The sequence below is a fragment of the Aegilops tauschii genome, chromosome 1 (genome assembly GCF_002575655.3).
Source record: "Aegilops tauschii subsp. strangulata cultivar AL8/78 chromosome 1, Aet v6.0, whole genome shotgun sequence".
Classification (NCBI taxonomy): domain Eukaryota; kingdom Viridiplantae; phylum Streptophyta; class Magnoliopsida; order Poales; family Poaceae; genus Aegilops; species Aegilops tauschii.
Window position 1 is genome coordinate 398986388 of NC_053035.3, and position 71511 is coordinate 399057898.

The 71511-nt window shown below is 47.0% G+C and overlaps 4 protein-coding genes and 1 pseudogene across 4 annotated transcripts; 2 read left to right on the top strand and 3 right to left on the bottom strand.

Moving 5' to 3' along the window:
- Positions 1–9868: 9868 nt before the first annotated feature.
- On the bottom strand, positions 9869–14441 carry LOC109759750 (uncharacterized). Its single transcript, XM_020318589.3, has 8 exons — positions 14263–14441; positions 13977–14163; positions 11840–11972; positions 11580–11705; positions 11413–11477; positions 10881–10968; positions 10713–10811; positions 9869–10190 (listed from the first exon to the last, which is right to left on the bottom strand). Exons 2-7 carry the CDS (start codon positions 14151–14153, stop codon positions 10732–10734), a joined length of 669 nt encoding a protein of 222 aa, XP_020174178.1. The 5' UTR covers positions 14154–14163; positions 14263–14441; the 3' UTR covers positions 9869–10190; positions 10713–10731.
- Positions 14442–23768: 9327 nt separating this feature from the next.
- On the top strand, positions 23769–27289 carry LOC109759748 (uncharacterized; annotated as a pseudogene).
- Positions 27290–28306: 1017 nt separating this feature from the next.
- LOC141034361 (protein FAR1-RELATED SEQUENCE 5-like) lies at positions 28307–30617 on the bottom strand. The gene is made up of 4 exons (XM_073506311.1): positions 29706–30617; positions 29181–29435; positions 28389–28409; positions 28307–28315 (listed from the first exon to the last, which is right to left on the bottom strand). Exons 1-4 carry the CDS (start codon positions 30615–30617, stop codon positions 28307–28309), a joined length of 1197 nt encoding a protein of 398 aa, XP_073362412.1.
- A 2131-nt stretch (positions 30618–32748) lies between these two features.
- On the top strand, positions 32749–33512 carry LOC109759747 (mavicyanin-like). The gene has a single exon (XM_020318587.4). The coding sequence runs from the start codon at positions 32821–32823 to the stop codon at positions 33325–33327; it is 507 nt and encodes a 168-aa protein (XP_020174176.1). The 5' UTR covers positions 32749–32820; the 3' UTR covers positions 33328–33512.
- A 190-nt stretch (positions 33513–33702) lies between these two features.
- Positions 33703–41568, bottom strand: LOC109759746 (uncharacterized). The gene is made up of 18 exons (XM_020318586.4): positions 41053–41568; positions 40270–40339; positions 39701–40201; positions 39425–39613; positions 39215–39328; positions 38875–38933; positions 38695–38761; positions 38535–38586; positions 38334–38426; positions 37756–37839; positions 37221–37636; positions 37008–37069; positions 36615–36684; positions 36199–36279; positions 36014–36115; positions 35139–35272; positions 34616–34709; positions 33703–34278 (listed from the first exon to the last, which is right to left on the bottom strand). Exons 1-18 carry the CDS (start codon positions 41094–41096, stop codon positions 34033–34035), a joined length of 2478 nt encoding a protein of 825 aa, XP_020174175.1. The 5' UTR covers positions 41097–41568; the 3' UTR covers positions 33703–34032.
- Positions 41569–71511: the final 29943 nt, after the last annotated feature.

Consider the following 71511-nt stretch of genomic DNA (forward strand, 5'->3'; position numbering starts at 1 on the left):
CCTGTTACCCATCGATTCATGACACACAGCTTGGGACCCCCTACCCGAGATCTGTCGGTTTTGACACCGACAAGCACCGCTTCAGCAGTTTGTGCAGCCAACTTTGGTCCACACATCCGAGCAGCCAAGCAGTAAAATACTAAATCTTTATGGCACGAAGGAACTGGGCATCGGAGCAACTACGTGCTCCGGAGTCCGGGTCCCTGATTTTTTTCGCTGTGTCGGCTCGCCAGTTCATGGCACCGGTGCGAGATGTAGCAATAGTTGTCTTTACACCAGCTTTGGCATACATAGTGGACGGCCTTAGTGCTATTAGTTCTATGTTACTAAATTTGTGCATGTACACACCTGTTAGTATCAATTTGCTGTCATCCAAACACTGTCGCTATGTTGTTGCAGTTATATTTACCTTCCTCATAAAATGTTCAATTTGTTATTTATTGTACATGAGTAAGAACTTGTAGCGTCGTTGTAGTTAATTACAGCTTCTGATGTTCCAGAATTTGGTTGTTGTCTCAGTACCAATTATTTCATTTGCACATTGATTTTTTTGAGAAGATATGTCATAATTAACATGCTTCTTCAATTTTTCAAAATAAGCATTGGTGATTTTCTATGTTGCTATAAACCCATTTCCCCTACAATTGTTACTGATCTAGTTTTAAATATTATAGGATGAACGGAAGTGTTCTTACTTGGAGTGGGTTGATCAAGAGTGGCCAGAGTCTTTGAAGATGTGCCTAACGAAGCTCTGGAGCATGTATGAGGAAGTGAACACGCGTAGGCTTACAGAAAGTCTTGTCAACACTGAAGCATATTTCAAGATGCGGGATACAAAGTTGAAGGTGGAGAATGAGCTCAGATTTTTAAATCAGACTTTGCTAAGATGGTGTTGGCGAAGGAGGAGACACTTTCCCAGTTGGCCTGTGCAAAACGGGTTCTTACTGAACTGAAAGCATAGGTGGATAAGACGAGCCTGGATGATCTCGATTAGGAAAATGAATATATCGTTCTTATGAAGTTGAACTAGCTATATGTTGTACTGTGCTGTTTTCATGTAGCTACCGTACTGTGATGTTATAATATATTTATGTGCCTGATATAAAATTGGCAAACAGTTGTTCGATATGAAATGTGAATTTGCATAATACTGGAATTACTAATTGTAAACTAATAAACCTGCTAAATGTGTCATGGACCTTTGCAAACGGTTCTAGCAGTAAAAGCGCTTGCGATGGATAGCCCAATGCCACACAGTTTTATCCATCAAATCGTGTGTGATATAGTTGATAAAAGCAAACAGTTAAGCAAGGAAGACCGTGTGTGGTAGTTACACCTTTCACACACGAGCCTACACATAAAACTGTGTGGGATGTACGTCCGAACGAAAATGTTTTTCCTGGATTGACTGTGTGGGATGTACATAAGAACGGAAACGTATTCCTTGGATTGACTGTGTGTAATATACATACGAACGGAAATATTTTTCTGGGATTCACCATGTGGGATGTACATACCTACGGAAATGATTTTTCGGATTACCGTGTGGGATGTACATACCTACGGAAATTATTTTCTCAGATTACCGTGTGGGATGTGCATACCTACGGAAATGATTGGGTTTCGATGCCTCGCTTGATCGTACACGGCCCCAGCCTGGGTCCCAGGAGGGCCTATCCCGACGATTTTCTGAGTTGTGTGGGAAGGACACTCTATCGCACACACTCACTTGGCGACGATTCCAAATGCCGCCACGGAAAGGGGTTAAAAACCGTTTGTTTAGGACCGACGCGCACCAGTGCATACTGACCGCAACAAGCTTCTTGCTCAAACGGATTCAAACGGCTTAACATGACCTCAAAACATAATGTTCTTAATCCTACTCTACAACAAATTTCTCGTCCAAACCCTGGAGATGAAAAAAACCCAAGTTAAGCGAGCTACACATGCCCCTAAAAGTGGGGAATCGAAACCAATGTTCCCATAATGGAGATAATGATTCATTTATTTATATTTTACATGCAAAACGACACTATAATTAGATGGTAGCTAAACTAACCTAGTTAAATAACACGAGATGGATTGTAATGATAATTTTATCTTAGGATTCAAATCTTTTGGGCACTCCATGAGCATAGTAGGTGTGGCTCTAGATAAGTACCTGATTTCTTTTTTACTAGTAATGTTGCAAAATATATTCCACATTTACAGCGACTCAAATCAACCGCTCATCCAAGTGGAGAACATCTGCACGTGGAATATTTGCGTCGTTATGATATCTGAATGGATATGGATGCCACCGTGCCAAAGTGAAAAGAAAAGAAAAGAAAAACTCTGCACCTTCACCTTCTCCCTATCTGAAAGATACACGCATACTTGCTATATATTCTCTCATAAAAGAGAGTGACAAATTTCCATCGACCAGAGTATAATTGGCTGTAGGTGAAAAACATACTTGCAAATGACAGCTTTCAGCTTAAAGAACATTTTTCTGTGAACAAATTATTCGAAGATATTTCCATGCAAGTAGAGCTCGCGGCTCATCCATGCGTTTATCTATCTTGTATGCATTTTTTTGCAAGAATGAACTGACTACTTTCTGGGAATGACTGGCTCTTATATGAGGTGTCAGGTGGGGTGTGGATATGATCAAGGCACTAAGCAGGGAATTTATGCTAGCTGTAAATAATAAAAAAGAAACAAATGTAGGCCCTGAAAATTCGCTGAATTTGTTTACTACCACTACTACTAGAGGTGTATAAACTGGAAGACGTGTGGATCAGGCAAGAGTTTGAGTATCTCTGAAGCCTCCATGGGATGGACCGGCCAATGACCGCCGGTAACATCGGCACCAGCTTTCACCTACGGCAGTTAGGAAATCAAATCAACGCACCCTGATGCTCCGGTGTCTTCTCTTTCCAGAGAGTGCCACTACCAGCAGTCAGTTGGCTCTTTTGTGCTAGGTACTGACAAGATAATGCAACTGATGAAGAAAGAAAAGCGCCATGCATCGTGTCGTACGTGCGCAATCAAACTAATGAACGTGGTAATCGGTGGCATACCACGTGACTGAATACATTGTCAGAATTAAGAAGAGGCACGTCGTGGTCAGGTCAGGATAAGGTCAGGTCCGGCGGCTGGTCATGCCCGGCCGATCGGTCGAGGCACGGTGTGGTGTCCGTCTGTGAGCCGCCGGAGGCAGCCACGCTGACACCTCAAGCTAGCATGCCGCCACCGGCAGCAGGGCAAGTGGCTAGAGATGCACCGAACCTTGAAGCTAGCTAGCTACAAAGAAACCGGAGTGAGCCGTCACTCACGGTCACGTGCATCTCTCCGGGGACGGAAAGGAGTCAATGTGCAGCACTCCGGCACGTGCTGCTTAAGCTTAATCCACTCTTGGCTGAATAATCTGGCGGTTCGTTCAGTTGAACAAGAGGTAAGGGCATCTCCAAAGTGACCCGTAAATTTCGTTTCGTATTGTCCACGGGTCTGTCCACGGACACGATGTGAGAGGCCGCCATTCAAACGTAGCCACGTATATTTAGTTCAAATCAATCAGACAAAATTCGTTCAAACATGGCCAGGTCTTATATAAACACGATGGATTTTATTACATTTACCTCAGCTAAACGGTGCTAGTCCGGCTCTGGAGATATAATAATACCTAATCTAAATGGTCGCCGGCATCCGTTCCCCGTGTCCGGCCATAAGCCCCGAGAACTGAAGTTTTTCCTTCTCCAGCTCCGCCTCTTTAGCATCCACCTCCGGAGACCCGAGAGTGAAGCTGTCCGCCTCCATGACGCCGCCAAGCGGCTAATCAGCCATCGACGCGGGGGGAGGGGGGTGGGAGCCGAGCGGCGGCGATCTACCGTGCATCACTCTTCCTCGCTACTGGCGGCGCTCGCGGACGTGTTGGCTTCGTGGTCGTGGACTCGGTGATGTCCTCCTCCTCCTCGCGGGTCTCGCCGAATATCACCTCGCCCGCGTTGTCACGCTCCTTGTAGGCGACCGCCACCCGCTGGCGATACCGCCAGCGGGCAAGGCGGATCTCGCGGGCGGAGCAGTAGGATCGAGCAGCGCCTCCTGCTCCGCCAGGTCCGTGTCCGGCGTGACGAGCTGCTCCTCCGCCTGTAGGTGTTCCTGGAGGAGGTGGTTGTTGTAGGCGCGTCGGCTTGCGCCTCCCGGAAGTGCTCCTCCCGCACCATGCCCATGTAATGGGCACGGGCCTCGCCGATGGTCATGGTGCAATGCATCCGCGAGGGTGGCGCGGAGGAGTAGGGTCGCGCCGGCTCGTTGTCGGCAGCATCCTCCATTGGGACACCGTCCTCCTTCGACTGCCTACCGGCCAGCCAGCCGGCAGCAATGGCGGCAATCTCCTTCTTCCGGTCCGACGTCAGCCCGTCATAGAGAGCTTTGGCGGGGTGGGGGTGGGAGATCCATGGTGAGAGTGGTGCGGAGAGGGATCCGAGGCGGATGACTGCGCTATGGCCGTGGTAGCGGTTTATATAGCAATGGCAGCTGACAGAGGGACGAACGGGCGCTGACCGGAAGCGCGCGGGATGGGGAAGGGGGTTTTGATTATTATTTTTTGAGTCCAAACACACTCTCATTTATTGATCAATATCCAAATACATAGGAATACAAGATAAATCCAGGAGATTAACGAGCCAAAGATGGCACCCCGGAGATTGTCCCAAAGTGTGTTTGGCGAGGCTATGCGCCTCAAAGTTCGTCTCCCGCCCTTTGAAGATGAAGGAGCATACTAAAACCTGCGAGCCTCGGGAGATGATCTCTTTAACAATGCTCACGTAAAGCCCACCCGTGCCTTTGTGTATGTCGGTGACAACCTCCCTGCAATTTGAGGCTACAAACGCATGAGATAGTTTAGGGAGTGAGCTTTTCTGCACGTCAAGGCTTCTAGTGTCGCCGGATTGTTAGAGCAACTCCAACGGGCCGATCCAAACGGACGGTAATTTTGTCCGCTTTTGTCCGTTTGCGTCGACCAGACGGACACCGACGTCCACTTCCACGTTTGGGTCGGCGCGTGCGCCCAACGCTGGCCCGACCCATTTTGACGACGGTAGGAAAAAAACGCATGCATATTTAAAAAAACAACATTAATTAAACATTAAAGCCGGCCACGAAGGCCAGCTAGAGTCCACGCGTCCACATTTGCATTTAAGAAAAATAAAAACAACCTAAACTATGAGGCGGCGCGCTGCCCTTGGTGTCGTCGTCGTCGTCCTCGGGGTCCGTGAGGTCGATGAGCGTCGGCGCCAGACCGGCCCAAGGGAACGCCGTGTTCCAGAACGCGTTCATGTGTCGCCGCCTGGGATGCTGCCGCCTGGCGCGCCTCCTCCTCGGCCTCGCGCTGCTCGTCCTCGGCGTCGCGCTCGAGCATCTCGAGGTACTCGCCGTCGCGGCGCTCCTCGGCCACCCGGATCTGGCGCCATTGCTCGAGGTACGCCGCCTCCTACGCCGGCATCGCCCCCACCCAGACCGGCGGCGCGCGGACCCACTCGCGCACTACTCCCGTCCAGGAGTAGCGCTCGATGGGGGACGGCTCCGGCTCGGGCTTGACGCGACGTCGGGGAGGGGACGGCGGGGCCACCGGCGGCAGCACGCAGTCGCCGGCCGCGGAGAGGGCAATGGCCTGCGCCATTGCCGCCTCGTACCGAGCCTCCTCTTCCTCCACGCCTCCGCCCTGCGCCGCTCGTCCTCCTCGCTCTCACGATAGACGGCCGCAAGGTCCGCCTGGTAGGCATCCTCCGCCGCCTGGTCCTCCTCGCGGACGACGAGCGGCGGCGGCGGCACGCTGCGGTCGACCTCGCGCACGCCCCGTCGCCTCGTCTCCTCGTGCTCGAAGGCGAACCACCTCGCCCAGTTGGGAGAGTCGGCGGCGTAGGCGCCGGAGAAGAGCCCCATCTCGTTGTGGTGGTGGTGGCGGCTAGGGTTTGCCGGCGACAGGGGAGCAGAGCTTGCTAGATGTGGATGGCGAGTTTGGATGAGGATGACCCCATCGCACGGTCGACTTAAAAAAGGACGACCACCATCGCTGACGCGTGGGCCCGTGGTCATAAATTAAGCTGACCGCGTGGGCAACGGGTAGTTGGACGGCCGACAGGTGGGGACGCGGCGGACACCGAGAAGGCGCGCGTGGCGTTCGTTCTGCGTCCGCGCCGACGCATTTGGGGCGCAAATTCGTGGACGCGAAGCGGACGTGATTTGGGTTTGGGTCGGCGCGTTGGGCCGTCATTTTTGTCCGCGCCGACCCAAACGAACGCAGGCGGACGAAATGGCTCGCCCCATTGGAGTTGCTCTTAATACCTGCTGCTGCTGATGCACCAAGATACTTTCCCACGTCATCCCTGCAAACGGCACTTATAGACCCATCATTTGATTTGATGTGCGCGAAGTAGCCCCATCAACATGAATTTTGCAGCAGCCAGCAACCGGCGGGATCCATCTTCGCCTGATATGCGTGCTGGCCGTAGATGAAACGGACGGTTTCTCTTTTAGTCTGGACTCATCAAGCTCACGAATATAAGTGTTGATGAAATGGTTCGTAGCATGTGGGGCAGATCGGCGGCGGGAGATGGAAAGAGACTTTTCTTGAGGAGGAGGAAAGACTACGTCCGTGCACATGCTGTGGCAACTCGGAGGGTGGGGGGTGGAGGGGTGGAATCAAAACCAAAGTTCACACAATGGAGATAATGGTTCATTTATTTATATTTTACATGCAAAATGTTGCTAAAATTAGATGGTAGCTAAACTAAACTGAGACCAAATGTCGTTATACTTTCATTTTAGGATTTTAACCTTTTCGGTACTCCATGAGCATAGTGGGTGTGGTTCTACATAAGCAGCTGGTTTTTCTTTTTTACCTTTTTTTAGTAATGTTGCAAAATATTTTTCACATTCACGTTTACAGCGACTCCAATCAACCACGCATCCAAGTTGAGCACATCTGCACATGGAATATTTGTGCCGTTACGATGTCTGAATGGATATGGATGCCACCGTGCCAAAGTGATAAAAAAAGGTTTCAGACACCTGCGCTTTCACCTTCTACCTATCTCAAAGATACACGCATACTTGATACATATTCTCTCTTGATAATTTTTTTGACAAATCTCCATCGACCAGAGTATAATTGCTAAAGGAGAAAGACATACTCCCTCTGTAAACTAATATAAGAGCGTTCTAAACGCTCTTATATTAGTTCACGGAGGGAGTACTAGGTAAATATTTCAGTAAACAGCTTACAACATATTTTAGTGAACATATACACATTCTTCGAAGATATTTCCATGGAAGTCAAGCTTTCGTCTCGTGACTTTTGGGCCAGGTGAACGAGTGGATCAAGGATATGGTGGGTGAAGAACTGAAGATGGAAGAGCATTGTTGATAGGCGAGCCATATTTTCGGATGTTTCAGTTTTCCCCAGCAATTCATGCATGCGTTTATCTAATTTTTTTGCAAGAATAAACTGACTGCTTTCTGGGTAAGTCTGGCTCTTATGAGGTGTCAGGTGGAGTGTGGATCAGATCAAGGCACTAAGCAGGGAATTTATGCTACCCCATCTGTAAAAAAGTAACAGAGGTAGGCCCTGAATTATCGCTGAATTTATTTGCTATACTACTACCAGAAGTGTATAAACTGCACGTGTTGATCAGGGAAGGGTTTTGAGTACCTCTGAAGCCTCCATGGGATGAACGGACCAATGACCGCCGGTAACATGGGCACCAGCTCGAGCCTACGGCAGGTAGGAAATCAATCAACGCACCAGCATATTTGCATATGCTAAAGCTAGCTCCCCTGATGCTCCGGTGTCTTCTCTTTCCAGATAGTACAAGCAGTCTACGAAATTTCATACCGGAGTAGATTGGGCACCCAAGTTTGAGATCTCAAGATGTCAGATATTTTTAAATTTTTCTAGTATTTTCTGAATTTAATTTTCGTATAGGGTGCTCGTGTGTATTTCCCCAGTCAGTTTCGTCTCTTTTTCGCTATATACCACTGACAAGATAATGCAACTGAAAATTGAAAGCGCCATGCATCGTCTCGTGTAGTAATCGGTGGAGTATCATGATATCACGTGACTGTATGCAGGGACGAATCCAAGGGGGGACGAAGGGGGGCTAGGGAGTGTTTTGACTCGATTTTCCTCAATTCACCCCCCCTGTCCGGCTGTCGCGCATAACCACGTGAAACCCCCAGGGACGGCCTAGCCCATGTACACTACATAGCAGATCAAAACCAAGAAAAAAGAAAAGGCCCACCATCGAAGAGAAAAGGGGCCAGGGTCCATTGGTCGTGGGACTTGCGGCTGCAGCAGCACGTACACAACCGCTTTGATTCTCTGCTGCTGCGATCGTCACGATTTTAGCGCCGCCAATCCTCCTAACTGTCCGCGAAGGAGAGGAGCACGGCAAATGTGCTCCAACCTCCCAGCGAGAGTCACAAAAGAGACTCTTTTTTTTGCGCATAGAGTCACAAAAGAGACTGATCCAAATCCATGATAGCTGGTAGCTGCACCTGCACGGTTAGTCCCTTCTTCATCTCTTGATCTTCAATTTGTTCAAATTTGTGTGGTTGTGCCATACAGAATCTACAAACATCAGACGTATTGGCTGCCCTTATATTTTTATACTCGTGTATAGATAAGACGAGGAAGAGAAACTGAAAAATGTTTGCCAAGAGCATTTGCGTCCAACTGTCCAACCCTACAGACCCCAATCGATCATTCCTCTCGGCCAGTAAGGGGATTATCAAAAGCACCACCACCATGAGCGACCACGGAGACGACGATGCACGCCATTCTCAATAATTAACCTTAGCTTCAAATCTCTGTTTTTTGCTGGTTAATATGAAGATAATTAATTGATTGACATGAAAATCAGAGTTGGTCAATTCAACATAGTACCGTCGGCCAAATTATGTAATATAACTATTTTAGATACTCTTTTGTCAAAGATGAATACTTTCATAATAATTTTGTAGTCTTTAGCTGTTTACACTAACGAAAATACGAGTCCGGGCTTATGTTTCTTTGCACACTTTAAACTTATGAGTGATCATCCGATGCCCATCAGTCTATAAGAGCTCTAGTCTGAAACTCGCCCCCCCTATGCCAAATTCCTGGCTCCGTCCCTGACTGTATGTATGTATTATCAGAATTAATTAAGAAGAGACGCGCAGTTGTCGGGTCAGGATAAGGTCACGGCCGGCGGCTGGTCGTGCCCGGCCGATCGGTCGGTGGAGGTCAGGTGTCCATGCGCGAGCCGCCGGTGGCGGCCTGGCTGACACCTCAAGCTCAAGCGAGCATGCGGAATAGAGATGCACTGAACCTTGGAGCTAGCTACAAACAAAGCAGAGTTAGCCGTCGCGGTCACGTGCATGCATCTCTCCTAGGACGGAAACAGTCAATGGGCAGCACTCCGGCACGTGCTGCTTAATCTTAATCCACGCTCGGCTCTGCTCTTCCCTGAATTATCTTGTGGTTCGTTCAGTTCAGTTCAACGAGAGGTAAGGTAACGGAGCAAACGTGAGGGTAAATTGATCAAATCTTCTTATTTTTTTTAACTCGAAAGACGCTATGGAGACGTCCAGATGACACTCTAAATATCTACTTTTCATTAGCTCTGGATTGACTGGTCAGAAGTCTCTGGATGCTTCAAAGATGCACCCTGCCATCTCCCTTAATATTCAATCATTCCAGCCGTTTTTGGGAGCAAGCACAGTGGCACTCTTGTGGTTAAGGGCATAAGTTCCCCTGTTAGTGCCTTCACTGTACAAACAAGATGGCCCGGAAGAGGTCAAAATATTCCGCCAAAGAAATTAACATGCGTGGCGAGGCACCAAAATCGACAGAGCACAGGGTTTAGTTCGCCTATAAATACTTTTCACCGTCTCATGTCCTCTTCACATTAAGCAAGGAAGCAAGCACAACACACACACACTCAGAAGAAGAAGAAGAAGAAGAAGGACAACACAGGTGGTGGAGCCATGGAGCACTCCTACAGCAGCATCAGCAACTACGGCAGCGCGAAGGAGAAGAGGCCCCCGCTGAAGAGGGGGCAGCTGAAGCGGCAGATCGTCAGGACCATCAGCAACCTCGTGCTGCCAAGGAGCGACGGCATGGCCGCGGAGAAGCGAGCATCGGGTCGCACCAGCTTCGGCGCCTACAACTGAACCTCTCCCAAGTCCAAACCACATCGATCGTCAGTCAAGGCTCTAGAGCGGTACAAGAAGAAATGCTTCTACCTACTGTACATGTTTAACTTCCCCCCTTTCCTTCAGACCTTCCTTAGGTTTCCAACTAGCTGAGAGACCACTCACAACTAGGGTTTTTGAGTGTTGTTTTGGGTTGTGTTTGTGTAAGAAGGAATAGAGAGGTTATGTAAATTTTCGTATGTGATGTGTATTACTTGGTTATTACAAAGTAGAGATGCAACGCTGATCGTTCTTGCTCAGGGTCTGATTTTATTCAGAAGAACAAGTTTCCCCGTTGATTTCCCCAAAGGAAACCGTCAATATGCAGACATAGTGCTTGCCTCAACAGCAAGATAATGAAACGCAAAACACGACTCTCATACATCTCCACGTGCATCAACATTTCAAATAGGATTATGATATTTTCTACGAGCGCTGTCGATTGCATATAACTGATACTCCACAAAGAGAATAGATGGTGTGCAAGGGTACAGAACCTCAAATCAGGCAATCGATTCATGATCTGCGCTTTATCTGTGAGAAGCTAGAGAGCATGGTTGATCTTGAATTCGCTAGCTCCACAATTTGTTCAAGTGCTACATGAAACATAAATATAAGTTAGATCAATAGGACTAAACCTCTACTGTTCTTGTTAGAAATATAACCTGATTCAAAGGAAACTTGGGTTGTTCGTAGTTTTGGAGACACCAATGCGCCGAACATTGATAATGCTTTTGATCTTGCAGTTTGAACCTAAAGTGCAGAGGAAAGGAACAATAAATAGAATTTGGGTGTCTTGGAGTCACACATCTTTCTTTGTCACGACACAAATGTATACGAACGTCATGGCATATCAGTTTCTTGCGCCTGAGTGAACCTGATATTCTTCATCTTTTCAAATGTGAATGTAAAATAGCATTGTTTACTAGCAAGAATGTGTAATTTGGATAGAACTGACACAAGCCAGACTAACTTGAGTAGAGCTACTAACAGGTCTTCCAGCATATCAGGGTGGCTTGGCCAAATTAACCACTGAAGCACTTTAAACTTGGTTTTATTGACTTACTAATTCCTCATAACTAATGCTCTACGTTGTTACTTTCAGGCCATGATTCACCATCAATTGTGCTCAATTTTTAAGTGTTATATATGTTGCTTTTACCTACTGTATTTGCAAAATATAACAGGCTCATTTACCTGGCTGCAAATGTCAACGCCCGTAGAAGATTTTGCAGTAGTTGCATCTGATTCATTGCTACCATCTCCGTAACAAAAGAAGAGGATTTCAAGGTGAGCAAGGAAAACTAGACACATTCAAACACTAAAAAGTAGATATAGTGCTTGTGCATCACTTGTGCAAATACCTGAGGTAGCTTCTGATCCTCGGTACCTTAGTTTTGGTTTAGTACTATCTTGTGCACTGACAACATCACTGGAGTTTGATTCTTCTTGCAAGCACCACTTTGACAGAGCAAAATGAGGCTTTGATTCTGAAACATAATTAAAGAACAACTCATGGCATGCACATGGAACTATCAATCTAAGGATTTCAAAAAAAAACAAGGATGGTTGCCATAGCAGCTCTGCATTGTTAATTAAGATTCTGAACTCAAATAATGGTCACCTGATGGTCGCAAATCTGCAGAATAATCCACTTGCAGCCTAGTGGCTGCAGATTGCTCCTTATGATCGAACAGCACACTCGAAACACGTGATGCGCCCATCGAGTGACGAGCACTTGCCAGATCAAGCCAACCCTAGGAAATAAAGAATATCATTCATATATGGGAACTAATAGTTGCTCAAACCGTCGGAACTAAATGCAACAGCCCGGAGCAAGATAAGTTTCAGGGCACAGCACAATCGTAGGCACATAATAGAAAATAAAATAAAATCAACCCGAGCAAAGAAGCTTCTGCTCGGATACTAATTCTTCTCAGGTACTTAGCTCGACCCTGAAGATAGAAATTACTCCTAGTAGATAACAATTTTTGTTCGGCTGCTTGATACCACACACTAGCACACTATACTTGTGTAACAGTCACTTCAACTGGAGTCAAACTGCTCCACAGAGCAGGGCCGGCCCTGGGGAGGGGCAGGGGGGGCGGCCGCCCCGGGCCCCCAAAATTCAGGGGGCCCCTACGGCCCATACTGCAGACGCGCGCAGGGAGTCAGCAGGCCGATCTATCGATTTGTTTCCTCGAAAAAGCTAGCGGGCGAGGCAGCCAGCGGTTCGTTCACATAAAAAAGGAGAGGGATTGCGTAAAAAAAAAGAAGAAAAAGAGCGATCAGCGATCGATCCGATTCTGACGGTTCCCTTCCTATTCTGTTCCATCACGCAGTCGCAGCCCTAGGCCGCCGACGCTCGATGCCGTACATGTATTCCCGCCTCGCAGTTGTCCCCTGGTAATTTCCTTACTAATCCGGTTATGTACGCTGCCGACGCTCGATGCCGTACATGTATTCCCGCCTCGCAGTTGTCCCCTGGTAATTTCCTTACTAATCCGGTTATGTACGTGGCAGATTTCAATTCTGGGGCCCTATCATCACGCCCCTTTGGCCTCTGCTCAGTTGATCTTCTCTCAATCCTCTGCAGACTCTAAGCGCTACGTTGCTGCCGTGCTTTATAGGCAGACGCACTGAAGTTCGATCGTCAGGATTCAGGAACTGAGGTACTCCTAAATATTCATATAATGTTGATACAATAAATTCCATGGTTGCATAGCCGGCACTGTTCAACGATTGATCATTGATGCAACAAACTGTTTTTGTTTTCAGCATTGTGTGTTTTATCATGTCGTCCAGCAACTGGACAAATTCATCTGGTAGCCATAAAAGAAAAAGGAAGAAGGAAGTGGATAAATTGATACAATCACAGCGCACACATATTCACAATTTTTTCAAGAAGAGTGATACTGGTGCTTCCACTGCTTTAATAAACCCAGATGACTAGTAGGTGATCGTTGCCATAGGGGAAGAGCAACAGACTAATGGGAATTCGGAAGAAGAAAATGTTGACACCAACATCAGCGAGAACAAAGTAAGTGGCTCGGTAATTCATCAGATGCATAGGCACAATTTGTTACAGTTGATGAAATTTTCGGGCATGTCAGAGAAGTAGATTGTTATACCACTATACTGCTTATTGCATCTTATTTACTGTCCCTGTGACGGCCACATCGGTCGAAAGAAGCTTTTCGAAGTTGAAACAATTGAAGAACTATTTGAGATGAACAATAACTCAAGAGAGATTAAATGGTTTGGCTACATTATGCATCGAGAAGAAATTATTGGATGAGATTGACATCGACCCCATCATAAGTGACTTTGCATCGAGGAGCGTTAGAAGAAATTTTTAAGGTAATTTCAGAGTATAAATTACTTGATAATCATACTGATTTTGGATGCATTTAAATGTTAATTTGTAACGCTATATATATGTATAGTCATTGATGTTACTATGATGTGTATATTAAGGGCCCCAAGTTTTAGGTTCGCCCCGGGCCCCCAAAAACTCAGGACCGGCCCTGCCACAGAGCAAGGGAGGACCCCATGGAGGCACCGACCACACAAACCTAGAGCAGAGACCATACGTTATACTCCCTCCGTCCCAAAATTCTTGTCTTAGATTTGTCTAAATACGGATGTATCAAATCACATTTTAGTATTAGGTACATCCGTATCTAGACAAATGTAAGACAAGAATTTTGGGAGGGAGGGAGTAGATTGGTGCACAGAGGGCATCGGCCGGCGTGACCTACCTGGCGAAGAGCGGCGGAAAGCGAATCCATGAGGAGGAGGTAGCCATCCGCCGAGTCCATGAACCGCAGGATCTCCTCGTCGTCTCCCCCAAGTTCTTCCGCCGCCGCCGCATTGGTGGCATCTTCCACTTGTTCCACTCGACGATCGGGTCCCAAGTGCCGCGGCACCGCCGCCATGAGCCCGAACCTGACACGCCCGAATGCCCAGGTGATTGGGAGCAGGAAAACGAAAATTGTGAGGGCGAGCGGGATTTTAACTAATCGACGGGTGAAAACGACCCCATACCTTGAGACCCAGTGGCCGGGATGGGGAGTTGGGGAGAGCAGGTCCCGGCGCCGGCGAGTAGGCAAGCTACCCTGCCTCCGCCTGCTGCCGTCGGCTCTGCTGCGAGAAAGGGATCTGATTAGGCCATCACCGGAGGTGCGGGCATGTGGTGTAGCGGGCGGAGAAAGATCGGTGTAGGCTTTTCCTACGGAGAATTTGATATTTTGATATTTTATATTTTTTAAAGTGTTCAAATTGAATATCCAATATTAGGATTTCCAAAACAGTTTGTCTAACTCACATCTACTCCCTCCGTTCCATAATATAAGAGCATTTTTTACACTACACTAGTGTCAAAAACGCTTTTATATTATGGGACAGAGAGTGTAGATGTTTTTTAAGGATGTCACATCTAAGCCCCCACAAGTATACAATGTAGCAACAAGAAACAAAAAAATTTAGGATAAAAAAATAGACCACAAACAGAATGAACATCAACTTAGATGTGACATAACTATATCATATCTAGATGTGTCCTTGACGGACCCTTTTCAAAATGAATTCAACAAGTACAAGAACGCCTAAATCGAAATTGGTAGGAAGAAATGACGAACAAAACACGAAATTGCATGCGCGTCCGGCTGCTGGTACCATCGCTCGTATCCTGGTTTGTTCCTGCGTGATTTTTGGAGACAAGGGAGGTGTTGGGAGAGAATTTAACTCTTCAACCACGTACCCTTAATTTGATCCCTCAATCGTTCATGGACGTGTCCAGTTAGTGACTGGGCATATCCGTTTTGAGTCCCTATTTGTCCATCCGTGCAGCCATAATTCTCATTTTCTTTCTCATATGTCCGGTCACTTGTACGTGATTGATAGAGATGAAGAGAGAAAAAGAAAAGAATAAATAAAGAAAGAGAAAAGGTAATCCAAGATGGGGCCACGTCCTATGTAACGGATTGATTGGACGCGCCCGGGCGTGTCCGCGAGCCCTCATACCCTCTCCATATTTGAGATGAATATGAGGGTTCACGGACAGCCCCGACATATAGGGAAGATATGAGGGGTCCGATCGGGTCAAATTTTTGCTACTTTTTACTCCTCTCTCCTGTCCAGTCAGTGATCCCCGCGCCCACCCGGTCAATTTGAGGAGTCCGGCTGTAGATGCTCTTAGAGCCCTTGGATGAAAGGGGAGAAGTCATAAATGCATAGAAGACCATGGAGGCCTAGCATATATTCACCTCAAACCTAACTGTCAGCATCAATCTTCAACAACTCCATCACTTGCCGCCACACCTTCATTGTAGTAGAACAGTCGTCTCCACCATGGAGGAAGGATGACAAGGAAGAATGAAGGAGGAAGCTCTGCCAGTGCACAATACCTGCCATCTCCATCGACATCGCCATGCTTCTCTTCTTCCTCAACACCATGTTGGGTTCTAACTTGTCTCTCCCCTCTATGTTCCATCCAAATGTTTGAGTAATTGCATTCATTCTCGGGGAAATGTGGATGAACTCTAATGTCTTATTTTAATCACAACGATATACGATTCTTACAATATGTTTATGTTAATTACCTTCTTGATGTTGGGTGAAGTCGGTCACTCAATATTTGTCTTCATGGATGAAAGGTTATTACTATCATTGTGATGGTGGGTTGAGGAGGTATTGTGATGACGGTGCTTATCTCCCCCTTCCCTGGCCTATTGATAGGGAAATTATCAGAGACACCCATTAAGTTGCGTCCATGGGAGACCCTTAATCACCGTTGCCAAAACCAGAATGCTGGGAGAAATTGTGGTGGTCTATGTGATCTGTGGCTACTGCATGTATGCATGTATGTGTATTTGACTTTGCCCACTTATAAAAATAGATAACATGCATTACGTCTCAGACTAGGTTATCTACTTGTATGACCATGTACCCTAAGTAATAGTAGTGATGAATCTGAAAACCCTGAGAATGCTTTATCACTCAAGCGCTGCTTCATCTATTTTATTCTTCTTTTTACCTTTACGTTCTTAGTTTAGTTAAACCCCTTTTTATTACCATTTCCTTAGCAATAGAATAGGCTATTTCTAGAATATAGTCTGGGTGCGAACATAGTTGTGTCTATGACAACATAGTCATGAGGTTAGTAGTTACATGCGTGTCACTCCATATGGGTTCGACAAACCTTACTTATCACGAATTGCAATAGTCATGTGCACTTCAGGTCATCAACGGCCACAAGCCCCCTTGGGCTGACCCATGAGCTCTCAAGAAGGAAGGATCCGGAAGATTTTCCGATCAAGATGAAGAGACCGGGTCTGAGGAGGACCCTACGCACCGCACAGGTCGGTTAGGACTGTTGTAAACCCTAGACCCCCAACACCCTTTATAAGCCGGGGGAGGGCCAGTCAATAGAAATCCTACAATCTATCCCTCGATTCATCAATGTGCCATGTACACCACATCATTGCAATATAACACGAGCAGAAGTAGTGTTTTACCTTCATTGTGAAGGCATAAACCTAGGTAAACTGATCTCCTATTACCCCTATGTTTGTTTCGGCTAGTCGAAGCACTATCGAGGGGTTTGCCGGAATTTTCACCGACAAGTTATGTAGTTGCATATGTTTAATATCAATGTTTGGACTAGCTCAAAATTATGCTATGTGTGATGCAAATGTAGTATGCATGAACTGTTTAGTTATGTTATATATGGTATTAATATGGAAGTGGCGTCGAACTTTGTAATTAAGTAGTTTAAATTTGTGTTTGAAATGAGTTCATGTAGCAAAATTTGTGTATGAATGTTTTTAGGAGATTATGATTAGGGAATCTCCTAGCTGAAGACAAGTTAATCCCTCCAAAAATCAGCTTCTGTGATAGGGATAAGGTTTGAAGGATTAAGTTTCAGGGATGTGTTAGAGATACTCTTACAAAGTAGATCAAAGATAAAGAAAAGGAATAAAGAAGCAGCCACACCCTGCTAAGAAACACTCGAGACTATTAACTAGAAGAGAAATCAGGCCTCCTCAAGAAATTACCGGACAAGCGAGATTTGGAAGCTATAATTTTTCTTTTCATCAATAGGTTTAGCTTAACTCACCTTCTCCTCCTCACAAAAAAGTTAGGGTTTCTGCCTCCCGCCGTCGCCGTCGCAGGTCCGGCTCCTCTCCGGTGGCCCTAGGGCCATGGGGGCGCGGTGGATCTCGGCAAGGGCCGGCGAGAGGGCTCTGTTTTTAGTCATTTCTTTCAGTTTTGCTAGGGTTTGTGTCCTGCTCAGGAAGACGAGACGGTGGCGGCTCCCTGAAGATGGAATAAAGGTCTCGCCGCCTAGCCCTCGTTCCGGCGGTGCGTCTAGCACCGTTGTGTTGGAAATATGCCCTAGAGGCAATAATAAAATGGTTATTATTGTATTTCCTTGTTCATGATAATTGTCTGTTGTTCATGCTATAATTGTATTAACTGGAAACCGTAATACATGTGTGAATACATAGACCACAACATGTCCCTAGTAAGCCTCTAGTTGACTAGCTCGTTGATCAATAGATGGTTATGGTTTCCTGACCATGGACATTGGATGTCATTGATAACGGGATCACATCATTAGGAGAATGATGTGATGGACAAGACCCAATCCTAAGCACAGCACAAGATCGTGTAGTTCGTTTGCTAGAGCTTTTCTAATGTCAAGTATCATTACCTTAGACCATGAGATTGTGCAACTCCTGGATACCGTAGGAATGCTTTGGGTGTACCAAACGTCACAACGTAACTGGGTGGCTATAAAGGTGCACTACAGGTATCTCCGAAAGTGTCTGTTGGGTTGGCACGAATCGAGACTGGGATTTGTCCCTCCGTATGACGGAGAGGTATCTCTGGGCCCAATCGGTAATGCATCATCATAATGAGCTCAATGTGACCAAGTGTTTGGTCACGGGATCATGCATTACGGTACGAGTAAAGTGACTTGCCGGTAACGAGATTGAACAAGGTATTGGGATACCGACGATCGAATCTCGGGCAAGTAACGTACCGATTGACAAAGGGAATTGTATACGAGATTGATTGAATCCTCGACATCGTGGTTCATCCGATGAGATCATCGTGGAACATGTGGGAGCCAACATGGGTATCCAGATCCCGCTGTTGGTTATTGACCGGAGAGTCGTCTCGGTCATGTCTGCATGTCTCCCGAACCCGTAGGGTCTACACACTTAAGGTTCGGTGACGCTAGGGTTGTAGAGATATTAGTATGCGGAAATCCGAAAGTTGTTCGGAGTCCCAGATGAGATCCCGGACGTCACGAGGAGTTCCGGAATGGTCCGGAGGTAAAGATTTATATATGGGAAGTCCTATTTTGGCCACCGGAAAATGTTCGGGATTTTTCGGTATTGTACCGGGAAGGTTCTAGAAGGTTCCGAAGTGGTGCCCACCTGCATGGGGGGACCCACATGAACGTGGGTAGTGGGGGCAAGGCCCCACACCCCTGGTCAAGGCGCACCAAGATCCCACCTTAGAAGAAATAAGATCATATCCCGAAGGGATAAGATCAAGATCCCTAAAAAAGGGGGATAACAATCGGTGGGGAAGGGAAATGATGAGATTTCTTTCCCCCACCTTTGCCAACGCCCCAATGGACTTGGAGGGCAAGAAACCAGCCCCCTCCACCCCTATATATAGTGGGGAGGCGCATGGGAGCAGCACCCCAAGCCCTGGCGCCTCCCTCCCTCCCGTGACACCTCTTCCTCCCCGCTTGCGCTTGGCGAAGCCCTGCCGGGATCCCGCTACTTCCACCATCACACCGTCGTGCTGCTGGATCTCCATCAACTTCTCCTCCCCCCTTGCTGGATCAAGAAGGAGGAGACGTCCCCGCTTCGTACGTGTGTTGAACGCGGAGGTGCCGTCCGTTCGGCGCTAGGATCATCGGTGATTTGGATCACGACGAGTACGACTCCATCAACCTCGTTCTCTTGAACGCTTCCGCTCGCGATCTACAAGGGTATGTAGATGCACTCCTCCCCTCTTGTTGCTAGCATCTCCTAGATTGATCTTGGTGACACGTAGGAAAATTTTGAATTTCTGCTACGTTCCCCAACACGTTGATGGGCGTGTGGAGGTGTGTCTCCGGCGGATCTATCTTTGGTGGATTTTCTCGGATCTCGCCGTTGTTCGTCTACGTTCGTGTGTATTCGGATTGGATCTTTCAGATCTATGTTATTCTGCGGCGGTTGCTGTTCTGGTGTGCTGGTCCTACGGGGCCTTAGCACGACGACTTCCCGACTGTCTATTACAACAAGTTGTGCCCACTCCGGTGATGGAGGGGCGATGACGGTGGCGCGCCTTCGGCTCGCTTCAGTGTTGGTAGTCGTCGCTAGGTGGTCTACGGATCTGGATATAATTTCAATTATTTCTGGTATTCGTTGTACTGCCATGATTGAAGATGAATAGATCGAAAATTTTCTCGCAAAAAAAACTCACGGGTATCTGAATAACACTTCTTCTTCGGTACAACCCCCCTAAATACAACAACGGCTGAGATCGCTCCATACCCCTTCATTAACAAGGGTATGATCGTCTCATCACAAAAAAGCCGCCGCCCGCGCGACGGGGCTGTACCCGCGTCGTGTCATGTACAGCGAGTGCACGTACACGCGCCCGCCCGTCTACGTGGTGTGTCGGGCCGTCTACGTACGACGACCAGCTGTCGTGGTCAAAGTAAAAAAACACGTCGCTAGGACGGTTGCGTGGCGTCGGTCAAGGGACGGTTCCCGAGGCGGCCGCCACCCCCGATGCGCCATTAAGGCCGGCGTTAAGCCGATGCGTCGGTCACCTACCGCCGCCCCGCCCCGATGTTAAATCGCCCCCACCTTCTCGTCTGCCTCCCCCACCCCCACTCACGTCACCCACCGACGCCATCCACCAGACGCGCCGTCTGCCTCCCCCACGTCCTTCTCGACGGCATCCATGGCGTCCGGCGGCAGCGGTGGCACGGACGGCCGTGGCGGCGCGTGGCCGATGAGCCTGGGCACGCCAGACACGGACGAGCTCATTCGGCTCGGGCTGATGGTGCCACCGGGCTGCCGTCTGCCGCACATCTTCCACATCACCGCCGACGGGTACCCGACGAGGGGGCCCGGCGCGACGCCGGAAGAGCTCCGCCGGCACGAGGGCGGCCGCTGGAATATTGCCGGCCGTACAAGGTTTTGGACGGGCAAGGACTTCTAGAAGGTCGTCGCCCAGGCTCGTCGGGATTCGGAGACAGGTGGCCCGTCGTCTGCCCCGCGCCGGTCCTGCCGTCCCCCTCCGGCGGCCACGCCGTCCCCAAGCTCCTCCCGCCGTCCGGTGCCCACGCTCGCCGGGCCCGCCGCCCCTCCCGCCGTCGAGATCCCGCCGGAGCAGTTCGCGTTGCGCGAGGATGGCGACCCGGACGACTACCCCGGCTACCTCATCGCCCTACGGGTGTCGCGGGCAGAAGCGGCGGTGGTAGAGGCCAGAGAGGCCGCGGAGCTGCAGGCGGCACTGGACGCCGCGGCCGCTATGGCGGCGGCTGCAGAGGCCGCCGAGCTGCAGGCGGCACTGGATGCGGCGGCGGCTACGGGTGTGGTGCAGGCACCGGCGCAGGCGGCTCCGGTGGAGGACGACGCCGTCGACTGGGACGACGCCGGGAAGAGCAGCAACGATGACGACGGTGACGGCGGTGCGGGCGAGATCGTGGACCTCGCCGCGTCCGACGACGACGAGTAGATTAGGTTTAGATTAGGTCCTCTTATGTTTAATTAATTTAGATTAGGTCCTTTTATGTTTAATTAAGTTTCGTTATGTTCGAATGTAAAATGAACCCTTTGTCGTAAGGTTTAATGAACTATCCTTATGTTTGAATGAATTTTAGATGCAAATTACTATGAAATATTCTGAAAATGTTTTTAAATTTTGAATCATTTTGTAAAATAGAAGTTAGCGAAAAGAAATTAAAACATATCCAATTCTCTTGAAGGCTCCTCCTGCCGCCATTAAAATACTACAGCAACACACACCTTTCATATGTGTCGATCGATTCGTCACCATATCGATAGCATGTAGAATCGCCAAAAATACAGCCGCAAACGTGTTTGTTTAGTTTTAGAATATTTTAAAAAGTTGGACATTTATAGAAAAAAAGTTGATCATTTCGAATGAGAGAAAATGGATGTCATCATTTTAAATCAAGATTTATAAAACAATTCATTGATTAAAGAAATAAGCCGTACTATCTTATAGACTCTGACAATTCGAAGTGAATGGAAAAAAATGATAGAAAATAGAAAAATTGAAAGACACGAAAATCGACGTGTGAAAAAAGTTTGCGTCACGTCCGGGGACTATGTTAGGTTTTTTTTGACATACATGCTTGCCATGGTCAATGTAGCCCGTGAAGAAAATGTGAGACCGTTTGGCGGATGCGAAGAGGAGATATGCAAGGGGGATCCGTTCCCCCCTTACGGAAACCACTGCCTTCCACATGCATTTGGCGTGCGTGCTTGCCACGGTCATTGTAGCACATGGAAAAAAAATGAGCCCGTTTGGCGGATGCGAAGGAGAGGCGTACGACCGAGGGCCCCCTCCGCCCATACCGAAACCACCGCCTTCCACACCAAGTACCTGAGCGGTTTCACGGAATGCACCCAACTTTTGCCAGCGCGTGTGGGGCCCCACCCGGGCACCCCACGCCAAAAATGAACGAAATCCGACAACGAACGCACGTTGCGTCACGTCCGGGCAGTATTTTAGGGGTTTTCGGCCCAGAAAATCGTAGAAAATCCATACAGTGTCGAAACTCAAAAAAAATTGGCGTGCGTGCTTGCCACGGTCATTGTAGCACGTGAAAAAAATGAGCCCGTTTGGCGGATGCGAAGGAGAGGCGTACGACCGAGGGCCTCCTCCGCCCATACCGAAACCACCGCCTTCCACACCAAGTACCTGAGCGGTTTCACGGAATGCACCCAACTTTTGCCAGCGCGTGTGGGGCCCCACCCGGCACCCCACGCCAAAAATGAACGAAATCCGACAACGAACGCACGTTGCGTCATGTCTGGGCAGTATTTTAGGGGTTTTCGGCCCAGAAAATCGTAGAAAATCCATACAGTGTCGAAACTCGAAAAAATTTGGCGTGCGTGCTTGCCACGGTCATTGTAGCACGTGAAAAAAATGAGCCCGTTTGGCGGATGCGAAGGAGAGGTGTACGACCGAGGGCCCCCTCCGCCCATACCGAAACCACCGCCTTCCACACCAAGTACCTGAGCGGTTCCACGGAATGCACCCAACTTTTGCCAGCGCGTGTGGGGCCCCACCCGGGCACCCCACGCCAAAAATGAACGAAATCCGACAACGAACGCACGTTGCGTCACGTCCGAGCAGTATTTTAGGGGTTTTCGGCCCAGAAAATCGTAGAAAATCCATACAGTGTCGAAACTCAAAAAAATTGGCGTGCGTGCTTGCCACGGTCATTGTAGCATGTGAAAAAAAATGAGCCCGTTTGGCGGATGCGAAGGAGAGGCGTACGACCGAGGGACCCCTCCGCCCATACCGAAACCACCGCCTTCCACACCAAGTACCTGAGCGGTTTCACGGAATGCACCCAACTTTTGCCAGCGCGTGTGGGGCCCCACCCTGGCACCCCACGCCAAAAATGAATGAAATCCGACAACGAACGCACGTTGCGTCACGTCCGGACAGTATTTTAGGGGTTTTCGGCCCAGAAAATCGTAGAAAATCCATACAGTGTCGAAACTCAAAAAAATTTGGCGTGCGTGCTTGCCACGGTCATTGTAGCACGTGGAAAAAAAATGAGCCCGTTTGGCGGATGCGAAGGAGAGTCGTACGACCGAGGGCCCCCTCCGCCCATACCGAAACCACCGCCTTCCACACCAAGTACCTGAGCGGTTTCACGGAATGCACCCAACTTTTGCCAGCGCGTGTGGGGCCCCACCCGGGCACCCCACGCCAAAAATGAACGAAATCCGACAACGAACGCACGTTGCGTCACGTCCGGGCAGTATTTTAGGGGTTTTCGGCCCAGAAAATCGTAGAAAATCCATACAATGTCGAAACTCAAAAAAATTGGCGTGCGTGCTTGCCACGGTCATTGTAGCATGTGAAAAAAATGCCCGTTCGATTAAGTTAAAAAAAAATTAACCCGTTCAATTAATTTAAAAAATGAGCCTGTTCGATTAAGTTAGAATAATGAGGCCGTCTATCTAAAAAGAAAATAAAAAACGCCGGGCGTCTCGCTAACCGACGCGCATGCGTGCATGGGGCCGTCCCACTAACAACGCCGCCGCAATCAGCGCTCGAGCGACGTCCTTAGCCGACGTGCATGCAAACATACCTTCTATCCCGTCTAAGTTTCCGCCAGCCCGTCTCGCCGCCGCCGCGATCTACACGTACTGCCGACGTACGCCGCCCGTCGCCCCACCGTCCAAACGTCGCCGGTGCGCCCGCGCCGGCCTGCCTGCCCTGACCCGTCGTCGTCGTGTAAGTTTTTTTGTGTCTGTATTTTTTATACGAAGAAGGTCATAGCAGTACCATGGTATGTGACAGAACACTATTTCGTGCAGTATGAATATCGACGGTGTGATTCCATGTTCTATTGAAAAGTGGGTTAGTCTAGTTGACAGACTGCCACGAAGTCAGAAATTCAGGTTTTATGAAACGGATATGCAGGGCATGTTCAGAATACCATCGATAAAGATGCGTGATTTTTTGCTTCATTTTTTACTCCTAGGTTACAATCCAAGTAGCAAAAAATTCATGGTCCAAGAGAGTTCTGGAAGTAGTGCTGGAAGTAAAGGCCTTATTTCACTAAGGCCTGATGATGTGTACTCCATATTTGGTTGGAAAAACAATGGAGTGGATGTTTTTGGTTTTCTTAGTACAGAAGGAGAAAAAGCAACCAAAAAATACCAGTTAGTTTTGTTAACAAAAAAAATGGTAAGATCATGATTGATGATCTGATCGAAAAGATTGTGAGGAATAAGACCACGGACGATGACTTTATTCGGATGACGTTTCTAGTTCTCTTAGGAACTATAATTGCACCAGTGTCTCATGAATACGTTCCGAAGAAGTACTATGCCTTAGTGCAAAATATTAAGTTGATAAGGAAGTTCAACTGGAATGCATTCACTTCGCGATTCTGTTTGTCGGAGATTGGCAAGCTTCTGCAGGACGGCCATGTTAGGCAGTGGCCACAGGGGAACCTGGCCCTTTTGCAAGTACGTTCTTTTTATTAATTTTAACATTTTTCTTATATGATGTTATCGAAGAACATGTTATTTAATTAGTTTATGTGTTTTGCAGTACCTATACTGGGAAAAGGTGCAACCAGTCATCGGTCCAAAATATGATCCGTTGGCATTGTTGAGCCCACTGATGAGGAATTGGACGGAAGATATGGCTGTGAGAAGAGACAAATACGACTATGAATATGGTCGTGGTGTTGGGATGGTAATCCGAGTAATCTTGTTTTGTTTTACATTTATGAAATAAAATTAAGTGTTAATATGATTTGTATGTATAATTCTCTTGTTGCATTTGTAGATCGATGACAACATTACAGAGGAGTACAGGCTGAAAAATTTTGGAGAAGAAGAAGCTGAAAAAACTAAGAAAGCTAGTACCAAAAAATCTAACGTTACTAGAAGGAGGAAAGAGGGCAGTACCTCGAAGGCTTCGAGCCAGAAGCCTACTATGGACCGGATTTTGAGTGAGATTAATGAGCTTTGGAAGGAAATGCTTCGTTTGCCAGAGTTATGTGCACAAATAACACTTGAGCATGTCACTTTAATGTCCATCACTTTATTGAAGAACTAAGATGAAATGTTTTCTTGCAGAGGATGATTGAGAAACTGAACAAAACCGGTGTCTTCTACAAACCCGGTAAGCTCGAAGAAGAAGAAGAGAATCTATACGGAGGCATTAATGAGTCTGGAAATGATGGTGAATTTCCGGAAAGAGTTTGTATATCAAAAAGATGATTCAGACCAGTTCCATACACCTTCCAAAATGAATTTACAAAAGGATGATGACGGCGTTGATGTAACTTCTCGTGGAAACACACCTTTTTACTGCACTCCTGAGTACATGGATAGTTTCAAGGGTAATATGGATGATCCTATCGAAGTACCAGAAGTATCAGATGAAAAAGCGGCCTCATCTTTAGGGACGGACGAGATCGCATCGCATGCATCGCTTGGTTCTCAAGGAGTGGAAGAGGAAGTGGAGGAGGTTACTGGCAGGCGCAAGCGCAAAGGGTCACAACATGTCAAGTCTCCTTATGTGGTCCCTAAACCGAACAAGCGTGCAAAACGTTCTGCGAAAGGAAGTAAGTTTTTTGTGTTTCTAATTGTTCTTGCGTAATAATTATTTATATAATTGCGTTTATAAGTATTTGAGTTGTGTGTTACAGAATTGTTCCAAAATGGTGGTGTTAACAAATCTAGTGATGAGTATGATGTGGTGAAAGCGTCCATCAAGTACGTGCGTGCGCATGAGTATTCACAAAAACATGCCAAAACAGAAATTTTCAATGATGGCACAGAAGATGGTCTCAGTGTGCAGAGAGCTTGTCAAATTATTAACCATGAATGGCTAAGTGGCGACGTAAGTTAATTTCATCTATTGTATTACAATTGATTCCAAAATACCATTGTCAAATCTGACACATTATTTATAGGTAATTAATGCATACTCATCATTTTTGGCCGACAAAGTTAATGACGATCGTTTCATGTTGAAAACTTGGAGGGTACATTGGCTGCTTCACATTAGACCCGGAAAGAAGACCGCCGGTAACGACTATGAAGCAGAGTCGCATAGTAATGGACCCGTGAATAGATGTGAGGACGAGTATTTCAAAAAACCAAAGGTAAGTTTGATTGGTTACACGGTATATACATACTATAGTATGTGCTGATTGTGTTTTATGCTCGTTGTCATGCAGACTTATATTCCTCTAAACAAGGGAAACACTCACTGGGTTACTGTCGTCATGCATACGGGAAGAGAGAGTTTCAGGTTCTTGACTCGTTGATGACTGGAAAACTTGATAGTGTTACTAGACAACTCGTTGAGGACCTGGTAGGTTTTAATTTCAATTGTGTATCTGGTAACATTCGTTTTGTTTACTATATTGAATGACTTTCTTTCCACCATGTTAATTTTATCTTTAGAGAAAACAACTAGGAGAAGATATCCAAGAAGCAAATGCAACCGGAGTTGTGAATTATCCGGATGTGTCCACATGGCCTATTCAAATGTATGACATGCCAAAACAAAATGATGGGTGAGTTCTTACTTTGACATAATGTCGATCCTATATGTTCAATAGATATTTAATCTTCGTAAATTGTATGCACTAGGAATTCATGTGGAATATTTCTCCTTTGATGCTTTCAATATTGGGATGGTGACAAATGGACAGGCTTATTTTCACAGGTACACATGTAATGTTTTTACTACGACGTACAATGTACGCTGTGCTAACACCACTTTTTTTTCTGAGGTCAATTGATGATTCGAGGGAGGTAATGATAGCGCAACTTATCTTTTCGGAAAGAAATAAGCTTGATGAAGTGAAAAACAAAGTTATTCAGATATCAAAGAAGAAGAAATAGATGCGACACGGAGGAGTTAGTTTTGCGTGTGACTGGGTGTTACTGGAGGACTATATTTTCCTTTCCCGATGCACACTTTGTTATAATTTTTATGTAATAGATATATTTATTGATTTGGCCACTATTTTGTTTCGAAAATATTATATACTTAATTGCTTTTTTATGTCCAGATGATATTTTGTTTCAGAAAATTTATATAATCAATCTTTTTTTCTGTACACTAAACTATGTAATCGTGTCGTCGTTTATTTTCTGTACACTAAACTATGGTAGCGCATTATTAAAAAAACGCTGTGATTTTGTTTAGAAAAAGAAAAAGTAATTTAGAGAAACAACAATAATGTTTAGATTTATATATATGTAATCGTGTCGTCGTTTATTTTCTGTACACTATACTATGGCAGCACACTGCGTGTTAGTTTAGAAAAGCAAAAAAAAATAGTTTAAAAAAAAGCCCGCCCGTCCACAGCGTGTCTTAATAAGCCCGTCATTATCAAGCCAACCTGGCGACTACAACAGGCGTTTCAGAACACGCCGTGGAAACCAGGCCCAACAGGGCAGCCTCGACAGACGACAGGGTAGCAATTCAGAGAAGTTCAAAGTGGCGACGGGGCGCTGGGTATATTAGTCGGTCGACGTCTCCTTCGGACGGTGAGGTGGGACTAAACTTGCGTCGGCCGCGGGGCGACGTGGAGACAGCCAGCCGCGACGTGGGCCGGCCCAATAAGGCCATGGACGGCGCAGACTTCTCGACGGCTCGACGCGCAGTGGGCCGGCCCAGCTAACCCCGCCGGGACGACGCGCTAGGGGAACTAAAGCAAATTTAGTCCCACCTCGCCGACCGAAGGAGACGTCGACCGGCTTATATACCCAGCTCCCGTCGCCACATTGAACTTCACTTATCTTCTGCCCCGTCGACTCGGCTGCCCTGTTGTGGCATGTTACCGCGTCGTGATCTGAAACGCATGTCGTAGTCGCCTGGTGGGCTTGATAACGACGTGCTTATTAAGACACGCTTGTGGACGGGCGGGCTATTTTTTTTCTTCTTCTATAACAAAATTGAGTGTTTTTTCAATATATTTGACAGCCGACGGGACTGTAGTAAATACCAATACAGAATTCATAGTATAAACAGTGAATATTGTACATTTATATCAACAATAATGATGTCTCCACATAACAATTGTCACCATAGTAATTTTATTATAGTCGACAAAAAATATCAAGTCTCATATAACAACGTTCTGTAGCCAATAATCTTGATTTCACACATATAAAATACTCAACACAAACATAAATTTAACAAATGTCTTTTATATAAATGGAAGAGGTAAAACACTTGCATCGTCTTCACTTGAGTCTTCAAGCCCAGTTGCTGCATAGAATAAATTAAAAATTGTGAGAATCAATGTACGATAGATGAATCAACGAAACTAACATAAACAAAGCAAAAAGACATACAGTTACATATAAATGGATGAAGTAAAACAGATGCATCGTGCTTACTTCTGTCTTCAAGCCCAGTTGCTGCATAGAATAAATTACAAACTATGAGAATCAATGTACAGTAAATGAAACAACAAAACTAACATAAACAAACAATAGACATACTCTTCATTTTTGCTGCATGTGCTCCTGTTATGACATGTGCCGCTGCATATGCTACATTTTCGTCCAGATTTCTCGTCAAATGCTTTAGGTCTCTCATTTTTTGTCACATCTGGGCCACCCTTACCGCGACCTCTACTGTTCTGCTTAGGTGCGCCCTTGGTGGATACCTTTACTGGATCACGAACCAGAATATGATCTCGGTTAGGCTCAAATGGATTATCATTCACGAAGCTTCGCTGACTATCATCTTCATTCCCCTGAACGTCCTTATTCGCTGTAATATCATCCAGAGCTGCCATCAACTTGTCGAATAAGAATGGATTACTGCATGCGAGATGAGATGCTTCTGCAGATTTGATGGTCAACTCACTATATCTAGCTCTGTCCTCAGCACTCGACCAACCCACGCAAACAGATCGCTGGTGCGCTTCACGGGCAGTCCAGCTCGTGTTTTTTTTAGAATCTTCGCAGGACACAACACTTGGGTATCACAGGTAAGTTCAGTGCATTCAAAACATGAAGAATATGCTTGCAAGGAAGCTCTTTGCGAGTCATACTTCGGCAACTGCACTTTATAGTTTCTGCCGAGTTACCTGGCGTATAGTCCACATTAAATCTGTGATCCCTGTTATTCTTCCACGCAACCACAAATCTCTGACTATCGGTCCCTGTCAGTCTATCAATTACCTCAAGCTCCTGTACCTTCTTCATATCTTGTTGCAACATATAAAAGTTTGCATGCGTGAATGCTTTGGCAGCATACGACTCAATGGTCTGACACTCAGTCACTGTTACTGGGACAGTTTGTGAGGCCGTGTAGTCATCATAAGCTTCATTCTCACGGAGGCGAACAATACAATTCTCGTAGTGTACAATCATGTCAATGATCGTCATACCATAGTCAAGATGAAGGTGCAGGCTGGAGTTCAGACTCTCACTCCTCTAATTACTGCGCATACCAAGAAAAAACCCACCAGACAAATATGATGCAGCCCAAAGGGTCCTCTTCCTGTACATCCTATGGAGCCATGTTTTCGTTCTCTTCGTCTGCCATTTGCGCACAAACGTGGCCCATCTCTCCTCAAAAACTTTATGTGTAGTGGCATAATACAGTAATGCCCTGAACTCCTTCAATGACTTGTGGTTGAGGTGTTTCTGCATATTCTTTTCAATATGCCATGAACATAGACGATGCCACACGTCAGAAAGCACCTTCCTGATAGCCCTTATCATCGCTGCATCTCCATCGGTAATTACAGATTTGGGCCTCTTCTGACAGTTAGCTTTCAAGAACGTGTTAAGCAACCAAACATATGTAGCCTCAGTCTCGTCTGAAACAATGGCGCAGGCGAATACCGTAGTGCAACGGTGGTTATTCAGACCCACAAAAGGGATGAACGGCATTCCATACTTGTTCATCTTGTATGTGCTGTCGAAGACGACAACATCACCGTAGTCAAGATAATCACGGCGTGACTGCGAATCACACCAGAACAGGTTTTGGAGCCTGCCTTCAGCGTCAACTGTGTGCTCAAAGAAGAAATCTGGATCTCTGTCCTTTTTGGTCAACATGATTCCTATGGCAATATCAGCATCACCTTGTGCAAGCAATTTCATCTTCTCCCTATAGCACATGTTATACAGCTTTGTCCTCTGAAACGGTGACTTTGCATACGACCCATACCTGCTAACCATGTTGTCAAAAATAATATGTTTTCTTATCCCAGCTCCTGCCATAGCTAAGATCTCTGCTATCTCAAATGCTTTGATCTGATTATGAGATTGGAGGAAACGGACTTCGTCCGGTCGTGCAAGAATGTGGCTGTGATCATCGGAGAAACTGCTGACATACCAAAGATTAAGCTTTTTATCAAGCTTAACTGTCAAATGGGCTTTGCAGAAGAATCGACTCTCCGGTCTAAGCCTGCGGGTCCGGCCTTCCATGGTACAGAACTTGGCCTGTCGTTTTCTTCCGGCGGAACAGAGATACCTCCTCAAGCGCACAGTCCTTGCGCGATCCTTTGAACGTTTTAGCGAGTCCTTCCTGATGCTGAACCCACGTTCTCTCGCGTGCTTGTTGTAGAACGTGTACACCTCATCTAATGACCTGAATGTCTTTGCCATCACTTCCTAATGCCTATCAGGTGACTCTTGCTGATATTCATCATAGCCCATGTCAAGGTCAAACTGATCATCATCGCTGTGCTCATCGTTCCCGCTAGGACCATCAACACCTCCCTGCAAAATATGACATATAACCTTGCATGTCAATCTGTTCTTGTATTATTACTTACCATAAATAATGTAAATAACTTACTTGGCTAGCGCTCCCACTACGAGATGCATCGACCTCGCTCTCGGCATTGTCATCATCTATATTATTATCCTTATTGTCACCATGAGCATTTATCTGTGCACATTTAAAGTAAAATAAGTGGTAATACAATTTTAATGTCAATCATTGCCCTACATTTTTTTCAACGTACCTGGCTCACACTATGTGCATAAAATTGTTCATCTATATCATATTCCTCATCGTCATCATTGCCATGTAGCTGTACAAATTTAAAAGGACATGTAAGTGTCAAAGAACTAGTTTGTATTCAATATGTTTTGGTCAACATTCAAGGCACTTACATTACCACTGTACGATTCATCCTGACTCATATAGTTGTCTCCGGGAGGTTGGTTCGCATTCAATGACGAGGATCCATTATCGCTACCGGAATCATCACTGGCGTATCCGATTTCTTGCTCCATCTATACACATACAAATAAGGTATCAATGCCAACATTCCACAACATCATCGAGAATACAGTAAATTCATCAACAGTGACATGACTATGTGTCATGCATACAAATTTGAATGTACAAAATCATTAAGAGGTCATTAAGAGGTCACTACTCTCCTCTCTTATTTAGCCAAGTAGGGAATCATTTTGTGGCATAAAAAATGCAATGAACAAATCAAAAAGAAAAAAAGAGAGCCAGAGAACCTACTCTCCGCCCTCGAGGGGTCCTCGCCTGGGGTCGACGCCGATCCGATGCCGCCGCCCACGTCGTGGAGGGCGCGTACCAGGAGTTGACGCGGGAGCGCTGGGCGTTTCACCGGCGACACGGCGCGTGCGTGACTACGGACGCCCCCCGTGCTCGTGACTAGATGGGCACGTCGGGGTCGACGTCGTGACGGCGGTGGACCACGGCGGCGTTGATGCCACTAGGGTTTCCTAGGCGGGGATGGGGTGTCGATTTCACGCGACACCGGCGACACGCCGCGTGGGTGACTACGGACGCCGCCCGACGTCCTGACGGCGGTGGACCACGGCGGCGTTGATGCCGCTAGGGTTTCGTAGGCGGGGATGGGGTGTCGGGGTGGGGTGTCGTTTTTTTTTTTCCTTTCCCGATCGAACTAACGAACGCCACGGTATGCGTACGACGCGGGCGTACGGGGCGGGACGTACACGGGCGGACGGCCCTATGACGGACGGCGGGTACACAAATACGAAATTTAGTATGGACAATACTACCCCTTCTACGTTTATTGGGGGGAGGGGGGGGGGGGGGGGGGGGGGGGTTGTACCGAAGTACTTCTCTCTGAATAATTCTTTCTGAAGATTTTACGGGAGGATTATCTGTCGTTGCTGAACATCTTCTAATTGGTTAGTTTTTTCTCTTGGGGTCCTCAAATCGGTCACCCTCCCACCGGCGCCATTGGACAGGACATCCCCTGCACGGCCTCTATTTGACACCATTGCCCAGTGCCGATTTGCCGCACCGTCTCACTCCTCCCCAACATCGCTGCTGGTTGAAGTCGTCCCGAGCTCATTGATTTGATTGTGTGCACTCTTGATTATATGTTGTTGGTTGGGTATAATCGATATAATCTTATATTGATCTTATATTGATATATTATCCTTTTATTGATATATAAAATGCTAGCTCTACGATGGCAGGCTGGCAGCATGTGCGTACATACTTGCATGTATACAGTACTTGTTTTATAGTGGGCCAGGCACATGCATGGCCTAGACCGCGTTCGTTGACGGGAAAGTTGATGGAATCGAGGCGTGAGACGGTAGCATTGACTTGTTCAAAGTTCAAACGCACATGATCATTCAACCCCGAGTTCCAATTTACCATTCCAGCAGTCAACCTACCACGCTTGCGCGTGCCAGCCGACCCAACCCAGGCTGGGCGCTTGCTTTGCTTCTGTATATAAAGGGAGGGGCCGTCAGCAAGCCAACCCACCCCCCGTGAAGCATCGTCCATCTTCTCTCCCTGCGTCGCACTTCATTGCATTCCAGCCTCCATCTCTAACCGCAACCCATGGCCGCCATGAAAACCATCGCCCTCCTTGTCGTGGTCTCGACCGCCGTCCTGGGCACTGCGTCAGCGGCGACCCACCGCGTCGGCGAGCCGGGCGGCGCGTGGGACCTCACCACCGACTACGGCGTCTGGGCGTCCTCCAACAAGTTCCACCCGGGCGACGAGCTCATCTTCAGGCACCAGGCAGGGGCGCACAACGTGCTCGAGGTCAGCAAGGCCGACTACGACTCCTGCAATGCCACCAGCCCCATCACCACCTTGGGTGCCGGCTTTTTCACCTACGTCGCCCTCCCCGCCGTCGGCACCCGCTACTTCATCTGTGGTATCCCTGGCCACTGCACCACCACCGGCACCGGCGGCATGAAGCTCAAGATCGACGTCGTGCCAGGTTCCCCCTCGTCATCGCCCGCCCCGGCCATGCCGCCGCCCTCCTCCGCCGCGGCCTCTGCCAGGGCCACAATAGGATTTGGCCTTGTCGTCCTACTGGCGGCCGGTTTCATGGCTTGAAATACATGCATTCTTCATTAGCTGATGATGCCTGGTGGATTCAACCGATGTAAAGACTGTAGCCTGTAGGTTTCCCTCCTTCTAAAGAAAACAAAAAAAAAGTTGAGTTGCCGCAGACACATACCAGCTTATACTATATTGTTAACTGGTTATTATTGTTGAATACATACATATAATGTTTTTTAGAGCGGGACTTATAGCTACTTGCATTGTATCTTCAAATTGGTTGCTATCTCACCCAACCAAATGGACGCTTGTGGCATTCTACCTTGCTTGTGGGTGAACAGCACAGCAGATCATACTTCAAATCAAGGCTATACGTCTAACTTGGCACCAGTAGTAGTGACTGTATGTACTATAGTTTGACAACGAGCATGACCTCTTCTCTAGAGATGATAATTCGCAATAAAGCATGTCAATGCGCAGATTGTCCATTTGCTACGTTCCCTCTAATGCATTTACATCAGAAGGTGACAACTAATGGACAGCCATATAACTAGCCAATTTCTCTTCTCAAGTAATAATAGAGAGAATTAGGAACCTATACAACTACACAGCGGTAATGAACCCAAAAGAAGAAGAAAAACTCTAAATGGCAGATAAAGAATACATTGTTGTTCAAAACTTGAAGCCATCCAGTGTTGCCTCAGCAAGAACCTACACCGCAGTGGTGAACATGTACTGTAAAGGATGAGCTTGTAACTATCAATCCAATTGTATTTCTTGCAACTGTCCATGCCGCCCATTCATATCATTTGTGATTATATGGATTCTGTCTTTCTTTGGCGACTCCGCCTTGTCATTTCCTCTGGGTGATTCTACTGTCCATTCACCATCCGGTTTTTGTGTTTCTCCATGTTTCTCATCATCTATGCTGGGCGCTTCTTCCCTTTGCTCATGAGCGTCTGTAAGCTTGGCATCTGTGCAGTCACTAGCATTGTTCTGCTTTCCCTGAAAAGAAGAGATCTTGGCAGGTCAGTGCATAACCTGGTAAATGTCTCGGTACAACCTGAGTTGCACGGAATGGAGGATTTCCTCAGAATTTTAACTAATTTGCATTGCTTCCATTTGAAAATATCACGGTGGTTCTGTGGTTCAGAACTTGAGATGATAGAATTTTATGCTGACATGCGTAGCTTTTATCTCAAGTACAGGGAGTATCTCCATTGTTGAGTTGCAAACTAAAATAGTCTACTGGACTGGCAAGCTGGGCCCTTTAAAGTTTAAGCTAGTCAAAACTGGCACGGCCGTATATCAGGCGCCTCATCTATTGGTCAGAGTAAGTTACCTTGTTCTTATCCCGCCAGCTCAGTGAAAACGGTCCAAGTAAGTTTATTCTTCTGGACTGAGACTCCTGGAATGAATCATCTTGTGCAGATGCTCTACAGGGGAATAACAAGCCTATCAAATATCAACATTGGAACACTATGACAGGAAATTTAAGTAGTACTACTGTTCTTTTAGAACAGAAGTTAATTAACTCAGATTTATTATCATAGTAGTACACCTAGGGATGCAAGCAACGCGCCAGAACCACCCACATCATGTGTTCCAGTGGCTGGCTTAGTATTATTGCCTTTTGATGTCACTGCTATAATTTACACTGCTAATATGGAAGTGGGGAATCAAACTTCTACAACAGAGCTGCCAGAATTGCACATTAGGAGCCTTAAATAGTACTAGCACCAAAGATGTTCAGAACTTCAGATAGTATCAAAAATAAGATATGTAAATCAATATCGATGTGTTGCCAGGTATAAGCAACAGGCCGCTTGGTACTACAAACATTTGAAGATGCAAGACTGAGATACCTTGGAGAAGGCAAAGGGGAAAGTGCTTTCTGCTGGCTAGATTGGTATTGCAGTGTGGCCTCCAACATTGTTTCTGCCATTACAGCTCTGTTCTCCATTTGAGCAAGTGATGCCATAGCTTCCTCATACTTCTCCTGCACAAGTGTTGTCACCCTGATGAGTACTAAATGAGGAGTATAGCAAGCATAGAGCTGACCTCATTGCATATCAATTCTGACAAATATTTATTCTGACTGGTAGCAAAATAATATGAAGAAGAGACTGGAGTTCGATTCTTCATTAATACAAACATTGCTAGTTAAAACAATAAAATAACGGCATATATTCTGAGAACACAAGATATGGTATGTTGTGATATTCAACTATGTGCAAGTTAAATGTGTGACCTGGGCAATACATTCCATAATTACAAGAAATTATGTATGCCTGAGCCATCATGGTCACTTTCCTCTCAGAATCCGTAGTGTACACGTACCCAAATCCAATACAGTGATTCGACTTAGGATGTAGCAAATCTACTAGCTATGATTGTTTCCCCAACAGGCAAAGTTTTTTATCTGTTTTTTGTAACTGATCAAAACCTTTGCCTGTTGGGGAAACAATCATAGCTGGGAAGAATAGGGGAGCCTGCTCGAGATGCCCTTTAGACATCTTTTGAGCGAATATTGCAACTATTTTGAACAAGTGTGTGTTTCTTTTGTTGATACATATGCCAAAATCTCTAATAACATGATTGTCCATATTATTTACCAGACGCTGATGCTACACGCATGCCTGGGATTTCAGTTAGTTGACTTAGTTCTGAACAAAACAAGTGATGCATAAGAAAACCAGAGATGATCTGCACAGGCAATAGATGAAGTTGGCTAATTAACCTGCAGCACATTAGCAGCGTATCTCTGAGCAGCAGCATCCTGCTCTGCAGAGATGCGTGCTTCTTCTGCAAATTTCAGTTCTTGTTCCACACGCATCACCAGCTTCAATATGATTCCTTGTTAGTGAATATGTCATAGTAAAAACTAGATAAGAGATACATTTGTGAAGCGATAACAAACTGTACCTGAAACATTGCTTGCTCCTGTTCCTGCTTGTCTGATAGGGCCTGCTTTAGTTCAGATAATTCGTGTTCCAATTGCTCAGCCTAAACAGAAGAGTTGTTATATGGAAGATTACTTTTCCAACCATATGTCAGTCATCGAATGAACTATGATAGAGTGGCAGAGACTATAATTTGGTGAATGGTCATTACAAAATTGAAGTGCCTATGCAATAGAAAGCTTGCAGAATTTCTATTTGGGTGAAATGGTTATTTAGCTGTGCATTTATTTCAGAAAATAGAAATACAAGCTAAACATACAAAACTATGAAAAGGCTAATTCTGTGGCATAGCTGCATAGGCAACAATACTGAGCTACAAAGTTAAATATTACTGTGTCATCTGATTATTGACATAATGGCAGGTATATCTGGCTATACCTTTGCACTTAATTGGCGTCTATTATCTTGCTTTACCATTTCCATCAATGCTGTCTCTAGCTCATCAGCTCTGAATAGCAGAAAAAAAAAATTAAGAAGGAATACTTAGACTGAAGCATAGTGTGGTTAAGTTTCAACTAGTTATGATGTAAGATTTCTGGGATTCCAAGTCACAGCGGAAAATTGGACCATCAAACAGCATAAGAAACCAGGAATACTTACTTGGAACAATTGTAACTATTTTAAAAGTGGAGTGATCATACAAAATTGATCCTTCCAGCACACTAGAACAAACTACACTCGTGAAACGTGGCAACTAGATCAGACATACCTAAGAACGATTGTTTCAGCAACCTGTGACAAAAATCAATCATGAAAATGCAGAAAATGTACCTGAGAACAGCTGATCTTCTCTCCTCTAGCAATCGGCATAACTCAAACTTCAGCCAGGTGACCTGCAGTAGTACAATTAACACAAATTAGTGTATTACAGCAACCACTTGAGTTATTGAGCTACTACTAGGGGTAGAAATAAAAATAGCGGGATCACAGGTTGCAACGACTTGAATACGGTATTAATGATTGGACTATGATTGAGATGGCTACCTGGTCCTTCGGATCCGGCAACGAATCAATCTCAGAATTGACTGTCAGGGCACCATACATATCATCGACGTCTCCAGAATCACCCTCTTGGTCGACATCTCCGTCTGCAACATCACTCATTTGGTCTGCAGAATCATTTATTGACACCAGCTGTTCAGGCTCACGTTTGAAATTATAGAGCTTTGATGCAAGTCCGCTCTCCTTGCAGACACCTAGACCTTTTGCCCTTTCTTCCATGGATAACATAACAGATGGCCGGTGTTTGTTCCTCAGATCTTGCAATCCTGTTTCATTTACAGACTGATATCCCATGCGAGCTGTCAGGACAAGCTGGCTGCTGTCAAAAGTGGACCCAGCTAAAGACTGCAAAAGGGTAACTGCGTCACCAGCATCTTTTGTAGTCACAAGTGCAGGGCCTGCAATTAGCGCAAGAAGTCAAACGTCAGTCTCAATCCAATTCATGAGATGGATTTTTTATGACATAATATCATTCCCTTTTTGGGGAAGTACGACAAATCAAAACTGTGCTTTGTACCGTAAAACTCCAGGAGTGCAAGGGCTGTCCGGAATAGCATCACACGATTCCCATCAAACAGAAGCACATCCCATACACGGAGGACTGAAATGTTCAAACAGAAAAAGCAATATAAATTTGTATCATTTTTTCAACATCAAAACAGAGCAAATGCATGAGACTTTTACACTGGACAAGTACGGTGCTTACACAACAATAAAGAATAAACATAACTGATTATTAGAAACCAAAATATTATTGTTCGCATGTGACAGCCATTAAGATCAGAGAAACATGGTTATGGCCATCTTCACACTTTCTCGGGAGCGCGAGGGCTCGCTTCACCAACTTCTCCCGGACCTACTCCTTATGAAGATCACATGGATCTAAGCTCCATCACATAGATGTTGTGATCAATAGAATCGTTACACCAGATTAGTGCTGTTCACATGTTCACTAAAAGTGATGTTGGTTTGGGCTTGCTCATGGGACATCAATGTGCTTCGTTGAGGCAACCTCATAGAGTTAGCTAAGGTAAACTACTAGAAAATGTACTTCTAGAAGCAGCAACTGTTGAAAAAACATAGGCGAACACTAACCACTTTCCCACGGAAGTACATTGGTGAAAATGGATAGGAACCATGGTCCAGTAACCCATGCAACTTCAACACCAAGGTAGTCCAAGTGATTTGCTGCATTGAGAAGCATGTCAAGCCATGAAGTTTTGGGGGTTTTGCAGTTATTTACTAAATGAGGCCCATCGCACAAATAATGCATTATATTTGTAGTAAGTTGCTAACCTAATTTCGGGAATTTCTCACGGACTAGCTCCTCTAAAACAAGCTGATCCACCTGAATGGATACCAAACATTAATTTTGCATAAGCAGTGATCAAACTTGGAATCAAGCACTGGCATATGCAAGCATTGAAAAGGATAGTAACTGCCAACATCACAGTACCTGGGACTCAATCATTTCTTCAGAAAAGTACCCATCAAAGTAGTCATCAATAATTCCTGCCAATGTCCTGTTATACCATAAAGAGATTTAATATACTATTAAAATGAGCTATTTTGAGATCATAGGGTTTGCAACCCCAAACCCAGATAACAGTAGAACAAATTGTCATGGTGGGTGTACCAAAATGCGTTCTCTTCTGGCATCAATAGAAGTAAGAGACCAGCAAAGAAGTTCATTGCCTACAGTATTCAACAGAAAAATCGTTGCTATGAGAAAAGTTAAAAAATGTCCAGGCATAAAAAATTGTCTACCATATCATAGTAACAGCAGAATATTGATCAAGCCTTCTACAGTCACGTGTATTATTTATTCGAACCATTTACTAGTAGGTTTTGGGTCCAGTAGTAGGGTATCTGACTTTGAGTACAACAAGTTTACATCAAATGTTGTTCAGAGAAACAAATAACATCCAGCAACATAGAGGTAATATGTGGGGTGGCATTAATGGAGATACACTTACCTGACAGTAACCAACTGTTGGATTGTGTCTAGCATAAGCCAGAAGCAAGCGTCTCAAGGCATTTCTTCCAACATCATCCAAAGCAGGATGCCCTGGAAAAGTTCTGGGCAAGTCCTATAAGTGCCCAAATGTGTCAAATTGGCCTCTATTAGCATTCCCGGATGCAAATTGTTAATAAAAAGGACAATACTTTTCCATGGCAATGTCTACCTTCTCTATTTGCCCTTTACACTTTTCTTCGGCAGAAAATGCTGACAATACTTCAGGTCTTTCATCAACTCCTTCTGAGGCCAAAGAATCTGAACATCCGCCATCTTCTAATTCACCTTCAGAAGCAAGCAGACTACCATAATACCCTTCTACTCTGCGAGCTCCAACACCAACAAAAGCTTGCCACAGCTGTTATCACAAAAGCAAGGGGCTACTGAATGAGCCGTGCAAATAGATTAGCAAAATAATGGAAAAGCTATAGGAAACAGGCTGCACCTCTCCTCTCAAAGCCATCGGCAGTCCACCATGGACAAGACACTCCAACTCTTCCTTCAAAGAATAAGTTTCTTCTTGATTGGTGTTGCCAATTTCAGCATTCACATCACCTGACTGCACTTCTTGGCTAGGGTCAACCTTATCTGCGTCATAGAACTCGTCATCTGAGTCCGCTGACACCTTGCTCTCTTCAACTGTCACAAGATGGGTGGATTCCTTTGACTGCAGCCTGCCAGCAGATAAATACTTCTTCTCAACACGCAGACCCATCACGTGCTCGATGTTGCCCAGGGATGACCGAATTGGCTCCCATGATTCAACCTTACGTGTCCCTTGTGCACTCCTCTCATGCAACAATTCAGAACTTCCATTCTCAGAATTCTCCTCAACTACAGATTTGACTTTGTCCGCGGACAGTGCAACCTTCGCATCATGTCCAGACGACTCAGACCGCCTCTCAAGGAAGTTCTTCCATCTATCGGATCTCTCCTCCTCCTCCTCCTGCAAGTACAACACCCATCAGTACCAGGCAATATATACATGCAATAATTCAGGCGTGCATATTATACCTTATAGATGCCTGCGTACTCCTTGTAACGCTGCAAGTGTTGGGGGCGCACAGCGAAGCCATAGGCATCCCTGATTCAATCACACAACATCAGGAATGAAGTACTGGCACTATTTAGAAAGAAAAATAATAAATACGCATAATAATACTTAAAACTTGAAGGTTCTATACTTGTATCCTCTCCCAGATACAAAGCACCCAGACAAAAATTGCTAGAAAATAATCATACTCGGCAAAATATGACCATGCCGCAACTCAATTGCGCTTCCAAATATTTTTACGAATCCTAAATGTGTTGCAACACTTCATTTGAAGCCCAGATCTTATCGAAAGGCAAACGTCACTAAATTCAGCAATTCACCCAATGCCCCGAGCCAATCTACACGCAGCACAAAACCTAGCCTCCAAAATGGGTATGGGATCCAGAGACACCCAACGCTCTGCGACTCGGTAAACACTGAAACGGTCGGTCCAGGCATTACCCAATTTCGCACGGCATTACCCGCAAAACTTAGCAAACGGCGCGCCGAGATCCCCGGCGCGGGAAGCACGTGGAATCGAAGCCCGCGGAGCGGAAATCTCGCAACGGAACAGAGGAGAGGAGCGAGACGAGGCGAGATCCTCGGCCACCTAACGCCCACGCACACGCCAAAATTCGGGCGGGGCAAACCCGGGCGCGCGCGCGCGCGCGGGCGTCGAAACCGAGCGAGCGCCCCCCGGAAGTCCCGAGGAGTTGCTTCCGCGACGGCGGACGGGCGGAGGGGGGAGCGGGAGGGGCACGAACCGCTTGTGCTCGAAGGCGATGAACGGGAGGCTCTTGGGCTTCATCTCCTCCGCCTCCTGGCGCTGCAACGGCGTGAGGCGGCGGCGAGGGGGAGCGGAGTGGAGCGGGAGTAACGCAGTGGCGGTGGCTTTGTTGATCTGGTCCCCTCCTCTCCCCGGCTCGGTGCGCGGCGCGGCGCGGAGCGGGCGGAAAGGGACGAGATGCAACGGGACTGGAGTGCGAAACGGGGGCGACGGAACTGGACTGGACTGGGGAATGACCGGCCTCGTGGTTGGCGCCGCGCGTTCTTTTTTCCGGGTTGGCACGGGGAAACGGAGGTTGGTTGGCTCCGTTCCATGAGACTTGTGTCCGCCGCGACCGCGACCGCGGGCGAGGCCGAGATCCCGATCCTCCGTGCGCGGGGGAGCGGTGTCAGTGTCACGTCGTGTTGGCCGGCTCTCCAATCAGGTTCTGGTGCGGCGGTGCGGCGGGGTTGAATTCTTGATCTGATTCGGCACCGCCGCATCTTTTCTGAGGGGGATTGACGGCGGTCGACAGCGAGTAAACAACCCCACCGACTATGGGCCTGTTTGGTGGTGATGGTGGATTTTTGGATCCTGAGGTTCTGAAAATTCAAAACCCCGATTTTTGAAGTTTTTAAAAAAATTGTGAAAATAATACGCATGTATATGGTGGTGTATACTTCGTTTCTGTACATTTCCATGATGAAATACATTTTGACGTGGTCTACACACAAAAAACATAATCATGAACTTTTATACTCCTAGTTAACTAGGTATGTGCATGTGTGGCCAAATATATGTTGATGCCTTTCGAAGCACTTTCACGTCTGAACCGAAGTCGTCTTTGCCCAAGACCCTCGGAGATCTACCTATAGTGCCGTCAAAGTTTTCTGTCATTGCTTAAATTGATAAAATAGGTATATCCGGTGATTGATCTACTTTATTGGGTTAATAAAGAGAGCTGCCTTGAGGTGATTGGGTGGTACTTTCAGGTACTTTCTTGTTGAAATTCTTCTGACCGTTAATCTGAGAAAATCACTGTACAATATGGAAGTTAGTTTAATGGGGGTATTACAATAATTGCTCTTTCGTCCCTTCCATTTCACATGAACAACACACATTCGTCATGTCTAGGATCCCATTTCATTCCAAGCCTCCAACCACTGTAATGGAGCTCCTCGCTTAGTCGCCTCAGTGTTGACGGTGTAATGTATCGGGGGTGGCCATTGGCCGAGAGGCCCGTCAATAGGTCGACCTCGGAGCCCGGGAAGTCTGACAACAGACAGGGGCTCTTTATTCGACAGGAAGCCCGACTTTCGGATAAACACCATCTTAGCGCGCAAGCCAAGGCCCTCTCGACTGACTTGGAGGGGAGGTAAGTTCTTGTAAACCCTACCTCTCGCCCCCCTTTATAAGGCAATGCTAGGGGTAGGTCAAGGGGTATCTGATTCATAGTCGATACCTTGATAGTCATTAGCACATCTCATCTGTAACCCCCTCACACGAGGTGTTTGCACCATCAGTCTAAAACAAAGAGGAGTAGGATGTTACTTCGACCATGAGGGTATGAACCTAGGTAAAACCCTTGTGAGTGATCCCCTCTGGTACATCTGGTCACGCTCTCGACATTGGTTGTTTTTGGTACAGTCAGTTGGCGCGCCAGTCAAGGCTTGCGCCAGCCAGAGACCAAACTCAGATCGGATCTCCAAGCCACCCAAACGAGTTCGTGCCAGAGGTCGGATTCTATAGATCGAGTTGTTGGGGAACGTAGTAATAACTCAAAATTTTCCTACGTGTCACCAAGATCAATCTAGGAGATACTAGCAACGAGAGAGAGGGAGTGCATCTTCATACCCTTGAAGATCGCTAAGCGGAAGCGTTACAAGAATGCGGTTGATGGAGTCGTACTCGCGGCGATTCAAATCGCGGAAGATCCGATCTAGCGCCGAACGGATGGCGCTCCGTGTTCAACACACGTACAGCCCGAGGACGTCTCCTCCTTCTTGATCCAGCAAGGGGAGAGTAGAAGTTGAGGGAGAACTCCAGCAGCACGACGGCGTGGTCGCGATGGAGCTCGTGGTTCTTCGGCAGAGCTTCGCTAAGCACTACGGAGGAGGAGGAGGAGTTGGAGGAGGAAAGGGCTGCGCAGGGGAAGGGGAGGCGCCCTAGGGTTTCCCCTAGGGTGCGGCGGCCAAGGCAGATTGGATCTCCCTAGGGAAACCCTAGGGAGACTCGCCCCCAAGCCAAGCTAGGTGGAGGCGCCCCACCTCCCCAAGCAACATGGGAAAGGGTGTGGGGGCGCACAGCCCCTTAGTGGGCTGGTTTGCCCCCTCCCCTTGGCCCATGAGGCCCTGCAACACTTGCCGCCCCCCCCCCCCGAAACACCTTTCGGTCATGCTGGCCATAGCCTGGTACCCCCTGAACACTTCCGGACTCCAATACCCTTTGTCCAATATATCGACCTTCACCTCCGGACCATTCCGGAACTCCTCGTGACGTCCGAGATCTCATCCGGGACTCCGAACTACCTTCGGTAACCACATACAATTTCCCATTACAACTCTAGCGTCACCCAACCTTAAGTGTGTAGACCCTACGGGTTCGGGAACCATGCAGACACGACCGAGACACCTCTCCGGCCAATAACCAATAGCGGAATCTGGATACCCATATTGGCTCCCACATGCTCCACGATGATCTCATCGGATGAACCATGATGTCGGGGATTCAATCAATCCCGTATACAATTCCCTTTGTCTATTGGTATGTTACTTGCCCGAGATTCGATCGTCGGTATTCCTATACCTTGTTCAACCTCGTTATCGGCAAGTCTCTTTACTCGTTCTATAACACATGATCCCGTGACTAACTCCTTAGTCACATTGAGCTCATTATGATGATGCGTTACCGAGTGGGCCCAGACATACCTCTCTGTCACACGGAGTGACAAATCCCAGTCTCGATTCGTGCCAACCCAACAGACACTTTCGGAGATACCTGTAGTGCACCTTTATAGTCACCCAGTTACGTTGTGATGTTTGATACACCCAAAGCATTCCTACGGTATCCGGGAGTTGCACAATCTCATGGTCTAAGGAAATGATACTTGACATTAGAAAAGCTCTAGCGAACGAACTACACGATCTTGTGCTATGCTTAGGATTGGGTCTTGTCCATCACATCATTCTCCTAATGATGTGATCCCATTATCAACGACATCCAATGTCCATGGTCAGGAAACCATAACCATCTATTGATCAACGAGCTAGTCAACTAGAGGGTCACTAGGGACATGTTCTGATCTATGTATTCACACATTTATTATGGTTTCCGGTTAATACCATTATAGCATGAACAATAGGCAATTATCATGAACAAGGAAATATAATAATAACCATTTTATTATTGCCTCTAGGGCATATTTCCAACAGTCTCCCACTTGCACTAGAGTCAATAATCTAGTTATATTGTGATGAATCGAACACCCATAGAGTTCTGGTGCTGATCATGTTTTGCCCGTGGAAGAGGTTTAGTCAACGGATCTGCTACATTCAAATCCGTATGTACTTTACAAATATCTATGTCTCCATCTTGAATATATTCACGAATGGAGTTGAAGCGACACTTGATGTGCCTGGTCTTCTTATGAAACCTGGGCTCCTTGGCAAGGGCAATAGCTCCAGTGTATTCACAGAAGAGAGTCATCGGGCCCGACGCATTGGGAATTACTCCTAGGTCGGTGATAAACTCCTTCATCCAGATTGCTTTTGAAGCAGCTATGTACTCCACTTCACATGTAGATCCCGCCACGACGCTTTGCTTGCAACTGCACCAGCTGACTGCCCCACCATTCAAAATATACACGTATCCGGTTTGTGACTTGGAGTCATCCGGATCTGTGTCAAAGCTAGCATCGACGTAACCCTTTACGACGAGCTCTTCGGCACCTCCATAAACGAGAAACATATCCTTAGTCCTTTTCAGGTACTTCAGGATGTTCTTGACCGCTGTCCAGTGTTCCATTCCGGGATCACTTTGGTACCTCCCTACCAAACTTATGGCAAGGTTCACATCAGGTCTAGCACACAACATGGCATACATAATAGAGCCTATGGCTGAGGCATAGGGGATGACGCTCATCTTTTCTCTATCTTCTGCCGAGGTCGGGCATTGAGCTGCGCTCAATCTCACACCTTGCGAATACAGGCAAGAACCCCTTCTTGGACTGATCTATATTGAACTTCTTCAATATCTTGTCAAGGTATGTGCTTTGTGAAAGACCAATGAGGCGTCTCGATCTATCTCTGTAGATCTTGATGCCTAATATGTAAGCAGCTTCTCCAAGGTCCTTCATTGAAAAACACTTATTCAAGTAGGCCTGTATGCTTTCCAAAAATTCTATATCATTTCCCATCAATAGTATGTCATCCACATATAATATGAGAAATGCTACAGAGCTCCCACTCACTTTCTTGTAAACACAGGCTTCTCCATAAGTCTGCATAAACCCAAACGCTTTGATCATTTCATCAAAGCGAATGTTCCAACTCCGAGATGCTTGCACTAGCCCATATATGGAGCGCTGGAGCTTGCATACCTTGTCAGCATTCTTAGGATCGACAAAACCTTCCGGCTGCATCATATACAATTCTTCCTTAAGGAAACCATTAAGGAATGTCGTTTTGACGTCCATTTGCCATATCTCATAATCGTAGAATGCGGCAATTGCTAACATGATTCGGACGGACTTCAGCTTCGCTACGGGTGAGAAGGTCTCATTGTAGTCAACCCCTTGAACTTGTCGATAACCCTTAGCGACAAGTCGAGCCTTATAGACGGTCACATTACCATCGGCGTCAGTCTTCTTCTTAAAGATCCATTTATTCACTATGGCTTGCCGATCATCGGGTAAGTCTGTCAAAGTCCATACTTCATTTTCATACATGGATCCTATCTCGGATTTCATGGCCTCAAGCCATTTGTTGGAATCCGAGCCCGCCATCGCTTCTTCATAGTTCGAAGGTTCACCGTTGTCTAACAACATGATTTCCAGCACAGGGTTGCCGTACCACTCTGGTGCGGAACGTGTCCTTGTGGACCTACGAAGTTCAGTAGCAACTTGATCCGTAGTTTCATGATCATCATCATTAACTTCCTCTCTAGTCGGTGCAGGCACCACAGAAACATTTTCCTGAGCTGCGCTACTCTCCGGTTCAAGAGGGGGTACCTTGTCAAGTTCCACTTTCCTCCCACTTACTTCTTTCGAGAGAAACTCTTTCTCGAGAAAGGATCCATTCTTGGCAACAAAGATCTTGCCTTCGGATCTGAGGTAGAAGGTATACCCAATAGTTTCCTTAGGGTATCCTATGAAGACGCATTTTTTGACTTGGGTTTGAGCTTTTCAGGTTGAAGTTTCTTGACATAAGCATCGCATCCCCAAACTTTCAGGAACGACAGCTTAGGTTTCTTTCCAAACCATAATTCATACAGTGTCGTCTCAACGGATTTCGACGGAGCCCTATTTAAAGTGAATGCGGCAGTCTCTAAAGCATAACCCCAAAATGATAGCGGTAGATCGGTAAGAGACATCATAGATCGCACCATATCCAATAGAGTGCGATTACGACGTTCGAACACACCATTACGCTGAGGTGTTCCAGGCGGCGTGAGTTGTGAAACAATTCCACATTTCCTTAAGTGCGTGCCAAACTCGTGACTCAAATATTCCCCTCCACGATCTGATCGTAAGAACTTTATTCTCCTGTCACGTTGATTCTCAACCTCACTCTGAAATTCCTTGAACTTTTCAAAGGTCTCAGACTTGTGTTTCATTAAGTAGACATACCCATATCTACTTAAGTCATCAGTGAGGGTGAGAACATAACGATAACCACCGCGAGCCTCAACGCTCATTGGACCGCACACATCAGTACGTATGATTTCCAATAAGTTGGTTGCTCGCTCCATTGTTCCGGAGAACGGAGTCTTGGTCATTTTGCCCATGAGGCATGGTTCGCACGTGTCAAATGATTCATAATCAAGAGACTCCAAAAGTCCATCTGCATGGAGTTTCTTCATGCGTTTGACACCAATGTGACCAAGGCGGCAGTGCCACAAGTATGTGGGACTATCATTATCAACCTTACATCTTTTGGCATTCACACTATGAATATGTGTAACATCACGTTCGAGATTCAATGAAAATAAACCATTGACCACCGGGGCATGACCATAAAACATATCTCTCATATAAATAGAACAACCATTGTTCTCGGATTTAAATGAGTAGCCATCTCGCATTAAACGAGATCCTGATACAATGTTCATGCTCAAAGCTGGTACTAAATAACAATTATTGAGGTTTAAAACTAATCCGAAGATAGATGTAGAGGCAGCGTGTCGACGGCGATCACATCGACCTTGGAACCATTCCCAACGCGCATCGTCACCTCGTCCTTCGCCAGTCTCTGCTTATTCCGCAGCTCCTGTTTTGAGTTACAAATATGAGCAACCGCACCGGTATCAAAACCCAGGAGCTACTACGAGTGCAGGTAAGGTACATATCAATAACATGTATAACATATATACCTTTGGTGTTGCCGGCCTTCTTACTCGCTAAGTACTTGGGGCAGTTCCGCTTCCAGTGACCATTTCCCTTGCAATAAAAGCACTTAGTCTCAGGCTTGGGTCCATTCTTTGGCTTCTTCCCGGCAACTGGCTTACCGAGCGCGGCAACTTCCTTGCCATCCTTCTTGAAGTTCTTCTTACCCTTGCCTTTCTTGAAACTAGTGGTCTTATTCACCATCAACACTTGATGTTCCTTTTTGATTTCCACCTCCGCTGGGAAAGTTATTTTTGGAAAGAAAGCAATCCGGGAGACTTGGAGTGCACGTCAGGGGATCAACGAGGAAGGCACGAGGCAGGGGGCGCGCCCACCCCCTGGGCGCGCCCTCCACCCTCGTGGGCCCCTCGTGGCTCCCCTAACGTATTTCTTCCACCTATATATACCAATATACCCTAAAACCATCAGGGAACAAAAGAGATCGGGAGTTCCGCCGCCGCAAGCCTCTATAGCCACCAAAAACCAATCAGTACCCTGTTCCGGCACCCTGCCGGAGGGGGGAACCCTCACCGGTGGCCATCTTCATCATCCCGGCGCTCTCCATGACGAGGAGGGAGTAGTTCACCCTTGGGGCTGAGGGTATGTACCAGTAGCTATGTGTTTGATCTCTCTCTCTCTCTCGTGTTCTTGAGATGATACGATCTTGATGTATCGCGAGCTTTGCTATTATAGTTGGATCTTATGATGTTTCTCCCCCTCTACTCTCTTGTAATGGATTGAGTTTTCCCTTTGAAGTTATCTTATCGGATTGAGTCTTTAATGATTTGAGAACACTTGATGTATGTCTTGCGTGGGATAACCGTGGTGACAATGGGTTATTCTATTGATTCACTTGATGTATGTTTTGGTGATCAACTTGCGGGTTCCGCCCATGAACATATGCATAGGGGTTGGCACACGTTTTCGTGTTGACTCTCCGGTAGAAACTTTGGGGCACTCTTTGAAGTACTTTGTGTTGGTTGAATAGTTGAATCTGAGGTTGTGTGATGCATATCGTATAATCATACCGACGAATACTTGAGGTGACATTGGAGTATCTAGGTGACATTAGGGTTTTGGTTGATTTGTGTCTTAAGGTGTTATTCTAGTACGAACTCTTGAATAGATCGATCCGAAAGAATAACTTTGAGGTGGTTTCGTACCCTACCATAATCTCTTCGTTTGTTCTCCTCTATTAGTGACTTTGGAGTGACTCTTTGTTGCATGTTGAGGGATAGTTATATGATCCAATTATGTTATTATTGTTGAGAGAACTTGCAGTAGTGAAACTATGAACCCTGGGCCTTGTTTCCTAGCATTGCAATACCGTTTACGCTCACTTTTATCATTAGTTACCTTGCTATTTTTATATTTTCAGATTACAAAAACCTATATCTATCATCCATATTGCACTTGTATCACCATCTCTTCGCCGAACTAGTGCACCTATACAATTTACCATTGTATTGGGTGTGTTGGGGACACAAGAGACTCTTTGTTATTTGGTTGCAGGGTTGTTTGAGAGAGACCATCTTCATCCTATGCCTCCCACGGATTGATAAACCTTAGGTCATCCACTTGAGGGAAATTTGCTACTGTCCTACAAACCTCTGCACTTGGAGGCCCAACAACATCTACAAGAAGAAGGTTGCGTAGTAGACATCAAGCAGTTTCTGGCGCCGTTGCCGGGGAGGTGAGTGCTTGAAGGTATATCTTTAGATCTTGCAATCGAATCTTTTTGTTTCTTGTTTTAGCACTAGTTTAGTTTATAAAAGAAAACTACCAAAAAAATGGAATTGAGTTTGTCTCATACGCTTCATATTTTTAATATCTTTCATGAGAATGATGGAAAGGAAAATTGTGCCAAAGTGTTAGAAGAAGAATGCATTAAAATATTTGGCACTAAATCTTTGAATGATGAGGATGATTGCAATGTTGTTAGTATGAACTCCTTGAATATCTATAGTACTAATGATGATTGCACTAGTCATGATGAAAATATCTCTTATAAGCATGTCAATTTTTGTGGAGTGCATTGGGTTTGCAAGTACACACCAAATAGGGAAGATAGATATTGCAAGAGGCATAAGCATTTAGAAACTAAATTGTTGCAAGAAAGGCTAGATGTTTGTGCTGAAAATTTAAATTTTCTTAGCCGTACTTGTGAACTTTGCAATGAACATGATCATTTCAGTACCCAATGCAAATTGTTTCATGATCGTATCGTGTCTAAAAATTGTGATGACTTGATTTCCCTTGCACATCATAATGAACTTAGTTTGCTCTTGGGTTATGAAGAAATGAAACGTATAACTAAGGTTATTCTAGAATTTGCCCTTGATAGAGTTCTTCATTTTGATCTAGAGGAAATTTATATGTATTGCGCGGTGAATTGCATTGAAAATCCTTATATTGCCAACTACATAAAGAAAAGAAAACAAATAGAAGATGAAGAGAATACTAATGAAAGGGAAGAGACTTCCCAATATCCTCCTATTATTTCTTATGATGAATCAGGCAACGAGGAGGAGCCTTCTATTCAACCAATCTCATTAATAAGGAGCTCCAAAAAGAGGATTGAACCCACACATGACGTTTTGAAGAAGAAGAAAAGAAAAAGGAAGAGAGGTAAAAAGATATCTCTCCCAAATAAAGTTGCTCCTATTATTGTTGAGCCTCATGAAAATGAATCAAAAATAATTGTGGAAGATGATGCACTTGATGATGATCTCGTTATGCCTATTGCTTGTTGTGATGATTATGATTGAGAAGATAATAATACTTCTTATGATCTTGAAAATCTTTTTGGCACTTGCTTGGAAGAATATGGTAATAATGTTTGCTATATTATTGGTGCTATCCATACTAGTAATGATGAGAGTGATTATGCTTAGAATATGCAAAGCCACAAGCTTGGGGAAGCTATGTTTGATGAATATGATATTTTTTGTGCCCCAAGTTTTGATGAGCAAATTCATTATGATGAAAGCATGCCTCCTATTTATGATGATTATATTGATGAAAGTGGATTTGGAGAGGTCATGACTTTATTTAGTGATGAATCCACTATTTTGGAAGAGGTTCCAATTGATTATGAGAATAAAGTTCCTATTTATGATGATTATTGTGATGACACGTATTCTATAAAGAATAAAGATAACCATGAAACTTGTCATCATGATTTTAGTTTTCAATTGGATTATGCCTCACATGATAATTATTTTGTTGAGTTTGCTTCCACTATTCCGAATGAGAAGAATTTTGCTTATGTGGAGAGTAGTAAATTTTCTATGCTTGTAGATCATGAAAAGAATGCTGTAGGTGCTGGTTATATTGTTGAATTCATTCATGATGCTACTGAAAATTATTATGAGGGAGGAACATATGCTTGTAAGAATTGCAATAATATCAAGTTTCCTCTCTACGTGCTTAAAGTTTTGAAGTTATGCTTGTTTTGCCTTCCTATGCTAGTTGATTATTGTTCCCATAAGTTGTTTGCTCACAAAATCCCTATGCATAGGAAGTGTGTTAGACTTAAATGTGCTAGTCATATTCTTCATGATGCTCTCTTTATGTTTCAATTCTTATGTCTTTTATGAGCATCATTGAAATCATCATGCCTAGCTAGGGGCGTTAAACGATAGCGCTTGTTGGGAGGCAACCCAACATTATTTTTGTTTCTTGATTTTTAGTTCTGTTTAGGAATAAATAATTTATCTAGCCTCTGGTTAGATGTGGTTTTATGTTTTAATTAGTGTTTGTGCCAAGTAGAACCTTTGGGAAGACTTGGGTGAAGTCTTTATGATCATGCTGTAAAAAACAGAAACTTTAGCGCTCACGAGATTAGCTAATTTTTTTTACTGGAGAGTGCTATTGTAACGCCCGGATAATCAAGCTACAGTAATCCCACGCTAATGGTGTCACGTCACCACAGCTACTGTTGCTAATCTACCGTTAGGTCAAACCGTTTCAAAATTCAAATTTAAATTAATGTCGACAATAAAAGTTTTTCAAAATTTAAAACAAAAATGTTCGGGAGATGCCATATTTTGGATAAGTAAATATGGTGTAATAAACACATTTTTATAAAATGCCTAAATATTTTAAAATGGTGTAAAACAGAAAAGAAAATAAATAAAAAGAAAAGAAAGCTAACAAAAAAAGGGAAAAGGAGCCCCCCCACTTGGCCGTGGCCCAACTTGGCCGAACGGCCTTGGCTCACCAGGCCACCACCTAGGCCGGCCCACCCCGCCGCCATAACCTCCCCCACTCCCCCAGTACTCCACCGACACCCCCAATTCCCCCCCCCACGAAAATATCTCCTCCCCCCTCTCCCCCGATTGGATCGGGATCGAGAGGAGGAGACCACCGCGCCCCACGACGACCGCCGACGCCTGGACCTCGCCGGACCCCCCTCGCCGGCCTGCTTCCCTCTACGCCGTCGTCCCCGTACCCCACCTCGACACCCGCTGCCCCGACCCTACAAATCACGGTGAGGCCCCGCCTCCCTCCGCTCCGCACGGTCACCACACGCCGCCGCTCTGCCCGCCTCTACTCCCTCGCGCCGACGTGCACGCGCGCGCACGCAGCCACAGCCGCGCCCACTCGCCTCGTCGCCGCGCCCGCAGCCCCGCTCGCTGCTTCCGCTCACGCGACGTCGCCCCTCCCTCGCGCGCTCCCGCGCGCCCATGGCCGTGCCTACCTGCTCCGCCACGGCCTCGCGCGGCCCCGCTGCTCGCCCGCCACCCCACTACTGCGCTGCCGCCGTTGTGCCCGCGCAGTCGCCGCGCTCGACCGCGCGCCCTGCGCGTCCTGGTCGCCCCCTGTCACGCGGTCGTCCTCCCCGCGTCATGCCTGATCCGGCGCCCCGCTCGCGCCACAGCCGCGCCGCAGCTTGCGCCTCCTGCGCCGCGCCTCGTGCGTCCCCCTGCTGCATCCTTGCTGCACGCCCAGGCACGCGGGGCCGTGCGAGCCACCGCTCGCTCACCGGCAGGCCCGTGCTGGCCTCGCCTACGCCGGCCTGGTGACCTGCCAGGTCCGCCCCCCCTCGCGCCCCTGGCCATACGCCCGCTCGGGCTGCACCCAGCGCCCGCAACCGCGGTGCCTGTTCGGGCGGCACCCGCAACACCTGAGCCCACTATGGCCCTCGGGCCAATGACAGGTGGGCCCCGCGCCTAGAACGTAAAAAAAGAAAAAAGAAAAAAAGAAATTAATAAAAATAAATAATAAAGATAATTAATTAACTTAATTAATCCTATTAATATTAACTAATTAAGATTAATTAACCTAATAACTAATTAACTTAATTAACTACTGTTAATTAGCTAACAGCTCCTGACAGGTGGGACCCACCTGTCAGGTCGACCGGGTCAACGGTCAACGTTGACTGCTGACGTCATGCTGATGCATTAATTAAATTTCGAATTAAATTAATTTATTAAATTCTAAAAATGATTTAAATCTTTAAAATTTAATATAAAATAAACCGTAGCTTGGATGGAAAAACTTTGTACATGAAAGTTGCTCAGAACGACGAGACGAATCCGAATACGTAGTCCGTTCGTCCGCCACACATCCCTAACATATCGAACTCGCAACTTTCCCCCTCCGGTTCATCTGTCCAAAAATGCGAAACATCGGGAATACTTTCCCGGATGTTTCCCCCCTTCGCCGATACCACCTACTGCCGCGTTAGGGCACACCTAGTACCGCTCATTGTCATGTCACGCATCGTCATGCTTATGTTTGCATTGTATTTACTATTTCTTCCCCCTCTTCTCTCCGGTAGACTATGAGACCGACGCTGCTGCTGTCCAGTTCGACTACGGAGTTGACGACCCCTCCTACTTGCTAGAGCAACCAGGCAAGCCCCCCCCCTTGATCACCAGATATCGCCTATTCCTCTCTATACTGCTTGCATTAGAGTAGTGTAGCATGTTACTGCTTTCCGTTAATCCTATACTGATGCATAGCCTGCCCTTGCTTCTACTGTTGTTACCTTTACCTGCAATCCTACATGCTTAGTATAGGATGCTAGTTTTCCATCAGTGGCCCTACATTCTTGTCCGTCTGCTGTGCTATATGTTGGGAATCGTAGCATAATTTAAAATTTTCCTACGCTCACCAAGATGCATCTATGGAGTATACTAGCAACGAGGGGAAGGGAGTGCTTCTACATACCCTTGTAGATCACGAGCGGAAGCGTTCCAATGAACGTGGATGACGGAGTCGTACTCGCCGTGATCCAAATCACCGATGACCGAGTGCCGAACGGACGGCACCTCCGCGTTCAACACACGTACGGTGCAGCGACGTCTCCTCCTTCTTGATCCAGCAAGGGGGAAGGAGAGGTTGATGGAGATCCAGCAACACGACGGCGTGGTGGTGGATGTAGCGGGTCTCCGGCAGGGCTTCGTCGAGCTTCTGCGAGAGAGAGAGAGAGAGAGAGGTGTTGCAGGGGAGGAGGGAGGCGCCCAAGGCTGTAGGTTGCTGCCCTCCCCCCCCCTTTATATAGGACCCCTGGGGGGGCGCCGGCCCAGGGAGATGGGATCTCCAAGGGGGGGCGGCGGCCAAAGAGGGGGAAGGGTTGCCTTGCCCCCCAAGGCAAGGGGGAAGCTCCCCCCTTAGGGTTCCCAACCCTAGGCGCATGGGGGAGGCCCAAGGGGGGCGCCCCAGCCCACTAAGGGCTGGTTCCCTTCCACTTTCAGCCCACGGGGCCCTCCGGGATAGGTGGCCCCACCCGGTGGACCCTCGGGACTCTTCCGGTGGTCCCGGTACAATACCGGTAACCCCCGAAACTTTCCCGGTGGCCGAAACTTGACTTCCTATATACAATTCTTCACCTCCGGACCATTCCGGAACCTCTCGTGACGTCCGGGATCTCATCCGGGACTCCGAACAACTTTCGGGTTTCCGCATACACATATCTCTACAACCCTAGCGTCACCGAACCTTAAGTGTGTAGACCCTACGGGTTCGGGAGACATGCAGACATGACCGAGACGCCTCTCCGGTCAATAACCAACAGCGGGATCTGGATACCCATGTTGGCTCCCACATGTTCCACGATGATCTCATCGGATGAACCACGGTGTCGAGGATTCAATCAATCCCGTATACAATTCCCTTTGTCAATCGGTATGTTACTTGCCCGAGATTCGATCGTCGGTATCCCAATACCTTGTTCAATCTCATTACCGGCAAGTCTCTTTACTCGTACCGTAATGCATGATCCCGTGACTAACGCCTTAGTCACATAGAGCTCATTATGATGATGCATTACCGAGTGGGCCCAGAGATACCTCTCCGTCACACGGAGTGACAAATCCCAGTCTCGATCCGTGCCAACCCAACAGACACTTTCGGAGATACCCGTAGTGCACCTTTATAGTCACCCAGTTACGTTGTGACTTTTGGCACACCCAAAGCACTCCTACGGTATCCGGGAGTTGCACGATCTCATGATCCAAGGAAAAGATACTTGACATTGGAAAAGCTCTAGCAAACGAAACTACACGATCTTTTATGCTATGCTTAGGATTGGGTCTTGTCCATCACATCATTCTCCTAATGATGTGATCCCGTTATCAATGACATCCAATGTCCATAGTCAGGAAACCATGACTATCTGTTGATCAACGAGCTAGTCAATTAGAGGCTTACTAGGGACACGTTGTGGTCTATGTATTCACACATGTATTACGATTTCCGGACAATACAATTATAGCATGAATAATAGACTATTATCATGAACAAAGAAATGTAATAATAACTATTTATTATTGCCTCTAGGGAATATTTCCAACAGTCTCCCACTTGCACTAGAGTCAATAATCTAGTTACATTGTGATGAATCGAACACCCATTGCGTCCTGGTGTTGATCATGTTTTGCCCTAGGGAGAGGTTTAGTCAACGGATCTGCTACATTCAGGTCCGTATGTACTTTACAAATATCTATGTCTCCATTTTGAACACTTTCACGAATGGAGTTGAAGCGACGCTTGATATGCCTGGTCTTCCTGTGAAACCTGGGCTCCTTCGCAAGGGCAATGGCTCCAGTGTTGTCACAGAAGAGAGTCATCGGGCCCGACGCATTAGGAATCACCCCTAGGTCGGTAATGAACTCCTTCATCCAGACTACTTCCTGTGCTGCCTCCGAGGCTGCCATGTACTCCGCTTCACATGTAGATCCCGCCACGACGCTTTGCTTGCAACTGCACCAGCTTACTGCTCCTCCATTCAAAATATACACGTATCCGGTTTGTGACTTCGAGTCATCCAGATCTGTGTCGAAGCTAGCGTCGACGTAACCCTTTACGACGAGCTCTTCGTTACCTCCATAAACGAGAAACATATCCTTAGTCCTTTTCAGGTACTTCAGGATATTCTTGACTGCTGTCCAGTGTTCCATGCCGGGATTACTTTGGTATCTTCCTACAACACTTACGGCAGGGTTTACATCAGGTCTGGTACACAGCATGGCATACATAATAGACCCTATGGCCGAGGCATAAGGGGATGACACTCATCTTTTCTATATCTTCTGCCGTGGTCGGGCATTGAGCCGTGCTCAATTGCACACCTTGCAATACAGGCAAGAACCCCTTCTTGGACTGATCCATATTGAACTTCTTCAATATCTTGTCAAGGTATGTACTCTGTGAAAGACCAATGAGGCGTCTTGATCTATCTCTATAGATCTTGATGCCTAATATATAAGCAGCTTCTCCAAGGTCCTTCATTGAAAAACACTTATTCAAATAGGCCTTAATACTTTCCAAGAATTCTATATCATTTCCCATCAATAGTATGTCATCCACATATAATATGAGAAATGCTACAGAGCTCCCACTCACTTTCTTGTAAACACAGGCTTCTCCATAAGTCTGTGTAAACCCAAACGCTTTGATCATCTCATCAAAGCGAATGTTCCAACTCCGAGATGCTTGCACCAGCCCATAGATTGAGCGCTGGAGCTTGCATACTTTGTTAGCATTCTTAGGATCGACAAAACCTTCCGGCTTCATCATATACAACTCTTCCTTAAGGAAGCCATTAAGGAATGCCGTTTTGACGTCCATCTGCCATATCTCATAATCATAGTATGCGGCAATTGCTAACATGATTCGGACGGACTTCAGCTTCGCTACGGGTGAGAAAGTCTCATCGTAGTCAACCCCTTGAACTTGTCGATAACCCTTAGCGACAAGTCGAGCTTTGTAGATGGTCACATTACCATCTGCGTCCGTCTTCTTCTTAAAGATCCATTTGTTTTCTATGGCTCGCCGCTCATCGGGCAAGTCAGTCAAAGTCCATACTTTGTTTTCATACATGGATTCTATCTCGGATTTCATGGCTTCTAGCCATTTGTCGGAATCCGGGCCCGCCATCGCTTCTTCATAGTTCGAAGGTTCACCGTTGTCTAACAACATGATTTCCAGGACAGGGTTGCCATACCACTCTGGTGCGGAACGTGTCCTTGTGGACCTACGAAGTTCAGTAACTTGACCCGAAGCTTCATGATCATCATCATTAACTTCCTCCCCAGTCGGTGTAGAAACCACAGGAACATTTTCCCGCGCTGCGCTACTTTCCGGTTCGGAAGGGGTGACTATCACCTCATCAAGTTCCACTTTCCTCCCACTCAATTCTTTCGAGAGAAACTCCTTCTCCAGAAAGGACCCGTTCTTGGCAACGAAGATCTTGCCTTCGGATCTGAGGTAGAAGGTATACCCAATAGTTTCCTTAGGGTATCCTATGAAGACGCATTTTTCCGATTTGGGTTCGAGCTTTTCAGGTTGAAGTTTCTTGACATAAGCATCGCATCCCCAAACTTTTAGAAACGACAGCTTAGGTTTCTTCCCAAACCATAATTCATACGGTGTCGTCTGAACGGATTTAGACGGAGCCCTATTTAAAGTGAATGCGGCAGTCTCTAAAGCATAGCCCCAAAATGAGAGCGGTAAATCGGTAAGAGACATCATAGATCGCACCATATCCAATAGAGTGCGATTACGACGTTCGGACACACCATTTCTCTGAGGTGTTCCAGGCGGCGTGAGTTGTGAAACTATTCCACATTTCCTTAAGTGTGTACCAAATTCGTGACTCAAATATTCTCCACCACGATCTGATCGTAAGAATTTTATTTTCTTGTCACGTTGATTCTCAACTTCACTTTGAAATTCCTTGAACTTTTCAAAGGTTTCAGACTTGTGTTTCATTAGGTAGACATACCCATATCTACTTAAATCATCAGTGAGAGTGAGAACATAACGGTATCCTCCGCGAGCCTCAACACTCATTGGACCACACACATCGGTATGTATGATTTCCAATAAGTTGGTTGCTCGCTCCATTGTTCCGGAGAACGGAGTCTTGGTCATCTTACCCATGAGGCATGGTTCGCACGTGTCAAATGATTCGTAATCAAGAGACTCCAAAAGTCCATCTGTATGGAGCTTCTTCATGCGCTTGACACCGATGTGACCAAGGCGGCAGTGCCACAAGTATGTGGGACTATCGTTATCAACTTTACATCTTTTGGTATTCACACTATGAACATGTGTAACATCACGTTCGAGATTCATCAAAAATAAACCATTGACCAGCGGGGCATGACCATAAAACATATCTCTCAAATAAATAGAACAACCATTATTCTCGGATTTAAATGAGTAGCCATCTCGAATTAAACGAGATCCAGATACAATGTTCATGCTCAAAGCTGGCACTAAATAACAATTATTGAGGTTTAAAACTAATCCCGTGGGTAGATGCAGAGGTAGCGTGCCGACGGTGATCACATCGACCTTGGAACCATTCCCGACGCGCATCGTCACCTCGTCCTTCGCCAGTCTCCGTTTATTCCGTAGTTCCTGTTTTGAGTTACAAATATGAGCAACCGCACCGGTATCAAATACCCAGGAGCTACTACGAGTACTGGTAAGGTACACATCAATTACATGTATATCACATATACCTTTGGTGTTGCCGGCCTTCTTCTTGTCCGCTAAGTATTTGGGGCAGTTCCGCTTCCAGTGACCACTTCCCTTGCAATAAAAGCACTCAGTCTCGGGCTTGGGTCCATTTCTTGGCTTCTTCCCGGTAACTGGTTTACCGGGCGCGGCAACTCCCTTGCCGTACTTCTTGAAGTTCTTCTTACCCCTTGCCCTTCTTGAACTTAGTGGTTTTATTCACCATCAACACTTGATGTTCTTTTCTGATCTCCCCTTCCGCTGATTTCAGCATTGAATATACCTCGGGAATGGTCTTTTCCATCCCCTGCATATTGTAGTTCATCACAAAGCTCTTGTAGCTTGGTGGAAGCGACTGGAGGATTCTGTCAATGACCGCGTCATCCGGGAGATTAACTCCCAGCTGAGTCAAGCGGTTGTGCAACCCAGACATTCTGAGTATGTGCTCACTAACAGAACTGTTCTCCTCCATTTTACAGCTGAAGAACTTGTCGGAGACATCATATCTCTCGACCCGGGCATGAGCTTGGAAAACCAATTTCAGCTCCTCGAACATCTCATATGCTCCATGTTTCTCAAAACGCTTTTGGAGACCCGGTTCTAAGCTGTAAAGCATGCCGCACTGAACGAGGGAGTAATCATCAGCACGCTGCTGCCAAGCGTTCATAACGTCTTGGTTTTCTGGGATTGGTGCATCACCTAGCGGTGCTTCTAAGACATAATCTTTCTTGGCTACTATGAGGATGATCCTCAGGTTCCGGACCCAGTCCGTATAGTTGCTGCCATCATCTTTCAGCTTGGTTTTCTCTAGGAACGCGTGGAAATTGAGGACAACGTTGGCCATTTGATCTACAAGACATAGTGTAAAGATTTTAGACTAAGTTCATGATAATTAAGTTCATCTAATCAAATTATTTAATGAACTCCCACTCAGATAGACATCCCTCTCGTCATCTAAGTGAAACATGATCCGAGTTTAACTAGGTCGTGTCCGATCATCATGTGAGACGGACTAGTCAAGATCGGTGAACATCTCCATGTTGATCGTATCTTCTATATGACTCATGCTCGACCTTTCGGTCCTCCGTGTTCCGAGGCCATGTCTGTACATGCTAGGCTCGTCAAGTCAACCTAAGTGTATTGCGTGTGTTCCGAGGCCATGTCTGTACATGCTAGGCTCGTCAACACCCGTTGTATTCGAACGTTAGAATCTATCACACCCGATCATCACGTGGTGCTTCGAAACAACGAACCTTCGCAACGGTGCACAGTTAGGGTGAACACTTTCTTGAAATTATTATAAGGGATCATCTTACTTACTACCGTCGTTCTAAGCAAATAAGATGCAAAAACATGATAAACATCACATGCAATCAAATAGTGACATGATATGGCCAATATCATTATGCTCCTTTGATCTCCATCTTCGGGGCACCATGATCATCTTCGTCACCGGCATGACACCATGATCTCCATCATCATGATCTCCATCATTGTGTCTTCATGAAGTCGTCACGCCAACGAGTACTTCTACTTCTATGGCTAACGCATTTAGCAACAAAGTAAAGTAATTTACATGGCGTTATTCAATGACACGCAGGTCATGGAAAATAATAAAGACAACTCCTATGGCTCCTGCCGGTTGTCATACTCATCGACATGCAAGTCGTGATTCCTATTACAAGAATATGATCAATCTCATACATCACATATATCATTCATCACATCTTCTGGCCATATCATATCACATATATCACTTGCTGCAAAAACAAGTTAGACGTCCTCTAATTGTTGTTGCAAGTTTTTACGTGGTTTGTAGGTTTCTAGCAAGAACGTTTCTTACCTACGTATGACCACAACGTGATTTGCCAATTTCTATTTACCCTTCATAAGGACCCTTTTCATCGAATCCGTTCCGACTAAAGTAGGAGAGACAGACACCCGCTAGCCACCTTATGCAACTAGTGCATGTCAATCGGTGGAACCTGTCTCACGTAAGCGTATGTGTAAGGTCGGTCCGGGCCACTTCATCCTACAATACCGCCGAAACAAGAAAAGACTAGTAGCGGCAAGAAGAATTGGCAAACTCAACGCCCACAACTGCTTTGTGTTCTACTCGTGCATAGTAACTACGCATAGGCCTGGCTCATGATGCCACTGTTGGGAATCGTAGCATAATTTAAAATTTTCCTACGCTCACCAAGATGCATCTATGGAGTATACTAGCAACGAGGGGAAGGGAGTGCTTCTACATACCCTTGTAGATCGCGAGCGGAAGCGTTCCAATGAACGTGGATGACGGAGTCGTACTCGCCGTGATCCAAATCACCGATGACCGAGTGCCGAACGGACGGCACCTCCGCGTTCAACACACGTACGGTGCAGCGACGTCTCCTCCTTCTTGATCCAGCAAGGGGGAACGAGAGGTTGATGGAGATCCAGCAGCACGACGGCGTGGTGGTGGATGTAGCGGGTCTCCGGCAGGGCTTCGCCGAGCTTCTGCGAGAGAGAGAGAGGTGTTGCAGGGGAGGAGGGAGGCGCCCAAGGCTGTAGGTTGCTGCCCTCCCTCCCCCCCTTTATATAGGCCCCCTGGGGGGGGCGCCGGCCCAGGGAGATGGGATCTCCAAGGGGGGGCGGCGGCCAAAGAGGGGGAAGGGTTGCCTTGCCCCCCAAGGCAAGGGGGAAGCTCCCCCCCTTAGGGTTCCCAACCCTAGGCGCATGGGGGGAGGCCCAAGGGGGGCGCCCCAGCCCACTAAGGGCTGGTTACCTTCCACTTTCAGCCCACGGGGCCCTCCGGGATAGGTGGCCCCACCCGGTGGACCCTCGGGACCCTTCCGGTGGTCCCGGTACAATACCGGTAACCCCCAAAACTTTCCCGGTGGCCGAAACTTGACTTCCTATATATAATTCTTCACCTCCGGACCATTCCGGAACCTCTCGTGACGTCCGGGATCTCATCCGGGACTCCGAACAACTTTCAGGTTTCCGCATACACATATCTCTACAACCCTAGCATCACCGAACCTTAAGTGTGTAGACCCTACGGGTTCGGGAGACATGCAGACATGACGGAGACGCCTCTCCGGTCAATAACCAACAGCGGGATCTGGATACCCATGTTGGCTCCCACATGTTCCACGATGATCTCATCGGATGAACCACGGTTTCGAGGATTCAATCAATCCCGTATACAATTCCCTTTGTCAATCGGTATGTTACTTGCCCGAGATTCGATCGTCGGTATCCCAATACCTTGTTCAATCTCATTACCGACAAGTCTCTTTACTCGTACCGTAATGCATGATCCCATGACTAACACCTTAGTCACATAGAGCTCATTATGATGATGCATTACCGAGTGGGCCCAGAGATACCTCTCCGTCACACGGAGTGACAAATCCCAGTCTCGATCCGTGCCAACCCAACAGACACTTTCGGAGATACCCGTAGTGCACCTTTATAGTCACCCAGTTACGTTGTGACGTTTGGCACACCCAAAGCACTCCTACGGTATCCGGGAGTTGCACGATCTCATGGTCTAAGGAAAAGATACTTGACATTGGAAAAGCTCTAGCAAACGAAACTACACGATCTTTTATGCTATGCTTAGGATTGGGTCTTGTCCATCACATCATTCTCCTAATGATGTAATCCCGTTATCAATGACATCCAATGTCCATAGTCAGGAAACCATGACTATCTGTTGATCAACGAGCTAGTCAATTAGAGGCTTACTAGGGACACGTTGTGGTCTATGTATTCACACATGTATTACGATTTTCGGACAATACAATTATAGCATGAATAATAGACTATTATCATGAACAAAGAAATGTAATAATAACTATTTATTATTGCCTCTAGGGCATATTTCCAACACTATACTATCGGGCCGTGATCACTTGGGCGGTGATCACGGGTATATACTTATATACTCTATACATGACAACTGTGGTGACTAAAGTCGGGTCGGCTCGTAGGAGTACCCGCAAGTGGATCTTTGTGGCGGAGCGACAGGGCAGGTTGAGACCACCTAGGCGAGAGGTGGGCCTGGCCCTGGACGGTGTCCGCGGTTACTTTGACATAACACGCTTAACAAGTTCTTGGTATTTGATCTGAGTCTGGCCATTTGGTCTATACACACTAACCAGCTACGCGGGAACAGTTATGGGCACTCGACGTCGTGGTATCAGCCGAAGCCTTCGTGACGTCAGCGACCGCGCGGCACGCGCCGGATTGGACTGGAATGCCACTAGGCTAGGTCTGCTTCCGGCCGCGTACGCAACATGCAGGTGTGCAATGAGCGATGGGCCCAGACCCCTGCGCGCATAGGATTTAGACCGGCGTGCTGACCTCTCTGTTGTGCCTAGGTGGGGCTGTGACGTGTTGATCTTACGAGGCCGGGCATGACCCAGAAAAGTGTGTCCGGCCAAATGGGATCGAGCGTGTTGGGTTATGTGGTGCACCCCTGCAGGGAAGTTTATCTATTCGAATAGCCGTGTCCCTCGGTAAAAGGACGACCCGGAGTTCTACCTTGACCTTATGACAACTAGAACTGGATACTTAATAAAATACACCCTTCCAAGTGCCATATACAACCCGGTGATCACTCTCTAACAGGGCGACGAGGAGGGGATCGCCAGGTTGGATTATGCTATGCGATGCTACTTGGAGGACTTCAATCTACTCTCTTCTACATGCTGCAAGATGGAGGCTGCCAGAAGCGTAGTCTTCGATAGGACTAGCTATCCCCCTCTTATTCTGGCATTCTGCAGTTCGGTCCACTGATATGCCCCTTTACACATATACCCATGCATATGTAGTGTAGTTCCTTGCTTGCGAGTACTTTGGATGAGTACTCACGGTTGCCTCTCTGCCTCTTTTCGCCCTTTCCCTTCTACCTCGTTGTCGCAACCAGATGCTGGAGTCCAGGAGCCAGACGCCACCGTCGACAAAGACTCCTATGACTCTGGAGGTGCCTACTACTACATGCAGCCCGCTGACGACGACCAGGAGTAGCTAGGACGATCCCAGGCAGGAGGCCTGCGCTTCGTTCGATCTGTATCCCAGTTTGTGCCAGCGTTCTTAAGGCAAACTTGTTTAACTTATGTCTGTTCTCAGATATTGTTGCTTCCGCTGACTCGTCTATGATCGAGCACTTGTATTCGAGCCCTCGAGGCCCCTGGCTTGTATTATGATGCTTGTATGACTTATTTATGTTTTAGAGTTGTGTTGTGATATCTTCCCGTGAGTCCCTGATCTTGATCGTACACATTTGCGTGCATGATTAGTGTACGGTCAAATCGGGGGCGTCACAAGTTGGTATCAGAGCCGACTGCCTGTAGGAATCCCCCTTTCCACAGTCCTTGGCCGAAGTCGAGTCTAGACATTACAAAAACTTTTACTAACATGGCTGTGTGTCTTACTCTGGGACTCTGAACTCTCTTCTACTCGGGTTAAACGAATTTACTAACTCTAACATTAGGATCCCGTGACCGCATTCACCCCAAAGTTGGATAAGCCATAGTTGTTTCTTAGAATAGTATTTTGAACAATTCACACACTATCATTTGACTCCTTTGAAACGTCTTTGCTTTCAGATGGAACCCACGAGGCAGGTCGTGCGCCACACGACGGCCATTGGTGCCTCGGGATCACCGGCTGTGCTAGCTGAGATGATGACCTATCTGGGTTATCGCTGGCACCCTGAGTACACCGTCTACGAGGAGTACCAGGACTTTAACCAGGAGCAGTACCGTGCCATCGTCCACCTCTACTCGCGGGAGTATGACTCCACTACTGTGCCGCACACCGCTCATGGTGTTGGAGTGACCATCGATATGGCTGTCCACGATGCTGCCTATGCTGCTCTGACACGTCTTCGTGGAGAGTATCGGGAGTTGGACACCTCCCCTTCCAGGCACATTGCTATCGCATCTGATGTTGGTGCGGAGGGATACTATACTGCTGCCTACTCCACTGTCACCCGAGAGCCCTTCTACCATCAGAACCTGGTTCTGCATGCTGATGGGCTGGATCGAGCTAACTGAGCTCTTTGCCACGAGTTGTACACCACCTGTCAGCACCTTTACCGTGCTCTGACGCTGCTGCACCCCTTTGTCCGATCTAGGGAGCTGCCCCGTTCTGCGATCTACCCAGCCAGGACTGTGATGCCCCAGGGTGTCGGCTGGCCAGATGTGGGGGGCCACTCTCCCGCACTTGGACCTCTTCTGCCACCTGAGCGTCAGGTTCTGCACCAGAGTATTCGCGGACCCCAGGTTGCTGACGTGGAGTTCCCGATGCGACACTACCAGCTTTCAGGCTACACCTACCTCCACAGTACCTCTTGGGACTGATGTAGGCTTGCTTGTTAGTGTTAGATGCATTCGCCGCGAGCCTGTGTGCCGCCTATGTTGTTTTAGTCTATGTACTGAACTCTATGCATGACCCCTTTTGTAAGTTATGCCGACTACTATGTAGTAGCTATCGTGCTCCTTTCATTATGCATGTTTCATCATGAATGATTCTTGTCTTTGCAAATTTCTCAATGCTGAACTACCCCTGTTATATATTAGCAGGATGGTTAGACCAAGTGGTCGTGGTAGTGGTGGCAATGCCCCACCACCACCTGAGTACATGGCTGGTATGATCCAACAGTTCGAACTGAACCGCCAATTCATGGAAAATATGATGGCTCAGTTTCCTCGCCCCAATATGGACCAACAACCAACCCCAGTAACTCTGCAGGATTTCATGCGCCTCAATCCAACTGTGTACCGCAGCTCAACTCAACCTCTGGATGCTAATGACTGGCTCCGTGACATCACCTATGAGATGGAGTCTGCCAATGTAGCCCCTGCTAGCTATGTCACCTTTGCTTCCTTCTTTTTGAAGGGACCCGCAGCTCAATGGTGGGACAGCCACAGGCGTACTCTGCCAGCTGGAACAATCATCACCTGGCCAGACTTCCAAGCTGCTTTCCGTGCCCGCTTCATTCCTCAGGGAGTCATGGACCGGAAGAAGCATGAGTTCCGCAACCTCACCCAAGGCAACAAAACTGTTGAAGCTTATCAGCGGGAGTTTCTGGACTTGTCTCGCTATGCTGAAGAGGACATTGCAACTGATGCACGCAGACAGGAGAAGTTCCGTGATGGCCTTCAAGCTGACATCAAGCTCGCACTTCTAGTGCATGACTTTGCTGATTTCGCCACCTTGGTGAACAAGGCCATCAATGTCGAAACTGGTCTGCAGGAATACCAGAGCTCTCACAGGCGCAACCGTGACATAGGCTCATCTTCGGGCCCGCCCTCACAGAAGCGTAAGATATGGATCCCGAACAGCATGTACCGTCCAAATGCATCTGCCCCAAGGCAGACCTATGCTGCACCTCGTCTGCCTCCACCACCATCTAGGCAGTCAAGACTTCCAGCTCCACCATCCCAAGCTCCTGTTCCCACTCCCAATAATGGCTTGTGCTTCAGGTGTGGTCAACCAGGACACCGTGCTAGAGAATGCAACCAGAACCAGAATCAACTGGCCCTTCCAGCAACTGGCCATGGAAGCAACCAGCCCCGCAGCAACAAAGCCAAGTCTTATGGTCGTGTTCATGCCAACCACGTTGATCTCAACGAAGCTCAAGACCAGCCTGCTACTGTGATGGGTACACTCGTAAATTCAGTACCAGCATCCGTTTTATTTGATACAGGTGCATCGCATTCATTCATGTCAGAAGATTTTGCATACAAGCACGACGTTAAATGTGAGGAGATGAACACCTCGGTATTGGTCAAAACCCCCGTGGGACAGTGTCAAACCTCCCTGGTTGGCATCGATGTCCCCGTGAAAATCGAAGGGCTGGAATTCTATGCCTCTCCCATTATCCTGAAGTCGTCTAACATCGACCTCATTTTGGGGATGGATTGGTTGAAAGCGCATACTGCTTCTATAGTTTGCGCCACTAAGACCGTTCATCTACTTCACCCTTCAGATGAAATAGTTGCTTACCAAGCTCATCTGGTGCAAAATGCCGAGGCCAGGCTCTATGCATTGAATGCATTGAACGCCGCACCACTCGAGGGCATTGAAAACATTCCCGTCGTGCATGAATTCCTCGATGTCTTCCCTGAAGAACTTCCAGGGATTCCCCCTGCTAGAGCTGTCGAATTCATCATCGACTTGAAACCAGGCACCACTCCTATAGCCAAGCGACCCTACAAAATGCCGCCGCATGAACTCCTTGAGCTTAAGGAGGAAATCGACAAATCTCTTCGCAAAGGATTCATTCGCCCAAGTTGCTCTCCTTGGGGAGCACCTTCTCTCTTTGTCAAAAAGAAGGATGGGACTAACCGATTGGTCCAAGAGTACCGTCCTATAAACCAAGCTACCATTCAGAATAAATACCCTCTTCCTCGGATCAATGATCTGTATGACCAACTGGCGGGTTCATCAGTGTTCTCTAAGCTTGACTTGAGGTTGGGTTACCACCAGATCCGTGTTCGCGAAGAGGATATCCCAAAGACCGCCTTCGTGACTCGGTATGGTTCATACGAGTACACCGTCATGTCTTTCGGTTTAACCAATGCTCCAGCCACCTTCTCTCGTCTGATGAACTATATATTCATGGATTACCTCGACAAGTTCGTCGTGGTTTATCTGGATGATATCCTGGTATTTTCCAAGAACGAAGAAGAACATGCTGAACATCTTCGTCTTGTGCTGGAAAAGCTACGAGAGCATCAACTATATGCCAAATTCTCCAAATGTGAATTCTGGCTACCGGAAGTAACCTATCTTGGGCATGTCATCTCTAAGGATGGTATTGCCGTCAACCCTGAACGAGTCCAGGCTATCCTTGATTGGACTCCTCCCAAGAACGTTAAGCAAGTCAGAAGTTTTCTCAGTCTCGCCAGCTATTGCCGTCGATTCGTCGAGAACTTCTCCAAGATCGCCAGGCCTCTGACTAACCTGTTGCATAAGGGCGTCAAGTTCCAATGGACAAACAAATGTCAGGAAAGTTTCCAGGCACTCAAAGACAAGTTGACTTCTGCCCCAGTTCTAGCTCCACCTGATACTAAGAAGGACTTCGTCATTTACTGCGACGCTTCCCGTCAAGGATTAGGCTGTGTCCTAATGCAAGACCGCAAAGTGATTGCTTATGCCTCTCAGCAATTGCGCCCTCACGAAGAGAACTACCCAGTTCACGACCTCGAACTTGCTGCTGTCATTCATGCGCTGAAGCAGTGGCGACATTACCTTCTCGGTAATCGTTGCGAGATCTTCACTGACCACCAAAGTCTGAAGTATCTGTTTACTCAGCCAGACCTGAACCTCCGTCAGCAGAGATGGATGGAGCTTGTTGCAGACTTTGACTTGGGTATTTCCTATACGCCAGGCAAGGCTAATGTAATGGCTGATGCATTGAGCCGCAAGTCTTACTGCAACCACCTCCAGGTTCACAAAGTTCAGCCCTCCCTTGTTGAAGAATTCAGGAAGCTGAACCTCCATATTGTTTCTCCGGGTGCACTCGCTCCCCCTCCTAAGGAGTTTCGCAAGATGAACCTCCGTGTTGTTCCCCAGGGTTCCCTCAATACCCTGGCCGTCGAACCAGATCTCTTGGACTCCATCAAGAGAATACAGGGATATGACTCTGAAGCCCACAAGATTAAGCGCTACCTTGCAGAAGGAAAGCCCTCATTCTTCACTATTGCTGAAGATGGCACTTTGTACTTCAAGGGCCGCCTAGTGGTGCCATGTGCAGAGAAAAACCTGGATATGACACAGGAAGTTATGAAAGAAGCTCATCATACGCCTCTATGTATCCATCCTGGTAGTACAAAGATGTACCAAGACATCCGTCAGAGATTCTGGTGGTCTAATATGAAGCAAGACATTGCTCGTTATGTTGCTGAGTGTGACGTTTGCCGTCGTATCAAAGCAGAACATCAAAGGCCTGCTGGAACTCTGCAACCTATCTCTATTCCTGAATGGAAATGGGACCATGTTGAGATGGACTTCGTCACTGGATTTCCCAAATCACAGAAAGGTAATGATGCTATTCTTGTCGTCATTGACCGGCTTTCCAAAGTTGCACATTTTCTGGCGGTCAAGGAAACGATCACTGCTAGTCAGTTGGCAACGCTCTATATGTCCAGGATTGTTTCACTCCATGGTATTCCATTGGTTATCAGCTCAGACCGTGGCAGCTTATTCACTTCAAGATTCTGGGCAAGTTTCCAAGAAGCTATGGGAACTCATCTGTCATTCAATACTGCGTTTCATCCTCAGTCGCAAGGGCAAGTTGAACGCGTCAACCAAGTTCTCGAAGACATGCTTCGAGCTTGTGTTATTTCCTTCGGCAAGAAATGGGAGGAATCTCTCCCGTATGCTGAGTTCTCTTATAATAATAGCTATCAAGCTAGTCTGAAGATGGCCCCCTTCGAAGTGTTATATGGACAAAAGTGCCGAACCCCTCTGAACTGGTCAGAAACTGGAGAACGTCCACTCTTCGGTCCGGATATTATCCAACATGCCGAAGAACAAGTCCGCATTATTCGTGAGAATCTCAAGACTGCTCAGTCACGTCGGAAAAGTCAGTATGACCGTCATCATAAAGACATGGTCTATCAACCTGGCGAAAAGGCCTATCTTCGAGTTACACCAATGAAGGGTGCTCACCGCTTCGGGATCAAGGTCAAGCTAGCTCCTCGCTATATTGGCCCATTCACTATTCTCGAAAGGCGTGGAAAAGTGGCATACCAACTGGAGCTTCAGCCGAACCTTTCTCAGGTTCACGATGTGTTCCATGTGTCACAGCTCCGCCGTTGCTTCAAGGACCCAATCCGAGCAGTGGATCATGAAGTGCTCGAATTGCAGCAGGACCTCTCCTATAAGGAGCATCCGGTCCGCATTCTCGACCAAGCTGAACGCCGCACACGTCAGAAGGCGATCAAGTTCCTCAAAGTCCAGTGGTCGCACCATTCTGAAGATGAAGCCACTTAGGAACGCGAGGATCGCCTGCGTGATGAATACCCCGCACTGTTTCCTTCTACCTCCTAAATCTCGGGACGAGATTTCTTGTAGTGGAGGAGTTTTGTAACGCCCGGATAATCAAGCTACAGTAATCCCACGCTAATGGTGCCACGTCACCACAGCTACTGTTGCTAATCTACCATTAGGTCAAACCGTTTCAAAATTCAAATTTAAATTAATGTCGACAATAAAAGTTTTTCAAAATTTAAAACAAAAATGTTCGGGAGATGCCATATTTTGGATAAGTAAATATGGTGGAATAAACACATTTTTATAAAATGCCTAAATATTTTAAAATGGTGTAAAACAGAAAAGAAAATAAATAAAAAGAAAAGAAAGCTAACAAAAAAGGGAAAAGGAGCCCCCCCACTGGGCCGTGGCCCAACTTGGCCGAACGGCCTCGCCCACCAGGCCACCACCTAGGCCGGCCCACCCCGCCGCCATAACCTCCCCCACTCCCCCAGTACTCCACCGACACCCCCAATTCCCCCCCCCCCCACGAAAATATCTCCTCCCCCCTCTCCCCCGATTGGATCGGGATCGAGAGGAGGAGACCACCGCGCCCCACGACGACCGCCGACGCCTGGACCTCGCCGGACCCCCCTCGCCGGCCTGCTTCCCTCTACGCCGTCGTCCCCGTACCCCACCTCGACACCCGCTGCCCCGACCCTACAAATCACGGTGAGGCCCCGCCTCCCTCCGCTCCGCACGGTCACCACACGCCGCCGCTCTGCCCGCCTCTACTCCCTCGCGCCGACGTGCACGCGCGCGCACGCAGCCACAGCCGCGCCCACTCGCCTCGTCGCCGCGCCCGCAGCCCCGCTCGTTGCTTCCGCTCACGTGACGTCGCCCCTCCCTCGCGCGCTCCCGCGCGCCCATGGCCACGCCTACCTGCTCCGCCACGGCCTCGCGCGGCCCCGCTGCTCGCCCGCCACCCCACTACCGCGCTGCCGCCGTTGTGCCCGCGCAGTCGCCGCACTCGACCGCGCGCCCTGCGCGTCTTGGTCGCCCCCTGTCCCGCGGTCCTCCTCCCCGCGTCATGCCTGATCCGGCGCCCCGCTCGCGCCACGGCCGCGCCGCGCCTTGCGCCTCCTGCGCCGCGCCTCGTGCGTCCTCCTGCTGCATCCTTGCTGCACGCCCAGGCGCGCGGGGCCGTGCGAGCCACCGCTCGCTCACCGGCAGGCCCGTGCTGGCCTCGCCTACGCCGGCCTGGCGACCTGCCAGGTCCGCCGCCCCCCTTGCGCCCCTGGCCATGCGCCCGCTCGGGCTGCACCCAGCGCCCGCAACCGCGGTGCCTGTTCGGGCGGCACTCGCAGCACCTGAGCCCACTATGGCCCTCGGGCCAATGACAGGTGGGCCCCGCGCCCAGAACTAAAAAAAAGGAAAAAAAGAAATTAATAAAAATAAAGAAATAAATAATAAAGATAATTAATTAACTTAATTAATCCTATTAATATTAACTAATTAAGATTAATTAACCTAATAACTAATTAACTTAATTAACTACTGTTAATTAGCTAACAGCCCCTGACAGGTGGGACCCACCTGTCAGGTTGACCAGGTCAACGGTCAACGTTGACTGCTGACATCATGCTGATGCATTAATTAAATTTCAAATTAAATTAATTTATTAAATGCTAAAAAGATTTAAATCTTTAAAATTTAATATAAAATAAACCGTAGCTCGGATGGAAAAACTTTGTACATGAAAGTTGCTCAAAACGACGAGACGAATCCGAATACGTAGTCCGTTCATCCGCCACACATCCCTAACATATCGAACTCGCAACTTTCCCCCTCTGGTTCATCTGTCCGAAAATGCGAAACATCGGGAATACTTTCCCGGATGTT

Coding starts and splice junctions, on each gene's coding strand:
- LOC109759746 (XM_020318586.4), bottom strand. CDS start 41,096: ATGAAGCCCAAGAGCCTCCCGTTCATCGCCTTCGAGCACAAGCG. Junction 37,840..38,333: donor TGTACTTCCGTGGGAAAGTG/GTTAGTGTTCGC, acceptor TGAACATTTCAG/TCCTCCGTGTATGGGATGTG. Junction 35,273..36,013: donor ACGCTGCTAATGTGCTGCAG/GTTAATTAGCCA, acceptor ACACTTGTGCAG/GAGAAGTATGAGGAAGCTAT.
- LOC109759747 (XM_020318587.4), top strand. CDS start 32,821: ATGGCCGCCATGAAAACCATCGCCCTCCTTGTCGTGGTCTCGACCGCC.
- LOC109759750 (XM_020318589.3), bottom strand. CDS start 14,153: ATGGCGGCGGTGCCGCGGCACTTGGGACCCGATCGTCGAGTGGAACAA. Junction 11,478..11,579: donor AGGATCAGAAGCTACCTCAG/GTATTTGCACAA, acceptor TTTGTTACGGAG/ATGGTAGCAATGAATCAGAT. Junction 10,969..11,412: donor GCGTTGACATTTGCAGCCAG/GTAAATGAGCCT, acceptor TCTGCACTTTAG/GTTCAAACTGCAAGATCAAA.
- LOC141034361 (XM_073506311.1), bottom strand. CDS start 30,617: ATGGCAAAGACATTCAGGTCATTAGATGAGGTGTACACGTTCTACAAC. Junction 29,436..29,705: donor TGATAAGGGCTATCAGGAAG/GTGCTTTCTGAC, acceptor CGCAGTAATTAG/AGGAGTGAGAGTCTGAACTC. Junction 28,410..29,180: donor AGAAGGTACAGGAGCTTGAG/GTAATTGATAGA, acceptor TATTCTATGCAG/CAACTGGGCTTGAAGACAGA.